We start from the raw sequence: 72,089 nt of genomic DNA, 5'->3' as shown, positions 1-72,089 counted from the left end.
TTAATTACATCCTTTAATTACCTCCCTTTATTCACGCATGTTTTTTTTATTTTTACAATTATATACTTCATTATTCATAATGTATTCATATGATTTTTAATTTGTTCATATAACATTAATTGATGTTGAGTAAAATACCATAACTTGAATAAATAATGGATACATAAATTTCATTTTATTTTATAAGCTTTATAAGATATACTGAATGATAGGGATGTTTTTAAATTATTTTCTCCCTTTTACAATTTCAACATGTGATTAAAGCAAGTTTGTTTCGAATTTCTAAACTTTCACATAAGTAACTGTTATTTTCATACTTGTTGTAATTATTTACTTGCCTAGTTTCTCTATGAAACTATATGTCTCTTTTGATCCAGTTATTTTATGTAATTCTTTTCGAAAATTATATATGATATGTAAAATAATTACGTTAACTTTATACATACATATGCACATGTTTTATTGTATAAAACAGTAATAAACGTTTTATCTTTTGTGATATTATAACGTTTCTTTTACGCGCCAAATTTGGCGTCTATTAACGTAGACGTCTGTTTTGTACGTTATCGTCATTTTCTTTATGTATCAAATGACGAAGGAATAAAGCGAAACATGTATTGATGTCTAAATTTGTGTTGGTTTTGAACTTGTTGTCCTATGATAGTGTGTACAATTTTCATATATTGATAATTTGTAAAAAGATTATTGTAAGTTCATTTACAAAACCAGATAGTCAAATATCTGCAAAATCTTAAAAACAAATACGTGGGATTTATTTCATATCTTTTCCTTTCAGTACTTACAAATTAATGTCCCAGATTTGGTTGAAATTAAATGAATGTTTTCTAGCATGAAACAATGAAATAAAGTCTATCTATAAAAACAAGATAAATGAACTGAACGACTGGTGTCTGTGTCATTTCAGGTACCACACCACCAACTTCATCTACAACACCGGCACCAACTTCATCTACAACATTCAAATCGCCTGTAGTTATTATAGTTTTAAATGTTGTCGGAGGGGCTTCTATTGTTAATCTAATAATATGTATCACAGTCTGTATACTATTAAGGAAAAAGTCTGAAAGAAAGAAGAAGTGCATAGCTGCCTCAGAAAATGAAGAGATGCCCGAAGTAAACATAAATGATACTAAGCAACAGTAAAACAAAGTATTATGACAATAATGATGTAATGATGTTTTGTTAATATTGAAAATGTAAAATACAAAATATCTAAATGAAACAACATATAGAGCAGATACCATTTCTAGACTTCTAAATTGTTTATTTTAGTTTTGAAAAAGTGATTAAAAAGATAAAAAAAACACAAATGTATTTCTCTTGACATTCCATTATATTACTATATAGAATTTGTTGTTGCATGTGCAAACCTATCATTTATCAAGATTTGGCACTGAAGTCAAGATCCATGTATCAAACTTCAGAAATATTGCATTTAATACTGAACCACTTCCAAATATGAAGAGAAGCATTGGTTAATCTTTAAAAACTTTTCCCTGTAGATATTCATGATAAATTTACTTCTCCTACACTTATGTTTTCCTTTGAGCATTTGAGACGGTGAGTCAATGATCTGATGTTCTCTTGAAATTATACTCTTTTTTTAAAGAAATCAAAAATGACCATCAAATTTCACCATACATAAAAAAAAATTTGTATTTTGGATTGTAGAAAGCTTGTGTTTCAGAATATTTTTTCTGTCTTTTGCCAATGGTTAAGATTAAGAAGCAAAGATACAATCTTTCAATTATTTCACCTATTAATTGCCATCTGTTGATGTAAACCTGAAAGACCAAATTTGTTTTAAAACAATGAAATATATATAAAAGGAATATTTTTGATATAAACATTTGTTTACGATGTTTCTGTATCAACTATTATAGACTTTTAATTATCATCCTACATGGTTTTCTCTTTATATGGTAATTGTATCTTAATCAAATTTAGATTATTAATTATTGTCTTAAATGGTTATCTTAATAATGTATTTGTCTATTACAAGAACACTTAATCAGTATAATAAATTCGTTGCAATATAGCAAATATATGTAATAATATTAGTTTGCTGTGTTTTTGTTAATATATTGGTTGTAATTTTGTATTTGGATTTTACAAGAATAAAATATAGTGTATTTTTTTATTTTGGATGAATAGATATTTTTTTAATTTAATTTATTTATTATATTATAATATTGACTATCACACATAAATGACATTGGCCTCGAATATCAAATGACTGAAATGTACTTTTTTGTTGTGTAACTGGCTATAACATTGTTCTTAATAAACTGATTGACTTCTATAATGAACATACTTTCATCCGCACTAATCAGCCACTGTATATCTGTCCTTGTTTAGTCGAAAGTTTTTTAATATATTGTTATATTATTAAACAAAAAGACTTTCTGAAAGGTTAAATTGACATTGACCGTATAAATGACATTGACCGTCAAGATCAAATTATTGAACCTTTATTAACATTATTTAGGGTCCGAATTGGCCCTTTCTTATGAGGTAATGAATTTTCTTCAAATCATTTCCCTTGCTGCAACATAGTCCAGCACGACAGGCACAACTCGTATTTGAAATACTTGTCATGCATGTGTTTATATTTTGAAATGTTTCTAAAAAAGGTTCACTGTGCTACCAGACTAAATCTTAGGACTGTTAAGTCCCATGATGTTTAATAGAATATTTGTAATTGTATGCGACGGATATGTTTGTTTGTTTTTTTCATTTTACGCCTTTTCCCAAAAGAGTTTCAGTCATATAGCGGGTAGTCTCCTAACCATCGCTTCCTAGAGAGTACACCATACTTGACAACCTCGCTATTACCCTTGCGCTAACTACCATGCATCTCCGGGGACCGAACCTACGCAGAGATAGTAACTGGATTTGAATCATTCGCTAACCCCGTCGCCACGGAGGCGGTGTAATATGGCGGAGAGCCATAATCCCCCTAGCCAATTGGTATATGTACAATGATGTTTTCAAAATAAAAAGATAAACAAAAGCAATTGTCTAATATCAAATTCTGGTAGTCAATCATGACTAAATCAGTAAATGCTAAAGCTTATATTTGGCATGTTTAAACTTGACTGTGACCGTTATCTGACCTTTACATTTAAAGATCAAATAAGTGAATTTTGCTAGAATTTGGGTAATGAAAAATAAAAAAAAATACTTTGATATGTAAATCGGTTAAACTGTCAAGTTAAACCTGAAATTTTGATTCCTTTTTTGTATATGAAAATTCTTAACTAAAATGTTCTTCCTCCTATGTTATGTTAAGAAATATAAGAATATTGTTGGGCATGGCCTCTGCTTGGTGGTGAATATTGATTACTTTTTCGGAGCAACAATTTTCAATGATATCCGTAATTATTTCAAATATTTAAATAACAAATCTCATTCAGATATCTATTATTGACTAAATTCTTTTTGAATGAATCAGGCATGATCAACTGCTCATTTATTCTAATTTGCTGTTTGTTTTTGTTTGTTTGATCGGGTTGTGCGTCACACCGTCACAGTATAGGTCATATGTATAGGTCATATAGCGACTGGTGGAGGAAGACATCAGGTGCCCTGCCTTGCCTTATTTTAGGCACGAACGGGCATCTGAGTATAACCGACGACGTTCTGTAGGCTAGCTGGATAGTTTCCCCACATGAAATAATCCAAAATTCCTGTCGGGTTTGGGCCAACAGCAGTAAAGGGCATTTATTTGTAGTCAACGACATCAACCATTTTGTTTCACGGACGCTCCCTTCTCATTTTCTAAACATTCCTTACATATTTTACAATTACACATTGTCCCTACTCTCAAGTGCTACTTTGGTTTCCAATGTTATCTGTGATATTGTTTAGAATGACCCAAAAGTTACAACAATATCTACGTTTGTGCATTTTTGAATAAACTTAGTAAACTAAAAATAAAAAAGAATAATATTACAAATAGTACTATAGTGTCTAAAATTTTCATATATTGATAATTTGTCAAAAAAAAATCAAAACAAATAGTTCATAGTCAAATATGTGCAAAATCATCAATTTGTTTTCTCTGGGATTGATTTCCTATATTTTCCTTTAAGTACTGAAAACTGATGCCTCAGTTTTGGATGAAATTAAATGGATGTTTTCGAGCATTAAAAAATATTGCTTTGTAAATAAACAAGATAAAATGATTTGCATGACTGATGTCTGGTGGTCATTCTCAGGTACTACCCCTTCAACTTCCAACCAACCATCACTTCAATTACATACTACCACCAGCTTCAAACCTACCACATCCTCATCTACAACAAACAATTCTCCAGAATATTGTTATTTCATAGTTCCATGAAGTCTTGTAGGAGGGGCTGCTGCTATTGTCATTCTAATAGTATTATACGTGTGTCTTCGATTAAGACGAAAAACTTAAAAGAAGAAGAACACCAGGGATGTCAGATACTGTTATACTTACATGTCTCATCTTTTGACAACTACAACTTGTAGGAAAAAAATTACAAAATATTATGACAAATGATGATTTGTTTTATATTAGAGAATGTAAATACCAAAGATATCTAATTAAAAAAAAACACATTTCCCAGTTTCTTGCACAGAACTTTCCTAGATTTTTATATCTGTCCTGCTAAATAGTTTTGTTTTTGGTTTTGAAAAAAGTGTTATAACTTCACAAATGTATTTATTCTTGACATTCATTTCATATTACTGATAGATTTATTGTAGCATCTCCAGAGCATGTATCAAGACCTTTCCATATGGGGGAAAATTTGTAACTCTTTTACAACTTTTCTGTAGCCAAGTCATGATAAATCTTACTTTTTCACTACACTCATCGTTTTCTTTAAAATGAACAAACTTTTACAATACAAATTAAAAATTGTTTTTGATGCTTGTAGCTTGTGTTGAAAATATTTACTTTCTGCTTTCAATGAAACTCGTCAACAGATTAAAAAACAAAGAATTAATTGTTTCTCCTTGTTATACATCCTGAAGATCATATTTATTTAAAAAAAAAGTCCATGATTAAAGTATAAAAGCAATTGTTGAGGATGTAATGTGTATCTTTTTCAAAATATAGACTATTAAATTATTGTGTCATGAATGATTAACCTCTGTATAAGGTATTTGTCTGATAAAAATTCGACGCATTGACCATTTAATTGGCGTCAGAGCACATTTTCCTGATGCTGCTAAGGCTTGTTCATCCACATCAGAATTTGTCTTTAAGTAATTCAAACATATCGATGAAAATTCCCTCATCATGCAAAAATACTATGTCAACAAGTGACGAATCTCTCATTTTTTAATCGGAAATGGTGTTTTGAAACCGAGACTTCCTTGACTGTTTGTTGAGTTTCGGGTAGCTTCCGTGGAAATTTCCGTTTTCCTTTTTTTTAGATAACTAGTTGTAAATGTTGTAACCCATGGAATTTTATTGTAAACTTGACGCCCCCCAAGGGGGTCCCATTGAATCTCCTTTAAATGTATAAGTACAAGAGCCACGAACCTAGGGCGGAAAGATTAAGCCCGAAAGTGCGTTTTCTTAATTTTTCTCATCCAGAAAGGGCGGAGGGATTGTGTGTGTTGTATATATGTTGGAAAGGAGGTTGGTAAAGTATTAAACCTCCTTCAAATAGTAATATCCCTAATATTAAGTTTGAATTTTGTTGGGGCCCAAATGGAACTTAAGTTATGCTCGGGAAACCCTGTTTTAAGTTTTTAGGGGTTAAAAGTGAACCTTTAAACTTTGGGACCATGTGAACCCCATAAACAAAAAGGGTCGTTTTTAACCCAATAATAGACAATCACCCTATTGAAGTAATGATAGTAGGTAACACTATGCGGGTGGAAATGGACGTTGCGTAAAGGGTAAGACCCTCCAACCGATGTGTTGTTGGAAAGTTTTTGTCAAAAGGTAATAAGATGACCTTGGACCGCTTGGTGGGCCCCTTGGGTCGAGACCCCCAAATTTTAGAGGGGTCTTCTTACCAAAGTATGGACAAAAATCCTAGTGAATATGAGTTTGAATAAAGTTTTATTGGCGGGGCCAAATGGAACTTAAGTTATTTTGGGGAATCTGTTTTCAGTTTTAAAAGATTTTGTGAACATTGACTTTGACGTTGCGACCAAAAATCAACAGGAATTCTTCTGCTACCAAAAATAGGGGACAATGATTACTTTGAAGTTTGAATTTATTGTGAACCAAATGGAACTTAAGTTATGCTCCGGACACTGTTTTAAGTTTTAGGGTAATAGTGACCTTGACCTTGTGACCCCAGAATCAATAGGGATCTTATACATAATATGACCAATCATCCCATGAAGTTTGAACACTGTGGACCAAATAGAACTTAAGTTACGCTCCGGATATTGTTTTCAGTTTTAAAGTAATAGCGACATTGACCTTTGACCTTGCGACCCTAAAATCAATAGGGGTCTTCTACCCCAATAGGGGACAATCACCCCTAGAAGTTTTGAATATTTGGGGGGTTCAACATGGAACTTAAAGTCATGCTCCGGAAAACAAAATTGCTAATCGGCGGACGGACGATTCAGACAGACGGACGGCGCCAGGGGTATAACATAATTTTATGTCCCGAAATTTTTCGGGCATTAATAAAAACCTTAAAAAAGATCTTCTTGTGATAAATCTAAAAAGCGCTAATGATTAATTATTTTTGGCATAAACATCTTCCCTAATAAGAATGTTATAATCAAGTTTTGTTAAAAAAATTCATAAGGTTCAAAACTTAGCCCCTGCCCATTAGAGGTTATTGCCTTTCCCTTTTATTTTTAACCCATAGTAAAAAAAATTAAATAGAGCCTGAGGTTTTTTTTGGATGAAACATGTTCGTTACAATTTTGTTCAAATTAAAAGCTCTAGCATAAAATTTTTGGTGCTGTCCAATGTGTCGTTGATTTTTCTTATATATAAATGTATATATAGCAAAAACTTAAAAAGAGAGCTAGAGGTAATATATTTGGCAAGAAACATCTAGTGTATGTCTACTAAGTTTGTTGAAATAAAAGCCCTAGGATCAAAATTGGTCCAGCCCCAGGGGTCATTAGTCTTCCTTGTATTAAGTAAAAACATTAAAACATCTTTTTTTTCAGAAATCTGAACTAATTTCATGGTATCTTTCTAATTTCTATGTCATACATACCTATGAGTTCAAGAAATTCTAAATTTTTAATTCCTAATGATTTTCTGGTAAAATTTGGTTAAATTACCAATTAAACTTGCAATCTGGAAATTAATCATTATACATGTACATCCTTTCTACCTGAGATTATAAACTAGAAATGTGTCCATAGGACACGGGTGCCCACACACTCCACCGATTTGTCAATCTTATGTCTTTAGGTCAAATATTTTTATGGCTACATGTGCCAAATTTGAAAACTAAAACTATTTTTTTAAGTAAAAGGCAAATACTACAAATACTGAAAAAATCCACAAGAAAACCCCAACCAAAAGCATAAATACACATGCTGAGCAACATTCTTGTAAACTTCAGGCCTACAGGTCAAATAATTTTTGAGTTACGTGCAACAATAGTTGAATATTGTAAATGTTTACTTAGTCAAGGGCAATAATTCTAAAAATACTAAAAAAATATCCACACGAAAATACCAGGTGTACAACTACACATGCTGATTAACATTCCTGTAAGGTTTTATGACTCTAGGTCAAATTTTTTTTTGAGTAACGTGCGACACATGTTGAAAATTGCAATTTTTTACTAAATGAAGGGCAATAACTCTAATAATACTAAATATATCCACATGAAAATACCCAGATACACAACTTCACATGCTTATCAACATTCCTGTGAAGTTTCAAGACTCTTGGTAAATTACTTTCTGAGCTAAGTACGACAAAAAATATAACGGACGGACGGACAAGAGTAAATCTAAATGCCCCCCCCCCCCTATAGTGGGGTAACAAAAACTGCAAAATGTCAGTATCTTCCATTTAGAAATAGCCATTAATCTTGACTGTGACCTATTATTATCAGTACCTTCCAAGACGTCAAACCGTTGATTTTTCATTTAGATGTGAAAATTACAAAACCGAGAAGCATAATTATTGTTAACAAAAAAGAGTTTACAGGTTACTGGTACAGTATTTAAAAGGGGAAATAGACAAAAGCGCTCCTGGACAAAAGTCCTCCCGTACAAATATGAGAAGGCGAAGAAAAGAGCGGATCAATAATAGAGTTGTAATTTATGGTTATTTAAGTTTTTGCCGAATTATTCGAATTGCAAAGACTGATCATTTACTTTGCAATATCGATGGGTTCAATTAATCGAAAACCTAATATTGTAAATTTGAATAATTCGCTTTGAACTGTATGGTTATGCTAGAAATTATGGAAAGGTTAATACATAATTATGCGAAGGAACTTTTTGGAATGCATATGTTGACTCAGATAATATATAATATCCGGCAAGTTGCCTTGGTAACAACAAAAGAATTAACGGCATGTTTTCAAAAAGCATTGATCAGCAAGCATACATAGTGGCTTAAATAAGGTAAGAAGATGAGAGGGAACAAAGAATTATGAATAAGATGAATGAGTAATAGATGTTTTTTTAAATAAGGTGTGTAAAAGGAATGAATAAAAGATAGAAGCAAATGTGAAAGATAGCAATCAATAAAGGATACAATTTGATAGGTCACAGAGATAAATGAATAGAGGCTTAAAAAGGTGTAAAGAATGAATGAAACTTTCCTGTAACAAAAGGTTGGTTCAACCGTTAATTTATTTCCAATAATTAAAGTAAAGTATATAAATGAAAGTGGGCCCATGGTTAACCCTTATATATGCCATGGTTGCTAAGTTTGTTTCCATGATGACTATTCCATCTTACTTGGATATCATTGAACCATCATGTTTCAGAATAAGCAATTGTCCGATTAACTTCAAAATGTTAGCAGCCATTTACAATTACCTATTTTCGTATTTGAAAGAAAATATAAAAATTATAGAAATACGGTCAAATCTGAATGAGCGGTCAGACCAGCACAACAGCCACTTTTTAAACAATGGTCAGATGAAGTATGTACATGTATTTGCCTTCGTTAAATATATTGTGTATATCAATAACCTTTGCTTTGCAGCCAACGGTCACCTAACTTAATTAAATCCAAACGTTTTTGACATGTATACAATGTCCATCATTTATCAAACAACAAACTTACAGAAACATTCGATAATTGGCCTTACGCGACCTCGATTTGCCACATAACTGGAACTGTGTTTGTCAATAAGCAAACTGTAAATAACTAGTAAAGGTAAGAGTAAACTTTTGAACAGTTAGCGGAGCTATTTGAGTTGACTATTTTTGTTGTTCATGGACCGATTTTAATCAATTAATCCCTTCGATTTACAGCAAAAAAATAAAATGGGAAAGAAGAACTCCTTTCGAGCTCTAATATGTGAATTCATATATTGGTTTCCCCTTCGGCGGGAATAATTTTCACGCCTCAACCGCTGGGAAAGCAGTATAGAAATCAAAACAAAAAATAAACTTAAATTTGGTGATTTTTTTCTTACATGTGTATCTTCTACAGGAAATTGCCTATTATTTTGTAGTACACAGTGTGTAATGTATGTATTTTAGTGCTGTACATGTATTCGAAAGATATAAATAACTTGATGATCTTAACATTGTGAAGTTTCCGAAAATCTATCTATAGAAGTAGTTTTAGTCTAAACAAAACGGCTATTCATCTCGCGCTATGATTAATAATATCTGTCATATGTTCCGGTTCGGACCGGAATATCCGTCCCGAGGTGACCTGCCCATTGGGCGGTAACGAGGCTTGCCGATTCTACAATATTCCATTATATTTTAAAGTCTTTATCTTTATTTTCAACGGAAATTTATATCATTACAGCCGTAACTATTTTCTTACAACAACGTATGAAACGGTAAAATGACGTCATCCTAAGCGTGCCATTCTACAGCACGCGACTCATCTGGCACTCCCATGCCAGATGAAATTTCCGGCATGGGTAAAACTAACGGAAACGCCAGTCTGCTATGCAAGAAAATAAATAACAAACTGGAGAATTCTGCAGGAAATGAAATGCAAACATATTTAACAATAAATTGCACTCTTTATATATTTATCAGGCAATTTTTCACGAATTGTGATATCTTAGTATTATCATTTTGAAATTCCCTTTTCGTAGACCTGTACTTTCCGGTATACATGGTATATAGCTCCTATCATGTTACGGCCATGATTGCACTTCTGACAGTTTTTATCGAGAATATTTAAATAGACCCTGATTTATCGAAATGTTTTATTCTATTTTGTGAGGCAATCGGTTTTATGGTGGTTTAAGTGGAATGTTGATTTGCCGAATACTGTTACATTTTAACTACAGAAAACAAAATAGTAGATTGATCTCCCAATAAATCAATTAACAATAGCTCTTTATTTATCACCAATGTCAAGAAGCTTTTATATCTTTGACTCCCACGAACATGATGTTAGTGAATTTCCTCATACCTGTCTAAAATTCAGGTAACAGTTTCCATTTTATTGATAAATAATGTTTCACCATATAACGTGTATAACACAAAAAATCCCGTATTTTGTCTCTTTGAAATTCATCCTATTTTTTATCCTTCCAGTGACAATGTTCTTTCGAACTACATGACAAAAGTATTTTAAACCATAATCAAAGATTTATATATAGATTTGCACTCTGATATGAAGTTCGGAGCTTATCTTAAAAGTATTGAGGTATCAACATATTGAGATAAAGTGCAATGCACAAGAATAATAAGTCTATCTTGCATAATTTTTCAGGTATTGCCTTTTGTTATTTTTCAAACTTAATTTTTGTCCAAAACATAACTCAAAAAGCCTTTGAGATATCAACAAGAAACTTCAAAGGTGGATAGATCTCACTCAAAAGTTGCGCAGTGCACAAGAGAGATAACTCTACCCTTCTTATGTTTTAGTCATTGCCCTTTGTTAATTTGCATGCTAATTTTTTCACCTGAGTGTAGTTAACTCAAAAAGTCTTTGAGATGTCAACATGAAACTTCATAGGTGGACAAATCTTATTGATGAGGATTGCTGTGCGCAATAATGATAACTCTTCAATAATGATAATTCAAACCCATATTTGTCCTTAAATATCTGAGCTTTTAATGAATACTATGATCGTTCCATCTTAATTATACACTGGACTGTTAAAAACATTTTTTTTCATAAAGTTATTCTTACAATAAAATATTTATAGCCACATATAAACTATCTTTCCGCATTCTGTTTCTTTATACAAACTCATTTAAAATGATAAATGTAATTTTCATATTAAAGCTGTCGTTGTTCGTTAATATAAGTGCCAGAATGTCGTTTCTTTTAATATAAGATGTGAAATTTTTAATCTTCGCAAAGTATCATCAATCTGAAACGATTACCGACATTTTAATGTTTCTATTGATGTAGATCAAAACGACATTCACACTCTCTTTGTTCCTAAACTTTTCTGATACAAAAAGAAAGAAAGAAAAAAGAAACTTGATAAACTGTTTATTGGGGAAAATGTTTGGAAAATTATATATTATCTTCTATATTTTAGTGTAACATTAAGTATGCATTCACTTTAAATTTATTGTATACATATAAATGAAATATTGAGAAATATTGATTAAATAAAATGCATATATTTATTGTCCGTAATTTAGTACATACTTATAAATGAAATATTGAGAACTATTGATGAAATAAAATGCGTATTTTTATTTTCCGTATTTTCACTACAGTAAAACATATTTTCCATTTTTTCAATGGTGTTTCTCGGGACTACTTTCTTCTTAATTAAGCCAATACACACAATTAAAAGAGAATTAGACCTAGTCATAAGGTCAAAATAGAGAAAAAGAGAAAAAAGAATATAATAAACAGAAAATTCAAGTTTTTCTCTATAAATTCAGGATTTTTTTCAGCTTGTGTTTTGAAAATTATCATTTTTCACACGTGGCTACTGCCACTCGTGAAATGTGAAATATTCATTTTCATACCACTCGATAAAAATAATTCCTGTATTTATAGAAAAAACTTGAATATCCTTCTATACATGTTTTATGTATAATTGTATACTTCCGATGTCTAACAGCTCAGTATGGGTTTATTATCAGACGTTTGATCGATATTTTTAGATAAAAGCAGATGAAAAATAATTTTGTTTTTGTTATTTAATTCGGTAGAGTAATGGCATTTATATGTGTGCGCGCACACACGCACGAACACAGGCAAGCAAACACTTAAAATTGAAAGATATGAATTTGATGATCGATACTTAGTGCAATTATTAGCCTGACGTGAGTGAAAAGTATTTTGCATAATAAAATCATTCTTCTGGAAAAACGAGGAAGGTCTGAAAATTTGCACATTAATTATTGGTCCAGACCTTCATCAAATGATCACACATTTCGGAAAAAACATTTCCAGTCCCATCATGTCAAAATGTCTTAGTTGAATTCAACATAGAGTGCATGGATATGTGATTTATTCATATCGTAACATTATGATGATGATAATAGTTTGTTTTGGTTTTGAAAAAGTGATTATAACTTCACAAATGTATTTATCTTGACATTCCATTAAATTACTATAATGCATTTATTGTAGCATGTCCAGATCCATGTATCAAACCTTCCAATATGGGGAAAATTTGTAACTCTTTTACAAACTTTTCTGTAGACAAGTCATGATAAATTTACTTTTTCTACACTCATGTTTTCTTTAAAAATGAACAAACTTTTACAATACAATAAAAATTGTATTTTGATTGTTGTAGCTTGTGTTGAAATATTACTTTCTGCTTTATGAAATAGTCAAAGATTAAAAACAAAGAATTAATTGTTTCTCCTTGTTATACATCCCTGAAAGATCATATTTATTTAAAAAAAAGTCCATGATTAAAGTATAAAAGCAATTGTTGAGGATGTAATTGTATCTTTTTCAAATATAGACTATTAATTATTGTCATGAATGATTAACCTCTGTATAAGGTATTTGTCTGGATAAAAATTCGACGCCATTGACCATTATAAATTGCGTCAAGCACATTTTCCTGATGCTCTAAGGCTTCATCCACACAGAATTTGTCTTTAAGTATTCAAACATATCGATGAAATTCCCTCATCATGCAAAAAACTATGTCAACAAGTGACGAATCTCTCATTTTTTAATCGGAAATGGTGTTTTGAAACCGAGACTCCTTGACTGTTTGTTGAGTTTCGGGTAGCTTCGTGGAAATTCCGTTTCTTTTTTTAGATACTAGTTGTAACATGTTGTAACATGATTTATGTAAACTTGACGCCGCCCCAGGGGGTCATTGAATCTCCTTATATGTATATAGTAACAAGAGCACGACTAGGCGGAGCATTATATGCCCGAAAGTGTTTTTTATTTTCAGAAAGGATGATTTGTAAGACATGGGAAGTAAATAAAGTATTACCTCCTTCAAATAGTAATCATCCTATGAAGTTTGAATATTGTTGGCCAAATGGAACTTAAGTTATGCTCGGGAAACTGTTTTAAGTTTTTAGGTTAAAGTGACCTTAAACTTTGACCTCGTGACCCCATAAACAAAAGGGTGTTTTACCCAATATAGACAATCACCCTATGAAGTAAGAACACTGCGGGCCAAATGGAACTTAAGTAAGGGTATGGAAAGTGTTTTCAGTTTTAAAGTAATAATGACCTTGACCTTTGACCTTGTGACCCCAAAATCTATAGGGGTCTTCTACCCAATATGGACAATCATCCTATGAAGTTTGAATAATTATTGTGGGCCAAATGGAACTTAAGTTATTTTGGAATCTGTTTTCAGTTTTAAGATTTTAGTGACATTGACCTTTGACGTTGCGACCTCAAAATCAACAGAATTCTTAAAAACATTTTTTTTCATAAAGTTATTCTTACAATAAAATATTTATAGCCACATATAAACTATCTTTCCGCATTCTGTTTCTTTATACAAACTCATTTAAAATGATAAATGTAATTTTCATATTAAAGCTGTCGTTGTTCGTTAATATAAGTGCCAGAATGTCGTTTCTTTTAATATAAGATGTGAAATTTTTAATCTTCGCAAAGTATCATCAATCTGAAACGATTACCGACATTTTAATGTTTCTATTGATGTAGATCAAAACGACATTCACACTCTCTTTGTTCCTAAACTTTTCTGATACAAAAAGAAAGAAAGAAAAAAGAAACTTGATAAACTGTTTATTGGGGAAAATGTTTGGAAAATTATATATTATCTTCTATATTTTAGTGTAACATTAAGTATGCATTCACTTTAAATTTATTGTATACATATAAATGAAATATTGAGAAATATTGATTAAATAAAATGCATATATTTATTGTCCGTAATTTAGTACATACTTATAAATGAAATATTGAGAACTATTGATGAAATAAAATGCGTATTTTTATTTTCCGTATTTTCACTACAGTAAAACATATTTTCCATTTTTTCAATGGTGTTTCTCGGGACTACTTTCTTCTTAATTAAGCCAATACACACAATTAAAAGAGAATTAGACCTAGTCATAAGGTCAAAATAGAGAAAAAGAGAAAAAAGAATATAATAAACAGAAAATTCAAGTTTTTCTCTATAAATTCAGGATTTTTTTCAGCTTGTGTTTTGAAAATTATCATTTTTCACACGTGGCTACTGCCACTCGTGAAATGTGAAATATTCATTTTCATACCACTCGATAAAAATAATTCCTGTATTTATAGAAAAAACTTGAATATCCTTCTATACATGTTTTATGTATAATTGTATACTTCCGATGTCTAACAGCTCAGTATGGGTTTATTATCAGACGTTTGATCGATATTTTTAGATAAAAGCAGATGAAAAATAATTTTGTTTTTGTTATTTAATTCGGTAGAGTAATGGCATTTATATGTGTGCGCGCACACACGCACGAACACAGGCAAGCAAACACTTAAAATTGAAAGATATGAATTTGATGATCGATACTTAGTGCAATTATTAGCCTGACGTGAGTGAAAAGTATTTTGCATAATAAAATCATTCTTCTGGAAAAACGAGGAAGGTCTGAAAATTTGCACATTAATTATTGGTCCAGACCTTCATCAAATGATCACACATTTCGGAAAAAACATTTCCAGTCCCATCATGTCAAAATATCTTAGTTGAATTCAACATAGAGTGCATGGATATGTGATTTATTCATATCGTAACATTATGATGATAAACATATTCAACTTAGTCCCTGTGGATGTACTCTTACTCGTATCTTTATATCATGTCTAGGCATCAAAATATATTCACTAAATAAAGCAGTATACTGTTGGAGCGCATGCGTGAGATCGTCTTCTTTGTAAGAGATGACTTGGGACAAATAAATGTCGTCTGATGCCATATAATTATAAAACCCATTTCAATAAAAATAAATTTTGATAAACTTCAAAAATAAATTTTAATGTTGTGAGGGTTTGAACAAAAGAAGGGTCTTTAAATAAAAAAGATTTTTTCACGGAAGTACGTCGGAAAAACCTTTGTTTAAGCAAAATATCCCATGAGATAAATTTTTGACGATCCCTGGAAAGTTTTGAGAATTCCTATCTTTGGGAAAAAAATTAAAGGCCCATTTTTCTTTGTGGTTTTGAAAAAGATTTTCCAGTCAAAGGACCCCTATGAAATGGATTTTTGGTTTGAAAAAGTTTTTACTTGTGGGTTGAGGACATTGAGCCCTTTTTTGGGCCATGTGGATCGGGCTTTTAGACACAATCTTTGGGGGACGTTTTAAAAAAAATTCATTTACTATAGTGTACAATGTAAAACCGGGAAAGACTATGTCGTTAAAAAGAGGTTTAATACCATAAATTTCTTTTGAAAATTTTCCCAAAATTAGCAAGAAACAAATGCAAGAGGGGGGAATACGAATCAAAAAATAATCCCTTTGAATCAAAAACCTGACTTTTCGGGGCTAGCCTTACAAGCCTTTCATTTAAAACACTTTATTAACCCTATCAATAATTGGTGGTGGGGTTTATAAAAAAGCAGAACTCCCAAATGGAAAGCGAAACCAACAAAATTGAAAATATTGCGGCTCGCTTTGAAAAAAGCCTTTTAAATGTAAATTTAAATTTTTAAAATTTTTAAAACCCTGTTAAATTAAAGAGAATTTACTTTGGCCCTAGAATTTTCAAAATTTTCGTTTTTTTTGGGAAAGTTTGAATTTTGGAAAAGACTTTAAATATGGTTAATTAAGATCCCTTTTAAAAAAAAATTTTAATTTCATTTGTTAAAGAGTTGCCCCCAAAAGCGTACATTTTTTTAAAATTCCCACACAAAAACGCATGTTTTAAAAATAAATTTTGCAGTTGAAAAACATAAAAGATCAGTAAACCCCAAATTTTTTTTAAAAAATTTTTTAAAAAACAATTTGACTTTTAAAAGAAAAAAAAGATAATGTTTTTCTGAGACATAAAAATTTTTTAAAAATTCAACAATTGAAATTTTCAGGGTGCAATTTGGGATAAAAATTCGTAATATAAAACCATCTGAAACTTTTTTAAAAGCAATAATTTGAAAATCACAACCTTTTTCAAATATGTTACCTTTCTAAACGTGCATTTTAAAATTTAAAAACTGTCTTTATTGTAAATTTTTAAGGGGTTTTAAATTTAAAAACATTCTAAATTATAATGCTCTTGATCAAAAAACCGCGTTTTGGGAAACAATCAATCCAGTTTTTTAAAACCCTTTTCATATATCCGCTTGAATCGAACAAAGGGCAATACATTGTTAAAAGAAAAATTTTAAAATTTCACCAAATTGAATTATATTTTGGGCAAAAAAAAGTTTAAAACTTTGATAAATCCATCAAGTACAATGGGGGGGTTTTTTTTTGAAAATTTTCCCCAAAAACATCTTTTGTAATCTCAATGAAAAATTTTGTTGGGTATGACAAACCAAAATAATCATGCTTTATATATTTTGGAAAGGGGCGAAACAACGATAAGGGGTTGTCCCCAAAGACATCTACCCTTTCTCCCGGCACTGAATTATATTAACCCCAATTTAAACACAAAAAGGAAGAATATAATAAAAAAAAAAACACTAGATTTGTTTTCAGGGATATTTAGAGTATTATCAAGGACATCTTTATTTTAAATAATCATACTACACAAATGACATAATGGTAATCGATTTTGTTGTTTGCCACACTGTTTATTATTAAATTCTTTGTAAGATGTCAGCTATAAACATTCGAAAAGGATGCCAAATATCCATTTTAGATAGTTTTATAGCAACGGTTTTGATGCAAAATATTTATTAACTATGCATGTAACACAAAAAGGTAACAATTGATCATGTCTCGCATGCTGTATTATTCCATTCTTTTTAAATTATCATTTGGAAAATGAGACGTTTAATAATGCTTGGTTCTACGTTTAAAATTTTCAATATCGATTCATATTTATATAGTGTTTCTTTCAATATTACAGCAAATTATTTTTATTTTATTTTTTCTTGAAGAAAGTGCATACCTTGGATAAATATTTGCTATTTGTAGATTTTAGTACCATTCAAAATTGGTTGATGTAGATATTCTTTGGGCTTAAAAAACATAAAGTTGTTGTGTAATTTATCCGGCTTAAAATGAAGCAAAAGGCCCAATTTCCAGTGGTCGTTAAAAACGATAATTTCCAAGAGACAAACAGTATACCATCCAACCCACTGTAAACACAAAGAGTAAAATTTGATCTTCCCTGCATAATCTCAATACGTTTTTTAACGTATGTAAAAAGGGAAAACACAAACAATAGAAAACTCAATGAAAACATTTTACAATGATTAAAAACTGGGATTGCAAAATATGCCAAAAAAAAAAAACCATCGCTTTATCAGTAAATTTCAAAATTGAGTAACATTTCATTTAAATTCGAGCCAGGGACATGCAGCAATCAACCATTGAAACCACAAAATAGCTAAAGAATATATTTCATTGTTATAATATAAAATACAAGCAGGCGATAACGTTTGTTCAAATTAAAAAAAAACAAAAACAAAAAAAAAAAAAAAACAAAAAAAAAAACAAAACGAAAAATACATAATGAAAACCTATGACAATTATCAAAACTGCGGTTTGCAAAACATGTTAAGTTATTATATAAAAGACGTGATATTACACGCAGATTGTTAAAGCTGATTACGATTCTTCACTTAATTAAAATGGCATCCCTGTATATGCGAAGTGCAAGGAAAGACAGAACACTTTATCTCTAACCTACATTGCTCATTAAAATAACGTTGCATCCTTATGTAACTTTAGGTTTATGATTTATTCATTGTTTTCGTTAATTTTTAAAGTCTTCTTATTAAAATTAATAAACGTTTAAATGCACAAATGGCACTATAATGAAAATGTGTATAAAATACATGAAAAATGTCTTTCTTATTTTGTATTCCAAGCAGATAAAAAAATCTCCATCGCCTTTTTCCTTTTTTAGCTTAAAACTATACCAATGATATTGTTTCAAACTCTCCTGGGGGTAAAGAATGATTTCTATGAAGAAAATATCACAATAACTCGTTACCATTAACAGCTTTTAATCCTATAGCGGATCTACTAAATATCACTGGAATACAAGAATAAGTTATAGCTACAAAATTGTTTAGTTATGCCCTTAAAAGGAACAATGGAACTGATATCTAAAATCATACAATAAAAAGAATTTAAAAACTGACAGAAAAGTAAATGAAAACTAACAAAAAAATATATATCTAAATGCAAAATGATCTGGTAATATTTGTCAATATGCATGTCTATATCCATTCCTAAATGAACTCAAATTCAAAACAGAGACTTACCATTTCCCAGGACATGATTTATGAAAATAAATCATTTAATTTTTCTGATTTTGGCTTTATTTTCCTAGCACGAGGGAATACTGTAAAAATTAGGGTAAAATTTCCAAAAAAATTTATTGTAATTTAAATTTTTTAAAATTGAATAACTTTGATTTTAAAAAAGGTGAAAGAAATATTTTTTGTCAAAACATTGGCCCTTTGTTTTTAATGTTTAATATTAAAAACGTATCTGCTTATGTTTTCTTTATGAATTTTCTTTATAATTTTTTTTATTTTGAAAAACCCCTATATCAAAAGGCTTTAAAATACAACTTTTGGGTTTAATTTGGGACAGTCTACCTTTTTAACTTTTTAAAGAAGAACATTTTAGCAAACTTTTCTTATAGTAAAATTTAAAGTTCCCAGTAAAAAACCTTTTTACGAAAGCAATTTTGGGACAAGTGATTCTTGCTAGGAAATTGACATAAATGTTTAAAAATGATACAAAAAATGCCGTAAAAATTTTAAATGATAGCGACAGAAAAATGGTCAAATAAGTTTTGGGGTTTATTTTTTTTCCTTCTTTTGCATAAAAAAACGGGTTAAATTCAACAAAAGGGGCCCAAAAATTAAAAATGAACAAATATTTTAAAATCAAGTTGTGATCAATCCCTTTAGGGTAAATTGAGCTTTTATTTTCCCAGACTTTTTTATCTGTATTAAGGGCTTTTTGGAAAAAAAATAAAATTTCATTTGGAAACTTTAACACTTTTTTTTTAAATTTATAAATTCATTTGGTTCATTTTAAATTTTAAACTTAAAAAACGGGCATTTATTTGTCAGGTTTTTTCCTTCCTTTATTTTTGTTTGGGAAAAGGTGGGGGCAATTATTTGCATACCCAAATTTAAAAATCGCCCCAATTTCCCGGGTTTAAAAATATAATATATGGTAAATTTTCTTTGAAAAATAAGTAACACTTACTGAGGAAAAGGGTTAACATAAATTTGGGAAATTTTGGGGACCATGAACCCTTTAAATTTTCACCGAAAATTTTGGAAATTTTGTAGGGGCCCTAAAAACAAAAAACGCTTTGAATTTCCTCCACTAGTAAAGCTGACAGGCCCTTTTTTTCCAATGTTATATATCCAGAAAAATAATTTCCTTTTGTTAGAAAAGGCCCAAAATCAAAAAAGGCGTGAAAAGTCCATGGTTATATGTGTGTTATCATTGTGTTCATGTATATAATTTTGGTCATTATTCCAAATCAAGACAATTTTTCATTCTAACGACATTCTGATAATTCAGAAAAGCGATCCTTATTGGATTTGCCATGCAAAAAAAGAATGCTAAAGGCATTCACATTTCTGGAAAAAAGCAACTACTATTTTATTTTTAGTTTCTTTGAAAGTAAACCTGATATAAGCCGCAAACTGGTCCAGTAGTGTAAAAATATTGAATTCACTTCGGCGTTATGGTCTACAATGAGAAACTCCATATTAATTCTGACAACATTGGACAGTTTTCTTCAAATCTTATATATACTACATATATGTCTTTAATCTGAAAAAAAGTAACGGGTCTGTCAAACATAATTTAATTGTAACGCGATAGCGGCACAGTCCATTAAAAAAACGGGACATGTGAATTGGGAAAATTAATGATACATCAAAATAAATGATACAAACATGGATCTTTTCTTAAATTCGCCGAAACTAGTTCTAAAACCTGAAAAACATCGAACTTAAATCCACGTCATTTGAACAATAGGAAATAAGATTGAACATAAAAACATTTCAGTTGTTTTATCAGACATTTGTAGCAAATATTGTAGTTATGAAACTATTTTGTAGCAAATATTGTAGTTATGAAACAACTTAAAGAATATATAAATTTTCAGACCATATCGATAATAAAAGACAAATTCAAATAAATGTTTTAGTTGTGGTTATCTCCCTTTGGTGATATAACTTAATTTCCCTGTATTAAGATGTAACAAAAAATAAACAAATAAAACAGTTTCAAACAATATTGTAAGCAAAGAAATATGCGTTACTATGAAGTGGTGAAATTTGAAACCAGAAATGCACATATTATCTTATTTCATATGATGTTGACAGAATCTGAATGGTTTTTTTTAAATTTTAAAGATAAAATCGTATTCATTTTGTTCATTATTATATACTTTCCCCAAGGGATTAACTGTGCTTTGGGTGACACTATCTTCCCGCATGACGTGTTTTACATAAACGAGGCATTTTATCCAATGGGAATCGCCTTACTGAATCATCTGCGCTAAATATCTCGCTTTTCCTTAGATAGTACGGATTTAGTTGAATTTTCCGCCTAACGAATTTATTATAGTTGAAAGCCAACACTCAATATGAATAACAATTTCTTGATCCTTTGTTATTGATAAATACACAAAAAAAATCTTCGTAACTAAAGTAACTAAATCACAGAGGATTTAGTCAATTTCATAAGATTTTTTCCTTTTTTAAATTTCTTTATGGAGTGTAAAAAAGAGCTCTCAGTAGGACAGCGTGTCCGACTTTTTATCAGTGTGTGTCAATGAAAAACAAGAAGCATGGATAATGTAAAATTTGTTAAATTTCAAAATGTTTGAAAACTTCATGAAAACATTTACAATCATCTAAACTGCGGATTGCAAAATATGTTAATAAACAAACCATATTTAATCATTAAATTTTAGATTGAGCCAACATTTCAGTTAAAGCTGAGTCCAGGGACATGTAACCATCACCACTGTATACACAAAATGGGCTAAAAAGATATTCATGTTTTATAATAGAAAATAAAGGCAGGTGAAAACGTTTATAAAAAAAAAAAAAAAAAAAAAAAAAAAAAAAAAAGAACACGAAAGAAAACATAATGAAAACTATAACAATTATCAAAACTGCGGTTTGCAAAACATTTTAAGAAAGAAACCTTATTTATTATGAAATGATCTAAGTGATAAATGTTTTATATGAGAAGACGCGTTTTGTGACATATCACGCAGATTTTTAAAGCTGATTACGGTACTTCACATGATTAAATGGCATCCCCTGTGTATGCCGAATGCCAATGAAAGACTCAAACCTACGTTGCTGATTTAAATAACGTTGCATCCTTATATAACGTTATGTTTATGATTATTCATTGTTTTCTTTAGTTTTTAAATTCTTCTTATCAAAATTAATAAATGATAAAATGCACAAATGGCACTATAATGAAATGTGTATAAAAATACGTTAAAATGTCTTTCTAAATTTTGTATTCTAAAGCAGAATAAACAAATCTTTCATCGCCTTTTTCCTTTTCCAGCTAAAAAACTACACAGTGAACATTGTTTCATACTCTCCTGGGGGTAGAGAATGTTTTCTGCGAGCAATCTATCACATAACTCGTTACCATTAATAGCTTTTAATCTTATAGGGGATCTTTTTAATATAGCTTGAATACAAGAACATCTAAGTATTGCCACAATATTATTTTTGTTATGCTTAAAAGGAACAATGGAATGGAATGAATAAAAAATAATTACAATAAAAAAATGTATAAATGTGTCAAAAAAGTAAATAAAAAACATAAATAATAATATTAAAAACGATAAGGTAAAATTTACCAATATTCATGTAAATATCCCATACCTAAATGAACTCAAACTCAAGCAGAGCCTTACCATTTTCCCAGAACATGATTAATGACAATAAACCATTTGATTTTGCTGATTAATGACTTTATTTTTCCTAGGAACGAGGGAATATAGGTCTGTTTACTACTACTACTAGTATATGTTTATTTAATTCAATAAATGATAGGATTAATACAATTTTGATGAGTTGATAAAATATGTTTTGCCAATTACACAATTATTGTCCATACTGTAGTAAATGTGTTGGCAAATGAGGTACAATCTCTTGAAAAGCACAATTTTTGCTTCATATACTATTCCCCTAAGGGGGGACGTTGGTAACTCTGTTTCTACCTGAGTAGAACCACCGGACGTTTCGTCCGTAAGGCAAGCTGGATAGTTTTCCTCATTATTGAAAAATACGTATACCAAACGTATATTCTAAAGTAACGTTAACTAATTTTATTTGCCGCAATATAAACAAATAACATAATAAGTTAATTAACACTTAAATCATTTCACCCAAACGCAATTTTTAATTAAAAAAATATTTAACAAAAAAAATCAAATGATAAAAAGTTGAAACAAAAACATGTTCGACTGAAAGTTATTTTTTAGAAGGGAAACAATGCTAAAGACTTTATTAAATTTTAATTTAAATTTTGGGAAAATGATTTTTGGGAAAAAAAGTCCAAAACCCCAAAAAATTAATTTCCCCCGATTAAAAAGCATTTGGGTTTCATGAGCGAATAAGGGGAAATTTTTTTTTATTTCCGACAAAATTTAAAACCCAAAAAAAAATGAATTTTACCCAACAGCAAAAAATATTTTTCAAAAAAAATTTAAAAAACCCCCGTTTTCAATAAACCAAAATCTGATTAAATCTAAAGACCCAAATTTAAAAGGGTTTTTCCCCCGGGATCGCTCCATAATTAGTGTATGTGTTTTTATGTGCAAAAGCATGTATTTATGTCCTTCGTTTTTGATCCCCATTTAATATTTGTTTTGATGTCCTCTTCAGCTTCAAATACGTCATAGATAATTAAAGCTTGCTTGATGTACTCCGTCTTAATGGTGTCCTTTTTTTTGCTCCCCTTGTCGGGTGGCCTGCCCTATGGGGGATGCGTTCATTTAAGTGCCGCCTTTCCTTTGTTGTTCATGTGTGCTTTTTTATATTTGTTTACTTAATATATGAAAATTTGACCCGAGTTTAAAAGTCACCAAGTGTTTTTGTTTATAGATTAATATCTGAAATAAAGCAAAACAAGGATCTGTAGTCACCATGGAATTCCTACCTGATTTTATACCAGTTAATAGATAAGTTAGGACAAAAGCTTTGGTAATTCATAAAACATTTTTTAAAACATAAACTCTCTACGGAACTTGCTACATAAAGTGCATACATCATACCTAAGATAAACATGCCAATGGAAGGTCGTGGTTGAAAAATATTCTGCATTGCAAACACACGAAATCTTTATTCCAGAGATACAGTTTTTTAATACGTCGGGATTTTGGCGTTCAAGAACATTGATAGATACAGTTACTTTGGGAACGAATTTCTGAAGGGGATTTTTAAAAAATTAATTAAAAGAAAATCATGTAAAGTAAAAAAAAATCTTTTGCATATCAGGAAGTTTTCTGAAACTTTCAATGTTAAAACTGTATCAACGACATGAATTGTTAGATGTATCAGAATACAATTTAAATAAAAAATCTGCTCCTACATAAAATACAAAATATACAATGAAGAAAGAAAAGTAAAAATGTTTAAAAGATACACGTGTCATAAAGTTGATTGATAATATTTTTATTTTGTAATGTTAGCAATTTACGTAAAATTTTTTTTTCCCACAAATTTATGCTCTCATTTTTACTTCCTAGTCTAAAAAATACAAATCCGTTATAGTTTGTACTAAAGGAAAAGGGAAATTTTGAAACGTATTTCCCTTTCTTTTTTATTTCCTTTTTAAAACAAGGTTTTTTCTTGGGGATGTTTATGGGTTTTTGAACGAAGTTAATGTTTTTGTTAATATAAAATATTATAAAAACGACTTTTTTTTTCTTTGTTTGGGGTCATCATTAAAAACGAATGTTATAAAAGAAAGGGTTTTTAAAAAATACTAAAATATAAAATGATTTGCGGGTTTAAATTTTCTTTTTTTAGTATGATTTTTTTAAAATAATTTTTTATTCGATTTTTTTATTTGGGATGAAGAGGAGAAATTATAACAGGTTTATAAAAAACATTTAAAAAGAAACATTTTTAACAAAATTTAACATCTCAAAAGTAGATTTTGAAAAGTAAATTATCAAAAATTTGGACTTTTTTAAGCTTTTGAATATGATTGATATTACTGAAAAAAATTGAATATAATCGCCTCGGCAATATTATTTTCAGTACATTCACATCAATATTCAACAGCCTAAAAAAGACCTATCTGTTTTATTAAATAATCTATTAATAGCTTTTTATACATCTCCCTTGCAACGGACGGAAAATCACATTATTTTCAGCTTGCTCTGTTTCCAAATTTGGCTTTTCCATTTTGGCATCATCCCTATTTTTCTTAAAAATGGAAAACGGTTAAACTTACTCTTATGTACACCCCAAACTCAACGTTTTTTCAGAATAAATAACAACAAACTTGGTGAGTCACGTCAAAGTATCTTTTGAGGGGTTTCGCAGAAAATCTATTTTTAGGAAAAAAAAGTTTAAAAAACTCTGATATTTACCCGTTATTTTTTAAAAAAAAAGTTGGTTGTTTTGCCAAACAGGAAAAGGGATTTCAAAAACTTTTTTAAATAAATTTAAAAAAATTTTATATGCTTTATAAAAAAAAAAATTTCCCAAAAGTTTCGGGTTTTATTTTTTACAATCAGCATACAAAACCAAAAAAAAAGGGTTTTCTTTCTGATGGGGCTGCCTGTGCTTTTTTTCCCAAAACCCCTTTTTTAAAAACAAGGAATTCTCGTGAAAAAAAACTTCGTAAAAAACGTGTTGTCATGCCTGGAAATCTTTAACCCGACTGAAAAGAATACAGATTTTTGAAAAAGGGAAAACACGGGTTTGTGCATCTGCACAGTGATATTTTAAGCATAAATTTTAATAAAGACATAAAAAATAAACAAATAAAAATTTATTTTTTTACCGATAACCTGAACTCAATATAATAATTAAAGAGTTGCGTAAAAAAAAATAATTTAAGTTTTATTGGTTTTTTAATTTTTCTTGAATATTTTAAAAAAAATTTTCAAGGGGTTTTCCCAAAATATTTTTAATTAAAAAATTTCTTTTTTAATTTTTTACAAACGGGGGAAAAATAAAAAATCCCTTGTCAACTGGTTTTTTTAGCCCCTTTTAAATTGTGAAATATGTGTTTTTAAAAGGGGGTTTTTCCGAGATTATTTAAAGAGGTTGTAAAAGAATTCCCAAAGCAATGAGATTCACATTAATTTATTTCAAAATATCAAAACTGTTTTTCTGTTCCCTCAACGTCGTTTTTGCGGGAAAGGAAAAAAAAACCCAACCCGTAAAAAAAATCCCCCAAATAAATTTTATGAGTGGGGATATAATTTATTTCCCCTTTTTTACAATATGGGTTTTGTCCAAACTTTTCCGGGGAATGATGACAAATTAATTCCCCTTTTTTGCAGTTTTATCAGGGGTATTAAAATACATAGGGATATGAAGGTGTAGTTTAATAAAAATTTTTTGAACGGAAAATTTAAAAAAATTTATAAATTTTGCGAGCCTCTGGCCCAGATAAAAATTGTTTTTTTCAAAGTTTAATACATTTAGTATTTAAAACACACAAAAAAATATTTTATTATCACATATATAAAAAAGGGAAAAATAAAATGTTAAAAAGAAAAATTTTTAATGACTGTCCCTTTTTGTAACGCTAAATTAGCGCCCTTTTAAAGCATGTTTCTATTTTAGCCAAATGGGCGTCACGCAAAGGGGTTTTTTACAATAGTGTAATTTTCGGGTTTTTTTAAAGGGTTTTTACCCTCCTGGCCTTGGTTTTTGTGAAAAAACTGTAATGACAAAAAAATTTTGATATATCAGTTCAAATCGGGTAGGGTAGCAATTGTACATTCCCAGACTATGTTCGTTAAAAGAAGAATTTTATACCAATATGACTTATATGAAGAGGCATATAAAAACTGAAACCAAATGTCAAGTATGGTGAAAGGCGAATTGCCATAGTTATATAGAGCTTTTTTTTTTAATTTGAACCAACATAAAGCTACATTATAACTTTCCTATAAAGTTCAATATTATTATTAGATGAGTACATGCAAATTCAACGAACATCAAATATCTTACAGGATTTAAAATTCATTTCTTGTATGAAACAAATATATTTCATCGTGGCCATTGGTGGACAATAATAGTATCTAACTGCCTTGTTTTGACATATTCCTCATAAATATTAAATTTACAATCAATGTATTACCGTCTTCTTTTAAATGTTATGCTGCAGTAGACAAGCTACATAACGAACTGTTAATAGAATAAACAAAAAATAAAATTCTCGTCTAAACCCGTATTCCCTTTCTTTTTGCAAAATATAATCTTTTATTGGGTATAATATAAGATAAAAAAATCAACAAAAGGGAAAGGGAGCCTTTAAAGGGAAGCAAACCCCCACATGCCCAGCCCCCAAAACCAGTGGGGCGGAACCCAGGGGGGACCCAAAAAAAAACAGGGACGGGAACCCAAGGGCGAGCACGGACAGGCAAATACTAAAATATAAAAAATTTGAACTAAAAAAAACAAAAAAAATCAAAAAAAGATTGAAAAATTTGGGGCCCCACAAAGTCAAAAACAGAAAAGGGGCGGAGACAGGGGGGAAGGGGGGGAAAAATTTAATGAAATAAACAGGGAAAGGGGGAAATACTTCGTAGACGAGAAAAAAAAGGGACACAAGCACAATTGTTCACCAAAAACTTTGAAACAAAAAACATACCATTTGAGGAACAAGAGAGGCCCCCCCGGGAAGGGTCATAGCAAAAGTACGCTGGGGGTTTTAAACCCGGTAAATGGTGCATCAAAACCTACTCTTGCCCCCCCCATTTCCTATAAAAAGACAGTTAAATAAAACAATCCCCCCGGGATCTAAAAGTGAAATTCTAAATTTTTATGGTTAAAAAGGGTTAAATAATAAACACCAAAATGATATGAGAAACATATAAAAGAAAACCCCAATAAACCCAAAAAATATTAATTCTAAAAGAAGACAGGGCAAAAGAAATCCCCTAAAAGGTCTAAAGTTGTCTTTTTCGTAATTTTTAAATCGGTCTAAAAATCAAAAATCGACACACAAAAAAAATTTAATAGCAATTTTTTTAGTATGTGTACATTGCTTGGGAAATATAAAAAAAAAATAATTAAAATGGCATTATAACACTTCCTGTGTTATTTTGGACAATTACATTATAAAAGGACAGTATTGTGTATAAAACCTTTTTTTTTGACCTTTTAGACCTTTTTTTGTGCAGGTCGTAAGTAGATGTCTCACGGGTGAATGTTGTTAAACATTTTTATTATAGATAAGGGTGGGTTTTAAACTTACACTTTTTTAAGAAACTGTAATAAAATAAGAAGGGGTTGTTAGTATGCCTTATTTTTTTAAAAAAGATAAGTCAGTAATTTAAAATGTGTACTGTTAAAAATATGGCAACACTTAAAATAATTTTGAATCATTGTTCGTAAATGATAAAAATATATAAGCTATAAAATTTTCAGCTCAAATCATGCTAATTAGACCAGAAAAAAACAAAAACCCAAAAAAATTTTACATCATATCGTCACCCTCAATACAAATTTGAAAGAAAAAGAACCTCTCGGTGCTGACATATTTTTTATTCCATTATTAGAGTTTATTGGAATAAAAAGGGGGATGATATTGGAATACAAAAAAACTTTCATTTTATATACACCATAAAAGAATTGCACAGGATCGGGGTATTTTTCTAGAAAATTGGAGCCTTTTTATTTTTTTTCATTTTTTTTTCATAAAAATATGCCAATGAATAGAGTATACATTAAAAAAGCAAAAATATAAAATACACGCGCTTTGATATATGTACCACATTTAAAACCCAATATAATAAGTATTTTATATTGCGAGAATACTAAAGGGGGTCTTTTGAAAATTTATTAGAATAATTTTATGTCATAAAGATGAACATTTTGACTCCAAATTTTTCAAATTATTTTGAAAAATAGTTTATTTGAAAAAAACATTTTAACATTCGTCAAGTAATTTTAAAATGGTGCTAAACTTAACTTTATTTCGTGTACAAAAAAAAATTTTTGTAAATTTTTTGCAAATACTGTATAAAGCTTTTTATATTTTTATGTTCTGGATACATGGGTTTAGTGATATGTCACTTAATTAAGAATACATAGCACACATGACATTTATAAAGGACTATTAAGAAATTTATTTTTACATAATTAATTTTTAAATAAATGATTTTTTTACATAATCAGTAACGAGTGCATAATTTAAAAAAAAAATCCCATGACTGTTACGTTATTTTTATTGTATTTTAATCAAAAAATGAATTTGAAACTTTACAATTTTATTGTTTTAAAACAATGTTCTGCACTTACATTAAAAAATAAAAATAAAAAACCCTAATCTGTTATCGCATAAGGTCCGACGTTGCCCCTTTTGTTCAATGAGACATTAAGAACTCTGCAAGGCAAAGGTTAAAATAACATCAATTTTCCCAAAAGTCATCCCATGATCCAAAGGGGCAATGATTTGTGTTCCAAAATTCCATAAAAAAATTGTTTTATTACCTTTTACTTTAAAAAAATCCTTTATATATTGCAGCAACATACTAAACGGTTTTTCATTTTTTATTTTAAAGGGGAATTTGCACAATACCAATATTTTTTCACTAAAAATTTTAAAAAGAAAACGTTTCAATGAATTTTCTACGTTTTATTTTCACAAAAGCACAGACCTTTCTTGGGTGAGGACGTTCATTACCAGTGTCTAAAGTAGGGTTTGAAAGACAGGGGGTATTTCTTTTTTGAAAAATGATATTTTTATTCATTTTTTTTTCTTTCCTATGTAAAAATTTTACCCCCACCCAAACCCCATGCTTGAAAATAGGGACATATTCTTTTAAAAAAAAGGGGTGAACCCCTCCCAAAAATAGACGCTGTTTCCCAAAGTGGCGATCGGTAACGAAAAAACCCGATGCAGGTTGAAAAAAGTGGTGAACAGTTTATTTCATCACCGCAGGGAAAGATTTAACGGGGTCGATTAAAAATTTTAAAAAAAGAAAAGTAAAATTTATAGAAGGGTCTGGGAAAAATAAAAACTATTACCTAGCGCTTCTGACGCTTAAATGTTTCACTATTTCATTTTGGCTCTAATATGTATGTATAAATTTTTTTACTACGTCGCATTATAATAATCACTTGTTCAATGAAGTAAAATTTATCCAGACAAAATTTTGGTGGAAAAATTCTTTTTCGCATTGAAAAAAAATTAAAATTCCTTTTGATTTGGGAATGATTTTTTTTTTTGGAAACGCTAAACTTATTTATAGATTCCCTAAACAGTTTACATCCGAATATTAAATTGACTTACAATATTTCTAAGTGTTCGGTATCTTTTCATCTAAAGACGTAACAGGAAAATTGTTACCGATATATTTTGCAAACATACAAATACGCATTTGTATTTTGCTTTTAACCTCTCACCCCTTATATGTAAACGGGATCCCTTTTGTCAAGTAAAAAGTTATAAAATGTCATTACATAACGGCATTTTAAGCGTCTTTTTAAAAACGTATGATAGATTTGTTTTCTGATAGAAATTATCCTGAAACTATTATTGAGAAAGCGTTTTCTAAATTTTAAGGCAAGTCACAAAAAAGATGGTTAAAGACTCTAGTTCAATAATACCCTTTATTGTATCTTTTAATACATCTCTGCTTAATATTGGTGAAATCTTAAATCAATATTGTAATCTATTACTTTTGTCTGATAAAGAAAGCGTTCAGTATATACATACCAAATTCAAACCTATTTTAGCTTATAGACGTCCTAAAATATATTCGAGCTTATCTTTTGAGAAGTGCTTTACTTGATCGTACATTTTTATCTATCCAATGTTAACGAAGTAGATGTTCACATTGTAACAATATTATTGTTGGTTCACAATTTAATTGCAGCATTACAGGCCGTTCTTTTGATTTACATAATGATGTTAACTGTAATAAGAGTAATGTAATTTACCTCATTGCATGTATAGGTTGTAATACGTAAAACGTAGGTCAAATATAATCAAAATGTATCGTGCAGAAATAATAAATCAATTTCGTATCACCTGAAAAAAATTGTTCATTGTCTGATTTTTTATTTTTGACTATCGAAATTATAGATAACAACATGGACCGTTTATGTAAAGAATCTTTAGTTTGAATAATTTGAATCATTGAATAGTTTGTTTTATTTATAATGTCTTACATGAAATTATTATGCTTTTCTCTATAATCTTATTTTTCTTAACATTGTCTTATAGAAATCTGTAGCACCATTGATCCATTTTAATTCATGTACCAGCTTTGTTTATAACATAAATGTTTTTTTCTATATGTGATCATATTTTGCCGCTAAACGCCATAACGTTTTCCGCGCGTTTTACGCGTGTTCCGTTATGACGTCGCTTTCAGTAATTTTATTATGTTTTGCACTGATGAAGGCATATAGCCAAAACGTATGCAATAGATAATTACTGAATATTCGAGTTTGTGTGGGCCCGTCAGTTTAATTTTCAGTATATATATAACTGTTGACTGAAATGGCATAATAGTTATCTTAATTGTTTTTCCACTATTATTGTTTATAAAAATGAAAGACTATTACCTTGAACTGTTACGGTAACATAATTACTGTATAAGTTTTCTTGAGCAGCAACTGCACATTGCCAACTGTTACCATTATTCATGTTGGAAATCTGTTTAACGGTAAATGTTGCCTGATTTGTAGATAGACAGTCATATTCACATAATGAGGAGTTTGGTGGATCACGAAATGGTGTACATGCTGGTGATATGATAAGGGCAAGTGTATTTCCATTCAAAAACCATGAAAATCCAGACACTGTCTCACTACCAGTGTATGTACATGTCCATTTAAGGATTCTCCTTCAGCTGCTAGAGCAGGCGATGGTGTCAGAATAACATCAGCTGTGACCGCAAACAAACCTATAATTTAAATATCAAACAAATAATAACTAAAAATAATTAAAAGTCTGCACAAAACAGTTATCATACAATTACAATTCTGAAATGATGATTGAATAGTTAGAACATGTCAATAGACTACAAAATGTATAAAAGTAAAAATGCGCGAATTTATATATATTTATGAAATAAATGATATAGAATAATCACCACTGAATAATACAAATGATTTTTGGGGAGTTTCAGTTTTAGAGACACGATGTAGCGTGCACACAAGTCGAGAATAATTTGAGATGTTATTAGATCACATCACGATTGTTAATATTATATCCAATTATCAGACAGGTAATGTTTTTCTGGAAACTATATTTTCAATTGACTGTATCTGCTTAGGCATTCTTCGAAATGTATTAACATTTGTTCTATTCATCACTAAGTTCCATGTGTATATGTTTATATACCTTGTTTATCTTACATCGCACACGGCAATAATCTCTACACCTCATTCATATTATCTATATATGTAAACGAATAGGTCACTCGTATTTATTTTAGATCTACTCCCATTCCGCGAGAATAAGAGGATACGTAACCAGGAGCTCGGGTTGAGTACAAGTTTAACGCCCATTCTCAATTATAGTGAACATTTGCTGTCACAGATGTCTGGCGATCATTCAATGTAGAGTTGAAACCGAAAATATTGGGCTATTTGAATTTATTTATATACGCTTACAAACTAAACATACAAAAGTTTATCTTGGCCGTACACGTGATTACGATTTCGTTCAAACATTAGAAATGATACTTACGTTACCTGTCACAAACCCAAATTGAACAACCTACTGTGTTATAAGTCAAATAATCTGCGCAACGCAATAATGATATCTAAAGTATAAAATAAGTTTAATAGTAGATCTTCATTTTTGTCCGAATATTAAAACAAACTACGTACATATGACGGTCTGTGCAAGTTGTTTTTTAGTGTCACAAATTTACGATTTCTTACGTGACCGTATAGAAAGAACGCATATCTAGCTGTTTTATCACTTGCCCGTATTTTCTAATGATTTTACAAATCGGGGATGACACTTTAGAGTGGACTGTAGTTTGTTTAATCAAAAAATGTTTAACTCGAGTAATAAAATACAGGGGTTTAAAGCTCCCCTAGTTTTAGAATTGTACGATACTAACGATACAAATAACTTGGTAGATATAATATACTATTTACATATTTACCACTTTTTCCTATAGTTTCGTTAACAACAATATCCAAAAAATATCTTGTTCCAAACCACTTTATATTGATTACACATACATTTATTTGTTGCGGAAAATACCGACGTTATGATACAAACGTGACCATTCATTTTATTTGACAATAATTTTCCACAAACCTGTAACAATTCTCATGATGTAAAAAAGTTAATATATGGCGTCTTTTTCATAAAGAAAAAAATGGGTTTTTTTTTGGGGGCTTGTATGATTGGGAAAAATTTGGGGGAGTAAAAAATCTTAAGGGATAAACAAGTAAATTATTGACATTTTTCATTTTTTTTTATAAAATTAAATTTTTTTTTTGGGAAAGATTATATAAAAAACATTAACCCCTATGCTTTTCAATTATTGTTTAAAATCAATAAATATTTAAAATGCAATTTTAATTTATGATACTAACGTTTGGGGGATCCGGGGAAAGGTATCATGTATTTTAAACGGGGGTTGTTTTAAGGGGATAAAATTGGGGGGTGGGGGAAAGGGGGGGGTTTTGTGGGGGGGTTTGGGTTTGTTTGGGGTATATATGGGGGTTATGTATTAATGGGGAATTAGTTTATTTTTAAGTTTTAAATTATAGTTTTTTGATTCTAATTCCACCCTTTTTTTAAAACCGCCGAAAAAATTTTAAATGTTAAAAAATTTATAGGCCGAAGATGTCTCCAAGCCGCATTACAGAAAATGAAGTGAATCAGCTAAGTTTTGACTCCAAGAAGAAAAAAACTGTCTATCGAAAACTGTTAATGACAAATGTTCTTGTATCAGAAAATCAGAAAATCTAAGACCAGTAGTTCGACAAAAAAGAGAACATCTTCACAGGATAGTTGCGGCAAAACCGCTCAAAAGTACAGATGCGTTAATTTTTCCCAAATAAGGGGGTTTAAAGGTTTTTTTTAAAAAAAAAAAAAAAACCCAAAAGGTGCTTGTCAAGACGTGCATTTGAAAACGAGGTCAAAATCACTTTGGTAATTAACTTACAAAAGTAGAGCAGAGACGGTGTTTGTCACGGTGCGATAAGAAAAACCACAGTGCTTGAGTTTTTAGGAAGAAGAAGATTAATTTGCCGTATAAACCCGGGGAAAAGCCGATGTCAAGAAAGGACAGCAAAACTACTGTACTTACAGATTACATGAGAAACCTGTATCAAAAAGTTTTATCGCTGAAATACGAACATGGAAGATTTCTTTTTCAACATTTTGTCGTCTTCGACCCAGCACACATTGCTTGCTAGCGTACATATCACGCAATGCCTGCCAATGCTTAGGGCCTTCACAAGGGCAGCCTTTAAAGTTCAGCCTTTGGAAAAATCGGGGAATCAAAAAAGGGGAAAACCCTGAAACTATTTGGCACAAAAGGGGTTTTTCAAAAAATTTGGGTTCCCAAGGGTTGTTTGAAGAAGTCCGGAAGTGAATTTTAAACGGGAAGGAAAGTAATGTTGAAAAAAATTTAAAAAAAAAGGGGATGGGGTAGAAACTGAAGTAAATTACAAAAATTTGGGAAAACCTTGTTAAATGAAGTGGCAAAATTTTCTGGGGGCACGTAAAGTTCCGAGATTCTTTTTAAAGAAAATTAAAGATAATAAAAAACACTGCCAAGACAAAAAACGATTTCCGATGGTTTTAAAGTAAAATTAAGTTTGTCGCCTCTTGTTGGGAAAGGGAAAAACGGGGGGTATTGGTCTTTTGACCGGGGCCGGGTCAGGTTTTTAACCCAGCCCTAAATTTTTTAAAAAGGGGGAGGGGGGCCCAATTTTCTTGGGAATAAAATTTGGGGGGGTAATTTTTCTCGGCACTCTTTTTTCCCGTCAGCTGGGAACCGTTCTTGCTTTTAAAAGGGGGAATTGTAAAAGAACTCAAGAAGTATTTCCCCAGAGGTCAGAGTTTTTGAGGGGGGGATGGGCCGGGCCGGGGGCCCGGGGTAAGAAATGGTTATATTTAATACTAGAAAATCCCCCAAAAATTTTAATAAAATCATGTGAAGCAAAAGGGAATTATTTCCCGGGCCCTTTAAACGCAAAACCCCCTTGACGGGCCCGGAAAGGTACCCGATTTTTAAAAGATTACCCGATAAGCATGGAGGTCACGTGATGTTTCAAAATTCTTTTTTTTTTAAAAAGGGTTGTAGCATATCTATAAAAGGGAAAGAATTTTGTTCTTTAAAAAACCAAATGTGAACAAAAAAAACCCGGAATTTTCCCAACCTGAAAAAAAAAACCATGAAAAAACAATGAAATTTTGCTCTATAACAAAGTAAACCCAACAAACTTACTTAATCCCTTGAAAAATTTGCCCCCTCTTGCAATTGGGGCCCCAAATGAAATGAAAAACCATTTACCCACAAAGGGCAGGTGGGAAAAAGTATAAAGAATCCCGGTGAAAAAAAATTTAAAATTTTGGCATGACGAAATTTTTGCTAAAAGACAAACAAAAAACCAATGAACAGCATGGGGAGTGGGGAAAATGAAAGGGGTTTTTTTTAAAAAAGGGTTTGGGCGAAAAACCCCCAAAAACAATCATAAAATTTTGATACAAAAAACAAAGCCTTTTTGAAGAAAACACTTTTATCCAAAACCGCAATTGACACAGTTGTTTTGATAGAATAACGAGGGTTTTAAATTTGGTAGGGGAAAATATATGAAAATTTTTTCTTTGGGGAAATGAAACCCTATTAAATCTAAATGAAGGTTTGTCAAAATTGTTTTTCATGGAAAAACCCAACTTAAAAGGGCCAATTTTAAAAAAGTTGTGGGGGGGAGTAGGGGACGTTTTTTTGGAAAGGTTTAAATGAGTTTTTGCCCCAAAAATCGCGCGGTTGAAAGATAAAATAAAAAAAAGGAAATTTTTTTTGGGTGTATATAAAAAAAAAAAAATATACCTTTAAAAATATTAAAACGTGCATAAATTCCCCTCTTTTGGTCACTTTTTGGGGTGTAAAATTGCAAATATAATAAAAATTTATGATTACAGGGATCCGGGATATTCGTTACACAAAATAAAAAGTTTGGGAATAATTTATTTATACTAAATTTGAAACTAACGCATCTTTTTACAATTTTTGCTTTAACTAAAAAGGGTTTAACGGGATCAATTAATTTATCCCTTTAAATTTAAAATAATAATCAAAAAAGAATTATGGATAAACTTTACCATGAGTGAAAAAAAGACAAAAATAAAAACTTATTTGCATATATAATTGTAAAAACATAAAAAGGTTTTTAGAAAATATTATATATAAAAATTTTTGAATATTTTTAAATGGCCAAAAATGTGCAAAAACGTCTACCCTTTAAATTTTTTCAATTCTTTTAAGGGGTTTTGGTCAATTTAAACCCCCTACTTTTTTTTTTGAATACTCATTTTTCCATGGGGAAAAAATTTGCGGCATTTCATGGTTTTGTTTCTTTAATTTTAATTTTAATATTGAAAAGTGTTGTTTTAAAATGCAGAAAAATTTTAAAAAAGATTTTTAGGGAGTTTAAGGGTACTTTTTGAAAAAATTTTAAAGAAAATGTACAAACTCACGTAACACTACATCCTATGTTGATAAATATGAGTGTATTTTCTGTAAAGAAACAAGGTAATATATTACAGAATTCGTAACAATAAAAAAATTACTATGTTATTATGTATTTGTTCTCTAAACGTTACAGGTTAATTCTTTTCACGAGTTGATACAAACGTTACATTTGTATGACATTTATTAATAATTAAACACACATAGACGGATGCCGTATATATAGCATGATTAGCCTTAAACTGCTAGTTCGATATTGTTGTATAGTTTCACAAGTTTGTTTGGGTTAACTATGATGTTAAAACATACTGTTTTGAATTATTTGTAACTGTTTTAATCAAATAATAAAAGTTTCTGTTTTCTTCCACATTTGCTTTGTTTGTATGTTTAATAATATAGGTACAAAGTTTCGATGGTTGTCCGTGATCGTTTTCTGTCATGTATATGACGCCTCTGCTATCTTATCCAATTGAAAAACATAGACGACGTCAATAAATATGTCTAAATAAGTGAGAAAATGTAAATGTTAGTCTGAAAGTAACGTAGGTACCAGAGGGAAAAACACGTACTAACTTTGAGAAACCGTATCTTCGCAATTGTTTGTTTCTTGTGAAAAATATCTTGCAATTGGACAATTGGGTTATTAACTATTGTTCAAAACCTATTTTGTCAATGTAAAATCAACGTTAGCGTTGTTGAAATTTCCACCCCTCAAATGTTCCCTATTATTGAGAATGGGCGTTAAATTCTATCTGGATATATGAAGTAAGTTTTCTTTTAAAAATCTGTAAATTCATTTCCAAGTATTCTTTAATTAACATGTGTTGTTTTTAAATATGATCATGTTGTATATATGTTCACCCTCATGTTCGTCTCTGAAAGTAAAAAGTGATTGCTTTTATTCCCCAAAGCTTAGATATATTCATGGCGGAAACCTGGAAAACCGGGTCTCCACTTAACCTGGCTTCTTAGCATGTCAGGCACAAGAGGTTGTTTGTTCTTTTCAAATGTGCAACATTTATTTAATTTTATTCAAACCATGATCGATTGTTCACTCCTGTTTTATCTTTTCAAAAGATTTTGCAAAAACATATTTCATCCTTAATGTTTCCAGGTACTCAAAATATATACAGTTTTCTGTAAAATCTTAACAAAGCATGGCACACATAAAAACGCATTCGTTATTAATATTATCTAATTTAGTTATAGAAGTTGTTGACGGGATATATACGGGATAATATTGCCGTCAGTCTAGCAAGCCCGCGTAGATCAATCGGTTCAAGCGCGAGACTTATGACCTCGACATTGATTTAAACAAAATGATAACTTGAAATGCTATGAAACAAAATTATTGAATATAATTTGTTCCGACTTTTTTGCACTGTTTATTTGAGCAGTCTGAATGTGTTATGCACTAGTACAAGTTGTCTGTATGAAATATTGTCAAAACTTTATTCAAAAGTTGCTTTGTGGTATTACCACCTTTGTCATTAATATGTCCTGACATGTAATATAACAGAATTACTCTTCAATGTGCAAATATTTCTCAACAGATTTCGAACAAATGTCAATAGCATTGTTTGTCACCAAAGGCTGTAGTACATATTATCAGATGTTTGTTTGAAAAAAATTAATAATAATAATATATAAACAAACTGAATGTGAGAGTCAATATTATTAAAATAATTTAAAATTGAATAGTAAAATTATAGTAACAAATAACTGAGGAGACGGATAACTATATTCAAATAGACTATTGCATTGTTTTCATTTAATTTAGTATAATCAAGGCATTTTCAGATTCAGTTTAACACTTCTTAATATATCAAGTACATATATACATAAAGGTTATACAAGATAACAGATATGCATTTATATATTGACAACCTCAAACTGTTTAATATATTAAACGTATTTTTTAACACAAATAGCAAGTATTCATTCATAAACTCTGTTTAACAATCAAAGAGTTACATATATGAAACAAGAGCCCGGTTTGAGCCGGGTGATGCTCCCCGAATAGGTTTTGGACACAGGAAAGTACACCTCTTGTAGTTTCAGAGTTATGTCCCTGGAAAAAGTTCAAAGTGCAATGATTCCAAAATAAGGCAAGGCAGAGTTACTGTTCTTTGCACTGCACTTTTAATCAATGTGATCTATCAACCTACAAAGTTTCTTGTTGTTATCTCTTATGGTTTCCGAGTTATATCCCGGACAACTTCAAAAAGTAAAAATAAACAAAGGGCAATAACTCCTGAATTAGGCACAGCAGAATTATGATTCTTGTGCACTGTACATCTACCTATTGAGGTATATCTACCTTCAAAGTTTCATATTGATATCTCTTATAGTGTTACAGCTATGTCCTGGACAAGATTTTTCTAAAAGGGGAGATAATTCAAAAATGAGGCTTAACAGAGTTATGGTTCTTTTGCACTACACTTCTACTTAATGAGATCTATCTACATACGATGTTCCATCTTGATATCTCTTAGTTTTAGAGTTATGTTCCGGACAAAGTTCAAAGTGTTAAAATTAACAAAGGGCAATAATTTCAAAATCAGGACAAAAAGAGTTATTGTTCTTATGCACAGCACATCTACCCATCGTGATCTATTCACCTATAAAGTTTCATGTTGATAGCTCTTATAGTTTTAGAGTTATGGCCCGGACAATATTTTTCTATAAGGGGAGATAATTAAAAAACCGGGCAAAATAGAGTTATGGTTCTTTGACACTGCACTCCCTCTCAATGCCCTCTACCACTGTTTGAAGTTTAAACAAATTATCTCCAAGGGTTTTCAAGTTATGCTCCGGACAAGACAACGGACGGACAGATGGACAAGGCGCCGACTATATGCTCCCCCGAAATTTTTCGGGGAGCATAAAAACATATTAATTATCTTCTTACGATTTGAATGTATTATTCAAAACATTCCAGAAAGTATAACTCACATGTTTGCAATATCAAAATTCCAAAGAGCATTTTTAACTATTTATATTCCCTCCTAAGCCAATAACTTGTTTATACAGGATAAATCAGGAAGTAAAATATGTTAAACGCATGATCTTATTTATAAAGTAGGTTGTAAACATTTAGTCGAATAAAAAGTCAGGTTAAAATTTCATGATATGTTAATCTAAATAAATAGATTATTTACTGAACAAAAAAAACTTTTTCTGTGTTTAAGTGCAGATATACGTATATATAAAGATTGATTAAACAACAGTATTCTCATGTATTTCAAGAGCGTTTCTATATGATTTCTTTCGTACAAATTTATTGCGTTTACGGAAACTGATAAAATGGTAATTAAATAGTGTATGTGGACCAAAAACCACACATTAATACCGCATCCCAGCAACTCCTTATCACAGCCTCCTGATATTTGGTATACAGTATAAATAGATAGTTCCGAACAGGTCTGTCGCCCATCCACTTCTTGTTTACCGACTGTCAATAGTAGAACATTTTCGTAACATCACAGCCTCATGATAATAGGTATACATAATGCTCTCTGAACCATGTTTTATTCTCAGATTGAAAACAATAGGACAGGATCATGATACTTAAAAACTGAAGTCTCGTTATTAACTGATGCCTTTGAAAATTTTAAATGATTTATACAGAATTGTTTCACAAATAACAATATTATGAAAATGTGTCTGAAATATGATAAAAACTGTCTTTCTAATTATGTATTCCAAGCAGAAAAAGAAAGCTTTATCGCTTTTTTGCTACCTACAAACTATACCAATGATATTGTTTTATAGTCTCCTGGGACATAGAATGTTTTCTACGGGCAGAATATCACAATATATCATTACTATTAAAAGCATTTAATCCTACAGGGGTTTTACTTAATATCAATGGAATACAAGAATATCTAAGTTTTGTTCAGTGATGCTAAAAAGGAAGAATTAAATTGAAAACTAATAAAAATCATACAATAAGAGAATTAAAAAATGTGACAAGGAAGTAAATGAACACAACATCTTATTATTTCCAAGAACAAGATTGATAACAATAAATCATTTATTTTGCTGATTATGGCTTTATTTCGCTGGTACGAAGGAAAATAAGTCTGATATACTTTATGCAATGGTGTTATACACTTATGATTTAACAAAAACCCTATCTTGAAAATGCTTTAAAAATAAATGTAATTTTATTTTGTTTATATTGAATATCTTTGATTTGTGATATTGAATAAAGTCTATTGTTTGTCAATTACACAATTGTTGTCCTTGCTTTTGAAATGTCTGGCAAATGTGATACAAACGTAACTGCTGATGATTTTAAAGAATCTTACTATATTGTATTGTTGAAAACAAAACACTATATCAAAAGAGCATAAATACATTTTTAGGTAATATATTGACTGATAAGGAATAACATGTCAGCAAACGTCTTAACGTAAGTATATTAAAGTACCAGTTAAGACCTTTTAAGCAACGTAATGCTTGGGCAAGTGAATCGTTCTAACAGAAATTGACATAAATGATGATAATGATACAAATATGCCGTAAGATTTTAAATGATAGACGACTAGATAATGGTTAAAATAAGATGTGCTTATCAATTGTCCTCCCTAGTGCATAACAAACTGTCAATTCAACACAAGACCAAAAATAAAATGAACAAATATTTATAAAATCAAGTTGTGTGTCAATATTTTAATGTATAACTTGAGCATTATATTCCCCAGACTTCTTTTTATCAGTATTAATGCTAGTGGAAAACATATTACACTATTCAGTTAAACATGACACATATCAGATTAACGTCATGGCAGTGATTTTTCTTCTTTTTAGTTCGGTTGAAGGGAAGGAAAGGCGAGACGTATTATATATCATGCATTTTAAAAATCTGTCGTCTCCTTATTAATATTGAAGGTTTTTAAGTTCATTGTAAAATAATGTTACATTTACTCAGGTAAAGATAACATAACATTCGGAAATGCTAAAATAGTTTAATCCACCGATATGTGAGGTGCTTGCAAGTGCCTGTATAAAAAAACTCGTGAAGGCGCACAATCATGAGGTCGCCACGTGTAAAGCTGGAAGATCAATGTACGGTGTGACTTAAAATCCAACAAAAAATAAACAGTTGGCATATCAAAATAATGAACACAACATGATGAGATTAAACTGTCAGATATTATCTATAAATTTGAAGTCGAAACAAATACAATTCAGATAAAAAGGCAAAAAGTAGTGTACAGCAAAACAATCTTTTACGCATTTTATAATATTCAGGTCAATAATGTAACGATTGAATGATATCTTTTTCATATAAAGGTTAGTTCTATTAAGGGGGAGTAAAAATAATTTTTTGTTCAGGGGAAACAACAAAATTGAATTCAACTGAAGCAGGGTTAATATACCTTAGAATATTTACTCATTTTGATGTATGTTGTTTTTTTTAAATTTCAAAGTGCTTAAATATGTTAAGAAATAACAAGGTAAGCGCTGACATTGTACTTATATGTTAGTAAAATTTACACATACATGTATATGTCCTTATCTGAGAAAAGAAACGCGACAGCCGCACAACTCATTTAACGGGACATTTTTTATAATCTTTATGGTACACCAATATACATGAGACAAACATGGATCTTGTCTAAAATTCTCGAAACTAGATGTAAAACCTGAAAAAATCACGTCATTTGAGCAATAGAAAATAAGATAAGCACAACAAATTTCAGTTGCTTTCTCAGACATTTGAAAAATGAACGGCTTTCTGATGCTGCATATTAGTGATTAGTCATTCATCAGAAGATTTGTTGCAACTCCTTTGTTAAAGAATGTATAAAATTTCAAACCATATCGATAATTGAGGCAAATTGAAATAAATGTCTTAGTTATGGTTATTTCCCTTTGTTGAGAAAACTTTATTTTCCCAACTTGGATAAACAGTAAACAAACCAATTGTAATAAAATGTTGAGTGTAATAAAATTTAAGAACTTATTGATAGAAACAAAGGAGTTTTGATTAATGACACAAGTACAAATTTAAAAAACTGTTTTGAAATAATTTCAAACAAGATGGTAAGCAAAGAAATACGCATTATTTATGAAGTGGTAAAATAAGAAAACAGAAGTGCACATATTATTTCATATGGTGTTGACAGAATCTGAAGATTTTTTTTTAATTTGAAAGATAAAATCACATTTATTTTGATGACTATTATATACTTTCTTGGCGAATATACTGTGCTTTGGGTGAACACTTTCTTCTCACGATGTCGTTTACATTAACAGCATTTTATCTAATCGGGAATAGTCTTACTGAAATCATATGTGCTAAAATCTCGTTTTTCTAAGATAGTAGGAACAAATTTATTATAGTTAAAAGCCAACACTCAATTTGAATAACAATTTTTGATCTTTGTTATTGTAGTATACATAACTTGTGAGAAACAAAAATGTATCTTTGTAACTAATGTACCTAATATAACTAAATAACACAGGAATGTGTCAATTCTATAAGATTTTCTTTTCTTTATATTTTGTATAGAGTATATAAACAGGCTGTCAGTGAAAAGCCAGCCCGTTTTTTATCAGAGTTTGGGAATGAAACAAGAGCCTGGGTGATGTAAAATGTGTTAAGGTTTACGGACCCTGAAACCCACATTTAGAAATGGTTACATACTTGATGAATTCTTGTTAAGCATCCATTAAGACACCTAAATATGAAATTTTATTAAAATTTACCGTTCAAAACATGAGATATGTACATTTGATGTCGGCTACCCCACTTTTCCGAGAAGAACCCCAAAGAGCAAATACCTAGATGCTATAAATCTTCTGTAATTTTTTCCAAATTGAGGAATATATTTGTGAAATGTACCTTGTTGTGTTCATATGACCTTAGTTTATATCATGCATTACTTACTGATAACAATTGTTCACAAAGAAAAAGAAATAAAATGTATTATGTGAAAATTTGACCCTGCGGACTCTGGCTTTTTTTCCATGTCATGTCCAAATACACAATGTTTTGGCCAAATTTTTAATGCTTTCAATATTGTTTCACAATATAAAACCCAAATACAAAGTTTCTATCAGATATAAAGGGGAAAATATTAAAAAAAGAAAAACTTTTACCGTCTAGTTAGTTCAAACCACTACATTTTATGAGTTTGGTATCAAATGTCAAGGGAGACAATTTGAGGTCAAATTTCATTATTTATTCTTTCTTTGTTTGAAACTATTAAATAATGCTTCAGCTTCTGCTTAGAAACAATACAAGACTTGCAATGCAATAAAAACACTTATATCAATAGAAAAGGTACCTTCTGTCAACAACAAAATCATGTGTTTTCTTCAAAATCTTGTATACATACATGTGGTCGAGAGCTAGAAAATCAAATAGTGACCAAGAACTATTTATCCACACCAAGCACTAAAATTTTCACAAAGATAATACTTACAAAGAAAAATATCCTACTATTTATCATATGTTATGTTTTTTGATGTGTGCTGCAGATACCAAAAAATAAAAATGTATTAACAATGTAACATTTTGGTTTTGATTCTGTGACTAAAGTTAAAAATGTAAGTAAGCCTAAATTTCAATGAAAACATGTCAATATGGCCTTGAGTGAAAATACTTGAAATATACTGCTTTCCTGCAATAGAAAATTGCTGAAACATATCTTCAGTACAATATAACTTATGGCATTTGGAGATCCAACAGTATATATGAGCCGTGTCATGACAAAACCAACATAATGCGTTTGCGACCAGCATGGATCCAGACCAGCCTGCGCATCCGCGCAGTCTGATCAGAGCCCATGCTGTTCGCTTACTAACTCTAATACAAGAAGAGAAACTGATAGCGAACATCATGGATCTTGATCAGACTGAGCGGATGCGCAGGCTGGTCTGGATCCATGCTGGTCGCAAACGCATTATGTTGGTTTTGTCATGACACGGCTCAATTATCAGTAAAACAAATTTTAACTGTTTTTTTTGTAAGAAATCAGCCAGTTTAGGAATGACAGTCTCAAGTGTCCTTTTTGTGTTTGTTACACGTGGTTGGCCTTCACTGTTTTTCATCGTGAATGTACTGTGTAGTCCATCTTCACCATCACGTATAAAGATTTTCCTTAGATGCTCCAGGTTTAACCCTGAAGACGCGATATTTTCAGCTGTAGGAAGTTTACAAACACTACTTGCAATAAGACATGACAATGACGGTAAATTCTTTGCCTTTTCCTTCGATGACAGACATTGGTGATACACTGCATTTAGAGAAAAAGTGAACTTTATCATATCATTTACTAAGGCACAACAATGTTGGAACAATTTCACTAAGGCGCGCACATCTTCAAGAGCGTCATGGGCATTATACTGTATACCGAGAATGTCCTGTACAAGATCTCCCTGCTTGTAACTACTTCTGTCAGAATAGGTCTTACGAAACAATGGTAATGTATCCAAACAACCTACAACACTTGCTAAAAATTCTTCCAACTTATTCACATTAGAAACTGCAGCAACAAGAACTGAAAAATCAAACCTCCGCCCGTTGTGTGCCACCAACACTACTCTGTTATACTTTTTTAGCCACTTTATGAAATTTTCAACAGCACATTGAATGTTTACAGTTTCTACTATAGTTCCGGAAACATACATAACATTATTATCTGCCATTCTAATACCAGTGGTCTGCTGTGCTCCTTCTGATATAGGTAGCTTCGGTGTAACATAAGTTGAAAACTCACTACCACTATTTACTTCTCTGGCAGCAATCTGGGTCAAATGAGGCATTTTCCCACTTCGTACTGAAATAAACAAAAAAGCAATTTATATAAAACACATCAGATATGAGCCGCATCATGAGAAAATGGATATAAAAGCGAGCCCGACCAGTATGGATCCCATCATTCTAAAGTTACTTTCATATGTAAAACATTCATGATGTTATTGAAAAGCAACACATTATTTTTTTTGCCTGCAGCTTCCATTGACTCAGACGCCTTTAGATTACTGATAGTGGGTATATTCAAAGCTGCCAGCATGTTGTTGACTTTATTCGGGCCTCCCAATGTGTCGATCATGGCTGAAAATACACAGAAACATCTAGTTTCTATTGAGACAATATTTTCATTTCAACCCAATTTAGTTTCTAGGCCAATGAATTTCATTCTTAGCAATTATATATGTATATGCTTTTGGATGAATTAAAAGGCATAAAATACATGAACACTTACATAAAGCATTACATTTTGTAGCAGTATGCCTATGAAATTTCACTGCGGGCTTCTGCGCAACATTTCACTAATACATGTAATTATGCATAAACAAATAAATTATAAATGCATAAACAAGGGGCAAACATTCAATAAAAATTTGATGTTTTACAAAAAAAATCAATGGAAACAAACTAGACATATGACTATCAATTGCACATAATGCTCTTGACGAGTGTGCTGCAGTATAAATAGATAAATTGGCATAGAAAATTTCCCAAAACTGTGATATAAAATGACCTTTTTTACTGGGTACGAAATTGCTTGGGTACGAAACATATGTTTACAAAAGATTGTGTGAAATCGTACACACTTTCTTAACAGACCACTGAATGAATGATGGAGATCAAGTGTTAATACAATAATATATCAACATAAGGAATCAAATTTTAAGACCGTTACCTGTTCCAAGCTTCGTATTCACGGCAAAAGTTGAGGCACCCTGTTTACTCCCTTTCACTTATTTTCCATACGCTATACAGTTCACGTGACCACAATCTGAGTTCAAACATCTCACTTTTAGATATCCTCCTAATCCCTTCTTTAATTCCCCAATGACGTTCTCTATAGTTAAAGGAATAGGGCCAAGTCGACACGATTTGCAAAACTGCAGTCCCTCCAACAACACGGCAAATTCAACAACTCGCCTGCCTTCCTTCCAACTCCCATCCACAGTCTTGCAACTCTTAACTTCAACATAATCAGTTGCTACATAGCTGTGTTCTTCTTTCAGCTCATATGCTTTCTGCTTAGCCGGTTTTTTTAAGGATGCAAATCTTCCTCTACGATTGCGCGTTTGTTCGGCCATCTTTGTATCAGCTCAGATTCCGATCACGTGGTCATTTATCATGGTTACATGGTCGGAAACGTGACATTCCGGAATCTACCGAAATAACACGGAAAATACCGATTTTTCTGGGTCCGTAATCCTTAAATTTAAAAGGGCCATGTTTTTCATCTCCGAAGTCCATGTTAGAATTATCAGCAGTGGCCAGTGCCCATTACTGCTCTCAAATTAGTGTATGAATTTCAATCATATCCCCATAATATTTAATGGATATACTTGCAAATTAACCGATTTCCAGGGGAGTACAATTGCTTTCCTTTTTCGTTTCGAGAAAAAAAAGAATGTGAAATAAGTCACAGCAGAAGGAAAAATAATATGTCAGTATTGATGATAAGAAATGAAAAATAAAAAAAAATGTATTTAAAAACTTGACATCTGAAAAAAGACAGTGTGTCCCATTTAGATTGACTGTCCGCTGCTTTTCTACATGACATACCTTTTACAAATAAACTTAGTTCTTCAAATATAGTGATGATTTTTATAGTGTTTTGTTTCGTTGAAAATCAAAACCTTTCAAATTTGTGACATATTAAACATCAATACATCATATTTAACAACGCAGATGTCTTTTGAATGAATGAAAAAAAATCTTAGAATGAGTAAAGCATATATATAACACATATAGAATAATCGATATATGACTGCGTACTGTATTTGATATATTGTATCTTGTGAATATTGAATTACCTTTTATTGAGTTTGTAATTCAAAAGAGCACTTTCTTCAAGTTGATATTTTAAAATAATCTTCTACTGTTTTATTGTATTATCAACTTGTTGTTTAACAGACATCACAGACCTTAAATGGTAAGAAAAGAATTCAGATAACAATAGTCAATAGATTCCCTTTCAGAAAGAAAAGGTGACCTAAATATTGTTAAACCTGTAAAAATATGAATCGTAAATTAACAAGTTAAAATCATTTATACTAACATGCTCGCATTAGCTGTATCACTAATAAGCTTATATAAAATCTATTTTCTGTCATTTTGTTGTCAAATTTCGCACAGATACTTAAGATATTTAAGAACAAGGAAGAATAGTTTTATTATTACCACCATCAAACGATGTTTAGTCACACAGGAAGTTTATCTGTTTAACATAAAACGAGAAAAAAGTATGAATAACCATATGAAAAATGGACAGATATAATGCTTTTTTAAATAAACAATATTACTATTGTTTATCAACATCATCATTTTCATCATCATGGTCTTCGTAGCCATCGTCGTTGTCATCGGCCTAGTCGTCGTCATTGTCAATTTCATCATCATCATCATCATTATCATCATCATCATCACCATCATCATCATCATCATCATCATCATCATCATCATCATCATCATCATCATCATTATCATCACCATTTTATTATTGGTATTCGTTTAAGACGGAATGATCATTAAGATGTCAAAGGGCAATCAAAATGAACGACAATTCGTTAAACAATTAGTATTTATTGCCGTGCGGTATCATTCCTGGCCGTTGTAATTTTTATATAATTTCTTTCCGAAAGTTATCAAGATGCATTGATCTTCAGGCAATTTATAACAAAGTGAGTTTGTTCATAACGGAGGGTCTGCTTTACTATAAGATATGTTGACAGTATTTAGCTTCTTTCATATTAGAGTTTATACCGGTACTAGAAAAACCTGTAAGAACATCCTCGCCTTTAATCTATTAATACGGATTGAAAATAGCTCTACCAAGTAGTTTTTGTTTGTTTGTTTGTTTGTTTATTTCATTTTACGCCTTGTTCCAACAGTATTTCAGTCAATCGTTCCTGGAGAGTTAATCCAGTACTAGACTACCTTCCTCCTTGCTAAACTACCAAAGCATGTCCCGGGGATCGAACCCACGCCAGAGAGGTAACTGGATTAGAAGTCATCGACTCTAACCCCTCCACCACGGAGGCGGTACTACCTGTCCTTATTCTGATTGTCACTGAGAATTCATCTTTTTTAATTATTTATTATTATTAATATTGTTGTTGTTGTTGTTGTTTTAACATTAACGGAAGGCGCTTTTCTCATTTGATTCCTCTTCAACAAATGGTAAGTCTCTTTTACAATTATATGTGCTATTGCCTGAGTTGAAGGTTAAATATTGTGTTTTGCTTTAAATAATGTTTGACATAAATTCCGACAATTTCAGGCTCAATCTCTGACGAAGGGACAGAAAGTAACCCGTTGAAACGCTTTTGGAATTATTCATGAAACTGTGACTTTTAAGATTACAACAACAAAATTTACAACAACATTTTTAAGTATACATGTACTAGCACTTGTCTTGGTAAAGGCCGCTTTTTGGAACTTATTTGACATAAGCGATCGAAGTATTAATTTTGTTTTATTCGCAAATATTAAAGCAATCATCTTGATCTCGATCGTAAATGAAAAGCAACCAGGCACTGCTAATATAAGGTACATGTAGATATAGATATATCTTACAGATAAACAGTGATCTGCCTTCAATTTTGTCTGACTTGCTTTACAATAGATCATGTCGGACGTTTTTACCTGCTTGAAAAAAGTGCCTTGTTTAAACTAAGCGGAATGCAAAAGGCTTCTATCTATATTCAACATATAAAATAAAAATCTAATCATTTTGGGTAATATTTGATTAATAAATAAAAGACATTACTTTAAATTAAGAACAACAAGATTCAATTAAATATATAACTCTTAGATGAGTATATGATATAAGATAAGACACAATTTTGGACAAAGTCCGGGTATTTTAAATTTAGCTCTACTTCAATAACATCTAATCATAAATATAATTACATATTTTTGATTATTAATATCCATGCCGGCGAAACAACACTGTTTGGACTTTTTAATCATAAATAACAGACTGAATGAGTAGTAATTCTTTAAATGATATATGTATTGTTTAGTTTTATGTCAACACTCAATAAATTAAATTTATTTTCAGACTCAGCATGATTTTTTATTCACTGATATCAACAGCTGTTTTTCACTTTGCGCATGGTAAGTTGTCAAGTCATGATCTTCCAATTAGTAAGTGGCTAGTACTTGGTTGCTGTCGCCATAAATGCCACCAATATCCTAGTAGAAACGTCTTTAGAAATACATTGGTTTGAGTTTCGTATGATTTATCGGGAATTGCGGCCCTAGATAAAGATTTATACGTGATAAATTCTTTGACTGCTATTGTTTTTTTTTTCCAAATACCTTTGCTGTCTTTTTGTCTTCAGATCTACCACCTTCCTGATATAATATAAGGTTGTTCTGTTCGTCACCTGCTTCTTACAAAGTATTTCTCTAGTTAAAAAGTATTCAATGTTTCCTGGTTAATTTCGCATGATTTTGCCTGCAAGTGCTAATGTATCAGAAAGTTTGCGTAACTTTGCACTTGCGCTCATTTACTCACTCATAATGGAAAAATAATGTCGAATAACAGGGTGGCTGAAATTGTAAAATGACGTAGATTTTGCAAAACTGGCCTTAACAACCCTGACGATTTCCTTAATGTCTCATTATACATTTCGAAGAAAATACTATGCTATATAGAGTCATTAACATCAGGTATATTGAAATACTATTGGCTCAAATATATGTATTTATTTCAGGTATAACCTTAAGTTGTGTTCCTGATGTACCTAGATATCTATCCAATATGACATGCACTTGTAGAAACCCAACTAAAAATGGTGTTGAATGGCGACTTAACTCGCAAATTGTTAATACTTGTTCAGGAACTAAAGACAAGTGTTTTCCGCCTTCCTTACAGTACACATCATCTGTGTCTAGTGATGAATTTTACATCGGGGTCAGCCCTTACTCATACAAAAATTGTGCAACATATAGTTGCAGAGACAAAAGCACAGGCGAAGAAGTTTCTGCCACAACCTCTATAGCTGGTATTATGAATTTTCTTACAGCCATACCAGAAGAGTAATGTTCCATATCATTTTCGAGAAATAAACAAAAGTATAATACATGCATATATTCGTTTTGCTTATGAAATTAGTTATATTATTTGATTTTTATTTTGCAAAATCCTTTCGACTTTTGTTTTTCAGATACAGTTTTCTTTTACTTTTAAGAAACTACTCCTGTATCAGTTACCTGTTTAAACATATAATTCTAAAATAAATCAGCTTCGTAAGACAGATTTATCTTTTTTGTCTAAAATAGATTGTTTCACTATTCTTGTTTCTTTTACCGAGTTTGTTTATGTCAAAGATGTTTTGTTCTTTACATTGCAGACTTTGGCCAAAGCAGTATTACAGCACAGGAACCTGGAGCTAATACAAATGGTCAAATTTTGGTCAATACAGGATGTGTTTTCCCAACATCTGACATAACTGTGACATGGTACAAAATTGAGGTAGGTTGTTTGTTGTGTTTCATCTATTTGCAAACACTTTACAAGCAATCACGACTGTTTTAGTCTCCTACCGGTTTAACCGGAGGGGACTTTAGATTTACCCTTCGTCCTGCTGTCCGTCTGTCTGTCTGTCTGTCTGTCAGTCTGTCAGTCCGTCCGTCCACAAAACTGGATCCCGCGATAACGCAAAAAGTACTGAAAATATTTTTTATGAAACTTGATATATGAATAAATGGCAGTATGGAGATTATGCACGTCTTTTTCTTTTCTTCCTATGTTGGAAATTCTGGTTGCTATGGCAACAAATAAACTGAAAATATGGCAACTTTTACATATAAAATAGATCCAGTGATAAGTCAAAATGTACTGAAAATGTTTTTATGAAACTTGAAATATGGGCAGAAGACAGTCTGGAAATTATGCACATTTTTCTTTTTTCTTCCTATGTTGAAAATTCTGGTTGCTATGGCAACAAATAGACTGAATTTCAAGATTTCTGATTTGAATTTTTACGCTTTTTCACTTCAAGTTCTTTATTTTTTAAGGTGTTTTCTTCAAACTTTAAATATAAGTCTCTGGTCATCAACCACATCATATGTGACAAGGTTTACAGGTCTAGCACAAAAATTACCTCCCTTGAATTTAGAATTTTTATGACAAAAATGTTTAAATAACTTCGTTATTTCTTAATGTATCTACTTCAAACTTCATATGTATGTTTCTTATTATCACTCAACAATTGTGAGAAGGTTAAATACTTTAGCAAGACTATTTCTAGAATAATGTGCCCTTGAACTTAGATTTTTTTCGAGAAATTGGTATTTTTACTCCAACTTCTTAATTGCTTATAGGAATTACTTTAAAATCCACATCATAATCATATGACAAGGTTTATAAATCTAGATCCATATTTCAAGAATCATCTCCTCCTTAAACTTTGAATTTTTCTTATTCATTCTTTAACTTTCTTATTTCGTCATGGATTTTCTTCAAATTCAAAATAAACATTCATTATCAACACCTACATTATATTTTTGTTTTTAATTTTCATCTTTGTTACTTACTATACATTATAGTTAATGCTATATTTGAAAATTGTTGTTTTTTTTACTTATCCTCTTTGTGACTAGAAATGGTATCTTTAAACATAAAGAAAAGTTATCTCCTCTAAGAATTTTGTATTAAAATATGTTATATTTTGGTAACAAGGATGTTTAGAAAAATAACAAGAGTCTCTTCAGTCTGTCTGTCTGTCTGTCTGCTCATAAAAGCTGTTTCCTGAGATCACTTTTAAAGATTTTTTCCAATAGATTTACTTTAAATAGAGAAAAAGTGAAACATAACTTATACTTATTCATCCTGAGAAAATTGGACCTTTTGATTATCTGTTATATAATTTCCTTACTAGGAAGGGAAACATAACACATTACTATGATATAGACAAACTTAGAACTCAAAAGATGTATTTATATATGTCATTTATTTAGCGGTAAAATTGAATGGCAATGACCCATCAGAATGTTGCTGGGGTTCTAACCGGTAGGGGACTTATGGATTGCTTGCAATACTATGATAATTGCCTGTTTTATTGGTAGTGTCTTTAAGATGTTAAAATCTGGAAACAAAGTGATCCCTCGGAAGCATAAATCACAACAAAATTACAAGAGAATTGCAGACTCGGTTTGAGTTAGTACTAGACTAATGTTTATCACTGCATTGAACCATTAATCATAGCAATATTGATTGGATTATGAAAGTAGAAACAAAATGAAGTCGCTAGCGATTACCAATCGTTGTCTTGTACGGATATTATCATTTTTCGAACGTTGAATGTTGACACTCGACGATATTTGCAATTCCAATTTTCGAAAACATGACCCACTCGGTTGAATTGAGGGCGGCGTTGGAGGCGGCGTCAACATTAATTATTCCGGACCAAACACGTCAATACTAACAACCTTATAAGTCTTAAACATTATATATTGACGCACCTTTTTGCATTTTACCGGTCTTGTTTATTGTTGATTTCTTACAAATTAAAAAAAAGCAATCAACTTCAAAATTGGTAATTTTTGGATAATCGAAATGTAAATAATAATCTGGATATAAATAATAATCTCGAAAATTGTGATCTCTCGGGATCAATAATTACGACAAAATAATACAGCCAGCTTGAGCGGTACTCAAATGTCAACACTTAAACGTGCTTGAATCAATGATCCCGAAAGACCAGAAAAAATAACAACACTGAACACATAGTGTGAAGAAACCACAAGAAAAAACATATAACTATTTCAAAGCAGGACGGATATTTAAGAAATTTAACAGTACATGCTACAAAAAATCGGAAGCCGGTATTGTAGTTTCGATTGATATAATATATTGGCATGTATTGGCATATACTTGAAAATGAACAGTTACCGTTTCTTGAATACGATTACACGTGAAATTTGCTTAATTTTGTTTTGATTTATGCTTTCGAGGGTTACTCTTTCTCGAGATTTTTATGATTGGATTCTTACTTTAAACTATCCTAATTACCTATTCTTCAAACTTACCTTTTTTCATCAGAAAAAGCAACATTTCGTACGCCCTAGATTCTGAGATCTCTGTGTACCGGTAAATATAATACTGCTCTGATCCTACTCACGGACGAAACCAAACTGCATGTTTTTGCGCGTATGTGTGTTGTAGTTTGTTTACCCTCGCCACTTCTATTGCACTACACGTGTTTCTTATATATATCGTGTCGAATCGTCTCCGCAGTCAATAAAACAATGATTTCAACTGAATAATAATAATAATAATAATGATAATGATGATGATGATGATGATGATGATGATGATGATTATAATAATAATAATGATGATTATAGTAAACGTTTCTTGATACTGACTCTAACTTAACTGAAGCGTCTGTTGCCTGAAGCAGTTTTATGAACAAATTATTGTTAATAATAAATGTACATTTAATATTATAAACTTATCGAATGATCCCCTAAACTTAGACCGAATTGATAGTAAAAATGATTGAAATACATACTCTTTATATCATGATAACTTTATTTATAGATTGCAATATTTTCCTAATGCAAACGGCGAATTTCGAAGGGGAAGGTGATCAAGTTCAGTGTTGTTATACTTTTCTCGGCCTGTTGAAATTGAGTACTTTTTCATTATCTTTTATGTACAGATTCAATCAAACCGTGTCAGCAAAGTTTATGTAATTTTGATATATTAATTGCATACAATACATTATGCAAGTTTTGACACTTATAGATATCTATCTGAACCTAAAATATACAATTGAAATGAAAAAAAACTCGAATACAGAAAATAGAGTTTAAGAAAACGTGTTTCCAATTGTATAACTACAAGAGTACGTTTACTAAGAAACATGTTTAAAATGAAAAAAGTTGATTAACAAAGTAAAACGATTTTAAGTAATGCACGACGCCCCGCCCCTCTTTGAGTATTTACGAACTTCTATTGCGGACAGGTATAAAACCCGGCGCCTCTCCCATATCTCTAAATAAAACTGAAGGAAAATACGCCGCATTCTTACATATTTTTGTTGTATTTGTTACAAAAGTTTTGTCACTAGCTAAATCACCTGGAAATTGCTACTTTTGCTTATTGCTTCCGATTGATCACCTTTTCCGCGAGATTTTTCTTCTGCGTTTCCTAGTACCATACTTAAATGATCCCTTTAGGAGGCTTGAGGGATATTTGCACCTTTTCGTTATCCCTCATGTACATACGCGGTCAAACCGAGTCTGCAATGTTCACGTTATTTTATTGTGATTATGTACAGCTTCAGAGGGATAAACCCTTTTTCAGATTTTTATAATTCACATCAGCAGGTGTCAATTGCCGTGTGGCAGCTGTTAAAAGTTGTCCCTTACTGTTCTATTTTATGGTCCTTCCCGATCAATGATCCCAATACTGTTAAAAATTGACTACCGCATAAGCCGGTGCAATGGGGCATGGGAAATGTTTTATTAGCCCTCATTATACAGACCGAGTCTTCAGTTTTCATGTTATTTTGTTGTGAATAATGATTCCGATGGATCACTCTTTTACCACATTTCTTTTCTTCAAAACGGAAATCCGGGAAAGAAGTGATTGTTTTCGAAAGAATTGGACATTATATATATTAAACGTAAATTGAAGACCTATTACATGAAAGATAATGTCAACAAGCTGTATTCAATCTTCACCACAAATGTTCTTTACAACTGTTGTTATAATTATATAACGATCTGGAAAAGGAAGATGCCTCAAGAGCAATGAAAGACTGTTTTTTTCCAATAAAAATTATGTTTATATTATCAAAATTAAACCAAAATATAAGTGGAAAGATTGCTATATTTTAGTAAAGAACTATTTTGTATGACAGAATGGAACAGAAGAAGATTTTACATCCAGTAGACCAAGTCCCATACAATTATCGGATAGGTCAGATTGTACACGTACATGTAATTCAGAGACAGATAGAAAAGTAGCAAGTGGATTTACTCATACTGAATATACTGGTTCCGACTATGTAGAGGTCGTATATAAGGTTACAGTCACACACAACTTATACATAGAGGAAGTATTTACATGGACGTCATCGAAATACCGGCTTAAAGCAGGTACTACTAAAACTGTGTGTGTTCTTTTTGTTTCATGTATTCCAAGACTGCGTTTGCATATACATGTATTGACCATAATGTCTAGCATAAATATATTATGTAACATATCACGTAACCGCTTTATTCAATCATTCAAGCGTCATTATTTGTATATTTTAGTAGTCTAATGACATTTCAGCATAAATATATTAAAGGGAAAGACAAGGTTAGAATAAAAACTTGATTTCAGAAAAAGAATACTTTAAATAATAAATCTGCAAATTTTCTGCCGCAAAATAATAATATTAAACGAATGATAACAAAATTTAAATCGCTACATCACCGATTTCTACAAATTAGTAAGCGCGGCCATGTTTGTGTATTGGCCGTATAAAAACAGGTGCGCGTGATGTCATTTCCCAACATATTTAGATTTATGATAAATCTAGTTGAATCGTAGGGAAATATTAATATAATTAAGTATTGACCAGACAATTTAATTTTCACAGGAGGTAGAGAGGAGATTTTTTATTGTTCAAAATACGTAACAATATCAAAAAAAAAATGAATAACTAAAGAAACAAAAAAAAAATCAACGTCTACCTGTCGCACCACTTCAGGCCAGTGATGCCCGTTACTCCAAACAATGCTATGTTCATTAAAGTCTCATCTTAATGTAATTAAACAATATTTCACAGATTTAATAAATACACATGTTATTATTTAACAAAGTTTCACAATCAAATAATGCAATTAAATAAACAAACGCACCAACGAATAATTGGCTGTTAATTATTATACGGCGATAATTATCATTATTATAAAAATCCTACAAAACGTGTTCGTAATAGTACATGTAATTAAATTTTTGCAGTTTGATTCTGACTTTAAAATTTAAAGGTGTGAACATATGTTATAATTGATGTACTCATTTCAAAAATATAAGCAACTCTTTTGAAACGTAAATTGTTAATATGTCTGTCAACGTATGGTGCTGCCGTCGTAATCGTAGCCTAATATGAACTGCAGGCAAAACATTTTTATTGGCTGCTCAAAAATCTAATTTGCATAATTTATTCACATAATTGCTGGTTCTTACTACTTATGTCTAATACTGTGCATTGTCCATTCTAATTGATCCTTATTTGCACCAAATGTTCCTGTCACACTGTGTACTGACGATTTTTATTGCTCCTTGTATGCCTCTGTGCCGACAGACCTGTTGATCATGCACAATGTTCCCCTGATTGGTTAATCATCCTTGTCAAATATTCTAATGACGAAATAGACATCTAGTTTTTTACGCTTCATCGGTGAACTGAATGACCTTAGGGGAAATTAAGTTCCACACCGTCGAATTATGCTGTAAATGACAGCATGTCATAAAATACAACACATTTTTTTCAGTTACCAATAATCATTTTAAATATTAAGTAGATTTATGATTTTTTGTTTTATTGGATTAAATTTACGGTAGTAGAAATGCGTATCTGTGTGGGAAAGGAATTGGGTAAGTAGATAACTAGGGAACTGGATAAACCCGGGAATATGCGTAATTACAGGGGAATGGGCAATCTTTTGCTGTTGGTACCAGTTTTGACTGGGTGCTTAAATAACCTAACGGGCAGTTTTGTTTTCATACGATATTAGTCTGGCTGCCGATTTTCCTGCGCCATTCTCACCATACTCATTTTTAGCGTCAATGGCGTAAAATCGCGTCCTCACATGACCGGCGATGTACCCTATTCGGACAGCTTGTCTAGCGAAAATTAAGTACAAAATAAAAGGATATATCGTGAATTTGAAGAAGTTTCTCATAGTACCCAAATAAAATTAATGGTTTATCTTTGAAAATTAAGCAGTCATTGCTTAAATCATGTGGTGGGATCATCATCAAGCTTGAACATCAGGCAAATGATAATTAATGTCGCGGCGTCTTCAATTGATTAATTAAAGCAATTCAGTTCCATATGATGTTTTCACAAATAATATATAATGTACGCAATAAGATTAATAAGTTCTTCATCAAGATATATTTCAGCTGTGCCAGCGTGTACACCTAACCGGAAGTGGGTGTAACACGTCACAATCTCGGTCTCGTCTGTCTCGCGAGAATGACAGAACGCCAAAATGGCGGCGCCCATGAACTTATTTCTCAAGTAAAAAATAGTGTCTTAAAACACGAATTTCTCACTTATAGGGTTGATGTCAACAGAAAAACTGTCATGGTACCTCTTTTTAAATGATGAATATTTATATTAGACAGACATCAATCCATCCATTCCTATTCCTTTAAATAAATTGATAATGTGTGTTCTTAATATCAGTACTAAACAATAAGCAATAATACTTGTAATTTTATAAACAAAGAGGCATACGATGGTTTAAATTTATTTGTCGGCCACATGTTAGTAGGATCTAGTGCATGCATCCAACAATTATGAATTGCAGGTGAATTTTTGACATAAATTCAGTTTATATATTATGTTAGAGAACGAATTAATATAACAAATTGATAACTAAATGCTTGTCATTGTAAGCTTGACTTCTAATAAGCAATTTTGATTATATTTTGTACAAAAAATGACGTTTTCTTTGAAATGTCTTTACTAACTCTTCCTCCTATGTACACAGACACTTGGGGTTTGGAGCTCAAAACGCCTTTAAAATCCAAATAAAATGCATATTTGTCAATCCCAGCCCATGTACAGATCATATATATCAAAAACCTTAATATAAGCCGTTTTGAAAAAAAAAATCATATTTCAACATCTATAATAATACACAAGATAAAAATGTTCGCCGGAAAAAAATCCGCACCCCTACCGTCATAATCACCATGTATCTTATTCCATTTCCAATATTTTTACATAATCCTTTGGTCCATCGACACAGACGATATAATTCTTCACGATGATGGTCAATTTTAAACTTCAACGGTAATATAAACAACGCAACAGCCGAAATAAACATCAAGATTATCGCCGTTTTCGTCCATTGACAAAATCTTTCGATAAATTCAAACGTGCCAGTCGGCTATGAACGAAGCCATCCGATTATGTGGTTCCGAAACTTAAAAGCGCTGCGCATTTTGCACACGACAAAGCTGGGGCCACATTACAGAAGTGCTGGACAGACATAGGATATCGTCGTTATTTTGAAAATTACATAGTTCTAAAACAATCCGAAGAATATTATGGATACTGAAGGATCAGATTTCACTGACCATAACCGTATAAATGGGTTTGTGTTTTGTTATCTAATAACACACGGCGTATTGTATGTTTATGACTGGTAGATATCATCACTTGCTTAAAGATGGAAAGAAAAAACTCAAGTAGGCCTACTGTACAGTACATGTAAATTTTAAAAGGTAAGGACAGTTTAGTTATTGTTACTCTTGGTTTATTTTTGTTACAGTTAGATGTAGTTGACAATTGAATATGACCACAGTATTTGTTCAGGGTAATAAAATAAATAACACATGGGTTTGTGATTGACAGTAAAAAAGACATCCAAAGGTGCCAAACTCGTTTTGTAAATATTTGCTTATACGGCCTTTTCTGTAAACTGTTTCATATTTGGAAGGAACAAACATTGGATGGTATGGTGTTGAGAGGAGTCACAAGTACATAGTCACACGGGCTGACATTATATCGTTCACACTTTTAATGCAGGCTTTGTATTATTTTAACAAGCTCTCATATTTACCAGGAACATCCCTAAAGGTGGTCCTCAAAGTTTTGATGGAGTTTCGGTTGACTAGTTTCAAGGTCAAGATCTTTGATTTACATATATTTGATATGGTTTTATTGCCAAATTGAATAGTTTTTAACTTCATCACAAGTCATATCAATGACTTTTCAACTTACATTTTTAACAATTGCAAAACGCAATGACTCTGGTAAGTTAAAACTGTGTTTACATTTTTTTTCTGTCCATAACTGAGTGAATGGGTAAACCTATTTCTCCCGTCGCTGCCTCCTTTTGTGAAGTTGTTGACTCTTTAACAATTTTTTTTGTAAATAAGTCATGAATATTATCCGAAGCATTTGAAAGGTGTTTAATGATCTGATGTCATTTGAATTACATATTTTCTTAAAAAGATCAAAATGGACCGACACTTTTGATTGTTGAAGCTTGCGTTAAAATATTGTTTTCTGCTCTATTAAATGATCCCATGACTCCTATTTATAACCGGGTCTCGTTATAACCTGCACAGAATAAATTGAGAAATCGACACCGTCGAGCATCATCTATTTCTGTTTTCGCTTTTGTACATCCTTTTTGAATGTTGTATAATGGGAGGTAACTATTTTTGTTTTATATCAATACACATGTACATAAATATATCTAGCTATCACAGAATTTAAACAAAACATATAAAAATACATAATACGTCCAATTGAGTGGGTTTTTTATTAATTTGTAGATCTACTTTTTAAATATCGTTTTCAAAAGTCAGCAGTGTATTTCTCACGCACACCGAATACCACTGCAAAAAATAGCCGCTTCCTTCGTACTTGCACTCAATAAAATTGTTTTAAAATGACATTTCGTCACCTAAAGGACAATTGAGCCTCGAGTGCTGACAAAACAAGGCTGACCCATTTGATCGCTAATTGCTCAATAATTTCTTTTTTATTGACCTTTGTTTTTGGTCACCTTTGTTTGTCTCAAGGTGACAAACTGATGCAGTGACCTCGTTACAATTTTGGAAAATACGCATTGGACGGCGAATATATGTACGTTGTAACCGATGTTTAGTTAAAACCGATCTCGTTTTAAGCGATATAAAATGAAAGGCAAATAGAAGGAAAAAGGCCAGGACAAAGTAGAATGTACGCTATAAGCGATACCTCGTTAAAACCGATCTCGTTATAAGTGGAGTAGACTGTACATATAACACTGAACTCTCATAATATTTTGTAATACCGAAATTGAAGTTTACATGTAACTGTATCTTTTAAATATTATCGGTGTTTTATTTTCCTGTTATTTTTTAAATTTAAGAATGTTTTAGATTAGAGTTTGATATACTGATAACTGATAGAGAAGTGTTTTTGTGTTGTATGTAAAATAATGTTTATTGTTAGATGTTTCAAGTAGCGAGTATTTAGAAAAAGTTTCATCACTCAATTATGTGAGATTAATTATTTGCTCATTATTTACTGCAAAGGTATGCATATCAAAAAATGAAGGTGTTATATTTTTATATTGTTAAATGTTTTTTAAATTAAAAAACAGATGGATATATAATCAATGTCATTATTAATAATATTGAAATTAAACTGTTGTTGTTTTAAAGATTTTAAAGGCTATAATCATTTCAAGTTACTGGTTAAAGTTATGCATGCAAGATCAATCTTTGTTTTAACTTGAAACTTGTTATTATTTGTCCCTTATCAAACCTGAAGATCACTAATCACTCATGCTTTTGTTGATCATAATTGAAAATCAGTGTTCTAAACCCTTGATTAAATAACTCGTTGTAAACGTAAAAAACAACAACCTGGTTCATGTTTATAGTGTCCAGTATCATTCTTGACAATTACTGAAGAAACTCACTTAGCGCTTCACATATGTCTTTAAAATTATTTAAAAAAAAACAAAAACAAACAAAAAAAATCTACAAACTTACAGCTGTTGTGTGTTGGTTTCATTCATTGAAAGTCACCATTCCTTGTTGATCTTGGTCATCATATTTTAAGATACAGTTGTAAGTTCACTAAGTCCCTGAACACCAATGATAGGACTTTGTAAATATTTGTACATTGCCTGTCCAGTCTACAAGCACTGAGAATAGTCAAATGCAGTGTATTGACAGGTCATGCTTTGTCTTTCCTTTGGGATTTCATCAAAGGATATCATTTTCAAAACAACCTGCTTGTTTGATTTTATAAGACCTGAATGCAAAAAGTTATTGATATTGCTGTAAGTTTGTAGTATGTTGTTTTGGATAATATCTTGAAAATCTTATAATGATTATTATCTTGATCTCATTTTCAGGTGTGAGCTTTATTGTCAATACATGTATTTTGATTATTACAACTGTTCTATTTAATTCAAGCAATAATGTCACACAGTTTATGATCTAATTTATAGGCCAATAATACAATTAAAGCATGTTTTTTTTTAATAATTCACATAAGCAAAGTCACAAAATCATGTGATAGATTTGTTCCGTTTTAAAGTGATAAAAAGTTACACAAATGTATTTGACACACACATGAGTTATTCCATTATATTACCAAAATATATTACTGTAATGAGTTAATCGTAACTTACTTACTTACTAATTGTTGCATCTGCAGATCTAGCAATATTATCAGGATTTTGGTATATCAAACTTTTGAAAAAAATAATACTTTCGTACATATAAAACTTCCATGATATGGGGAAAGTTTGTAACTCTAACATACTTTTGTGAAGATAAGTTATGATATACTTTCTTTTTTTGTTAGCATCTGAGAGATGATCAATGATCTGATGCTTTTTTAATTCTATCCTTTCTAGAACCAAACAAAATGGACCGAATCCCACCTCATGTAATTGTAGAAGCTTATGTTCTGCTCTATTAATTGTCTGTCAAAGATTGAGAGCAAAGATTAAATTTAATTTTCAATTGCTTTTCCTGGTTATACATCCCGTTGAAATATATCTAAAAGACAAAGTTTATTTTGAAAAGAGTCATATACCAAGGATTAGAAACATTTTTTAGAATGAAATTGTGTCTTTATCAAATACAGACCTATTTATAGGTTTCCTCTGTATAAGATGTTTGTCTTAATGTTGCTAACAGTTTTAACTTAATAGGAGCATTGTGGGTTTGAACTGGAAGGGCTTTGAAGTCTCTTTTTACAGATGGTAGAAAGGATTTATAGTAAAAATCTGTGCATGATCAAATGGTCTGTATATCTAGGGCATTCCTTTAGGGATATCGATGTTCGAAGCCAACAGAAGAAGGGACAAGATCAGAGAGATATTCTGGAGTGAGATTATCTTTCATTTTGTAAAATAAGATAAGTTTATGAATGTTCCTCCTTTTTTCCAAATTTTCTTATCCAATTACAGACATAAGATGGTCAATAGAGACGAGTTTAGTTGTTCCTGTCACTATTTTTGCAGCTTCATGTTGAATTTGTTCTAGTTCCGTTTTTTTTTCTAATTTGGTACAGTTATCAAATAAGACATTTCCATATTCAAGGATAGGTCGAATAAATGAAAGGTAGATGGTCTCAGGAGACTTCCGGTCAAGTGTAAATTTCAGTTTTTTCATTATATGTATTTTTGGCCAGGCTTTAGTTTTAGTGTAATCAAGATGTGCTGACCAGGGAAAATTATTTGAAAGAATTATACCTAGGTGTTTATGATAATTTATTTCATTTATTGCTTGACCCTGCATAAAAATGGACGGATGAATTTCTTGTCTTGTTTTACGGGATATTAACATTGATTCAGATTTTGTAGGATGAAATATGACTAACCATTTATTTGACCACCTGTTTATTGTTTGCAAGTCTGCATTTAGAATATTGGAAGCTGATAGCGGATCTTCAACAATAATGAAAGGACTAGTATCGTCAGCGAAAAGCCTGAATGCGCCTACGCTTGTCGCTTTTAAGCGCAGTCTTAACAGCGAAGTAACAAATATACCAAATATCTTTTACTATAGTGAGCAAAGAGACCAAATAATGTATACCAGACTTCGAACCAATTGTAGCTCTGTTGCATCTGATTTATTTGATAAGAATATTGCCGAGTCTCCATTGTGTGATTGTGGGGTGGTTGAAAATTCCTAAAAAAAATTTCTTTATTTGTCAAAAATATGTTCATCTACGTCCCAATCTACTAAACACTCTTTCCAAATTTTGCACTCCAACTCTGCATGTTATTCTTTATGGAGACCCTGTGTTACTTGCGGACTCTGCTACCGTCACCGCTGTTCATAAATTTATAAGAGATACCAAAAGATTCTAACATGTAATATAGTAATATACTAGTTGTCATACAACATAGTGTTCACGCAAGTTTGTTCCATACTTGTTTTCGTACCAAAACGACAAATGATATAGAAGCATCCACAAACTCCTGTTTTCTCCATCGTTCTCTTTATTATTTTCTATCAATTGCATACATGTATTTGTGTTTGTTATTTTTCTCTCTATTTTCCGTCTTTATAGGGTTTAGTTACAATTATGAAAAGCCATGTATTATATGAACATATTGCTTATGTTAAAGGAGAGGACTACCATGAGCTATTGCAGCTCTCGCATATTATTTTGCATAAGGCATTGTTTCGTAAATCCGTACCAAGATTTTTCAAATTATAGCCCTGTGGTGTAATTTGGCCCACCCTGGGGGTAATGTGTTTTCCTTATTATTATGTATATACCGGTAGTAAAAAAAATTTTTTTTTTCTGCAAAATTACAATAGCTATAGCCTAGGTATTAAGCATGAAACATGAAGTTTTTTTAAGTTTATTCAAATAGAAGATTTTGGCTCAAATTATTGAGACTGCCAAAGGCAATTCCATTTCTTCAAATCATAGTTGAATTATCAAAAGGAAACAACTCATGTTTTAATGTCTTTCGTACATGTGTACATGTATGCAATTTTTATGAAAAAAAAACAACAAAAACAATTCAATGGCTGAGAGTTAGTATAATGGTCATGGCCTTTTGATTTTTAGAGATCTTGGTGAAATGATTTAAGATAACAACCTCTGGCGAGAAAGCTGCTAGCTTTGCAAGAATTTTTATGAAATAATTTGAGCACATTATCATGATAAGGACATTATGATTCCCTCCATGTATATAATGATGATTTTAAATTGTAACTGTTTTCAGATTTAGGTAATGTTTAATTGTAAAGATAGTATTTAAAGCTGCACACCTCCAGACAAGCCAAGATGTTTCAATAATCTAAATATGTAGAAAAATGTTTTAAGATCTTAAGAAAAGTAAAAGATTCAATATTCAATTAATTATTCACGTGTTATGTGCGATTAATGACTGATTTTGCAATATCAATCACTATTTTAATTCTACTGCGTTACAAACGCAGTGAGAGGTATTTATGTATATTTTGACCTCTTTTTGATAACTTACGTGGATTGAAAGTGCCGTTTGTAATTTGTAAATTACTTTCTTTGTTCATGTCATAGTATTTTACTTTTAAATACTTCTTTTTTTAAATTTTCATGAAAATTAGCAAGAATCTGGAGGCATGCTCCTTTAAGAGCGATAACTGTTATTGCATTTCAAAGTTTAATACAGCTGTGTTATAAAGTAAATGCCTATTTTTTTTGTCAAGTAAGAATTATTTTATTTTGAATCAATTACACTATGGCCTTTGTATCTGAACAGTAAGAATATCTGCACAATGGCTTTATATATGTTGAAATATGACCTTGATTTCACTAGACCGTACTGCATTATGGCAAAGTTCAATTATATAGAAATAAAATAAAATTTCTGTTCCTACAATTAAGTGTTAATGGGGTTGCATAGTATTTTTTACATGAAATTTTAATTATGTTTTGTACAAGAATATGAAGTTTTCTTAGAGAATTCATTGTTAAAATATTCTTCCTCCAAAGTTTTTGGTTTAGAAATGTAAGAAACTTGTTTGGCATGTACCCTGTTTGGTAGTGGCTGTAGTGTACCCTTTGAGGTGTCCATTATTTTTAATGATATCTTTGATAATTAATTTATTTCGAACATTAAAATAATCTTATTATTTTTATTTTATGAAAAAAAAAAACTTTTGAATTTCCCAATATTTTTGACTACCTTATTTCTGAATGCACCAGTTTGTCTCAAATGCGCAAAGAGTTACACCATTCTCTACCTTTCATATCTATGAATTTCTGTATAGGCTTAATAGAAGGGGTATGATTAAAAATGGAGAAAAAATAATAAGAATGTTACAAATTTGTTTGATAGTGTGTACCTCCCTTAATTACCTCCTTTAATTACCTCCATTTATTCACACATATTTTTTTTTTAATTTTTACAATCATATACAACATTATTCATACTATATTCATATGATTTTGATTTGTTTCATATAACATTAATTAATTTTGAGTATTATACCATCCATTGAATGAATGATTGATAGATAATTTTCATTTTATATAAGATATACTGAATGATAGCGATGTTTCCAAATTATTTTCTCCCTTTTACAATTTCAACATACAATTAAAGCAAGTTTGTTTCGAATTTATAAACTGTTTCAACTGTTATTTTCATACTTGTTGTAAATATTTACTAGCCTAGTTTCTCTATGAAACTATATGTGTCTTTTGATCCAGTTATTTTATGTAATTCTTTTCGAAAATTAAATATGTAAAATAGTTACGATTATACATACATATGCACATGTTTTATGGTATAAACAGTAATAGACGTTTTATCTTTTTTGTAATAGTATAAAGTTTCTTGTACGCGCCAAATGTGGCGTCTATTAAAGAAGGCGTCTGTTTTGTACGTTCACGTCATTTTCTTTATGTAACAACTGACGAAGCTAATAAAGCGAAACATATATTGATATCTAAATTTATGTTGGATTTTAACTTTTTGTCCTACGATAGTTTGTAAAAATTTCATATTGATAATTTGTAAAAAGTTGTTTTAATCAATTAATTTACACAACCAGATAGTCAAATATCTGCAAAATCTTAAAACAAATATTTATTGCATATGTTTTTCTTTCAGTACTTAAGGTTTGGTTGAAATTAAATGGATGTTCTGTAGCATAATAAAATCAAGTCTGTCTATAAAAACAAGATAAAATGAACTGAATGACTGATGTCTGTGTAATTTCAGGTACCACAGTACCACCAACTGCTTCTACTACATCAAAACCAACTCACTCTACAACAATCATAGTTCTAAGTGTTGTTGGAGGGGCTATTGTAATTCTAATAATATGTATCATAGTCTGCATACTATTAAGAAAAAAGTCTAATAGAGAGAAGAAATACAGTGCTGACCCAGAAAATGAAAAGATGCCTCAAGTAGACATAAATGTGACTAAGCAACAGTAAAACAAAGTATTATGACAATAACGATGTAACGATGTTTTGCTTATATTAAAAATGCAATACAAGATATCTAAATGAAAACACATATAGAGCAGATACCATTTCTAGATTTCTAAATTGTTAATTCTAGTTTTGAAAAAAATGTTAAAAAATAAAAAATACCCAAAAGTATTTATCTTGCCTTCCATTATATTACTATATTGAAGATATTCAAGAATGTTTGGAAAATTTCCTTGTTGAATGATTATTTGGTACCTACTATGATAACACTGTAGATAAATACATTTGAAATGTTTCTGAGGTACTTAAAGTGTAAATCCTATGTAATGAGATATATTTTGTTATGAAATGTATTAACAGTAAAATTGCATTGTTCCATAAACTTTGGATTCTCGAAAGAGTTGTACTATAAGATTTCGTTTATATTTAATACACATGAATATTGTACATAAGTATAGGCCATTCTATTCTGAAGAAATATACTCCTTTAAAATAAGATAAAAAAAAACAATAAAAACTATAACATTTTCAGCAAATAAATTGATTGTGACATAATGTCCATCAAAGGTATATAGTAAGAAAACAGGTGAAGTTCAAAGTAAAGTAACATTTTGCCAAAATTACTTTCAATGTTATGTTTGATTCGCATGCACGAGAGGAAGGAAGTTTAGTTTATACAAATTTATTTTAGTTCGATTGTATTGGAAACTATAAGCGTTTTGAACACTCCCGAATCCGTTCCTTAATCCCGAATTCCTTCCTTAAACCAACCAGTACTGAACAATTAATCTAAAGTTACTTGCTCAAGGAAACAACGGTTTTCTTCTGACAGGGTTTTAACCCACGCGGTCAGCAATTCTCAGATTTGAAGGAAGTTTATGTAAATATCCATCGAAATTCACCAGTTGCGTTCAAAATGAATTGGGTATATTTGTTATATTTGAGGCAGATTTATATTTTATTCTTAACATTTGACAATGTCGACTGTTGGTCGATTACCATTTTATCAGTCAATCTTTTAAAATATATTGCCAATTTGGTCAACATGACAATACAAAATGAGCACAATGTCACTATAAACTATGTTGTCTATATCAAAAGACGTGTTTAAAGGTCAACAAAGGGGAACAACCTGCTCTTACTAATATTGTAGCTTATTTGTCTTTTATACTCGATATGAAATACATGTAAGCATACTTTATGAGACTGGACTATATTTAGAGGCCTTAGACTGCATTTTAGTTAAGAGTGTTAAGTGTTATTGACAGAGTGATTACACTTACTATCTCCTTTTAAGACAAAGATACATGGTTATATGGAAAATTTATGAAAAATCAAGATGGAAGCAATAGAATGTTCATTTTGTCACTGTCAAACTGAAATAACTCAGTTGTATATTTAAAAAAAATTGGACTGTCTAATGACGATTGTATAATAATTGATAATTACAAATGTTTAGGATAAAATATATAACTGCCTAAAATATGAAAAGACTGATCAACTATTTTCATAAATTTAACATAATAATTTCAAAAAGAAATATATAAATATTTATGTCGGTCACGGGGATTATTTATTACTCAAGTGACGTTAAGTATAAGGTTGAAAACAAATATGACAAAATTTTAATATTATTTACAGTAAAATGCAATGAACCTCTATCATATTAACTTGATTTCCAGCGTTATTCATCGTTCTACCCATTTAAAGGTATATAATGAGTGCATTGGTGGAAATCAAAATAAGTTTTTGTGATAATTCCTTTCAATTTTATAATTTCCTTCGCACGAATGATGAATAACTCACGTAAAACAAGGAAATGTCTGTAAATATCCGTCGGAGTTTATCTGCAATGTTAAAATTATAAAAAGAATTTGGACAGTCTTTTAACATATTTGGCAGATTTATCATTTAATCCCAAACATTTTCCAATATCAACTGTTTACCAATTTCCATTATAATTGTCACTCTTTTGAAATATGAGCGAAATGTCACTTTAGTGGTGTAAGTCTTGTTTAATTATCTTACGGGTCCTGTGCTTCTAAAGTAAGTATATTCCATAGATTAAAATTATTTTGCCGAAAAGTACTCGTACAATGAAAATAAATTTAACAGGAACATATTGTTCATTGAGTAGTTAATTGGCTCCTCAGTAAATTTCTTATTTTTCGCCTTCTTAATATTTGGTGTTCAGTGTTTCTTATTCGGCATGCCACACATACAAGGAAAGAGTATCTACGAGGCAAATGTCTCTCTCTTCCATTTTACTTGATAAAGTGTAAGGTACTTAAAATAGAAAGTTGAGTGTTCTTTCAAGGATTAAAGTTCTGTTATTGCATGTTTTCTGTATGTTCTTAATGCTTAATGATTACTATAGCTGCGTTTGGGTAATATGATAATTTTTGAAATATACAATGTCAAAATTTAAAGTTAATACGAAATACCAAACATGACTGAACCCTGTCCTTGATTACGAGTTTATTCCATATAATGTAAAAACACAAGATTGAAAATCATGAGACTGACATAAGTAAGGCTATTATCTAATACTGAGTTATTGAAGCAAATATTATAGTTCAATCTATAAAGTCAGAGTGGAACAATCTTTTTATAATTAACTTTAACGGCAGATAAATATATTATTCTAAACATTTTTTTAAAAACAGCTGTTAGTCAGTCACAGTTAAAACAGACTGTAAGTAAATCTTTTGAAATATATAGTCCATTAAGCAGAACTTGACAATTAAAAAGTGGGTATATCCCTTTAACTGACGCACCATCTGTATGATGTTGTTTTTTGTCTGTGTAACCTTCTTAAAGCAATAGATATGTATTTTGTAACTCGCATAACCAGAACTAAAAGAATGGTATATTAAAATATATAGCAAGAAAATGTTAAAATAAAAGCAAACTCTCTAGGGGTCTGACACATAATGCAGAAACACTTTATTCAAGACGAAATCAAAAACAACCGTGCGAAAGCATTCTAACTGCCTTATTATGGTGTATAGTGTATGGGTGAGAATGCCCGGAAGAAAATTTCATATCTCAATGGGATATAGCTCAGAATATGTATGATATAATACATTTTTTGTGGAGGCTTTTGATATTAGGACACTGTAGACGTTCTTGATTTATTTCGAAGAACATAAACACACCAGACACTGAACAATGTAACTTATTCATCATATTACATACTAGTAATGAAAATAATTAAATAGTAAATTTAAAAGAGTATGAATCACGATTAAAACGAACTAAACCCTATCCAATGAACCAAAACTGACAAGCTACAGCTTATGATATTATATGACTACAAATTTTCTCTTGTTGCTTTTGACAGTCCATATATAGAGAATATTATATGAGAGAAAGATGTATACTGAATTTGTTGAACGAGTTGTATAAAATTATATTGTTCGAGCCTCTGGCCAACATGTAATTATTTTATTCAACGAGTTGAATAAATTAAGTAATGAATCTACACGAAAATAATATTCTTTTAATCACATAACAAATTAACCACCTCAAAAGAATACAAAATTAAAATATTTGTTTTATTAACACCAAAGTTGTAAGTTTAAAGACTTCAGGTTATCTTTTATAATTAAATAGGCGTACCATACCTCAACACTAAAATAATGATATGATTTTACTTGCTGATGAGACTGCCAGTGCACTTATTGTACTAATCCTCTTATTTAAGGCATTTTCCCGGAATAAATATTCGTGAAATACGTGTTTGTCATGCTCTGAGACTCTGTTAATCCTGACTGAAGAGAATACAGATTATAAATATGAAAATCACGTTATTGTTTCTCTGCACGTGCCATTCTCTTAATTAATATTTTAAAAAGGTTATAAAGAATATACAAACTATTAAAACATGTTATTTATACCGATAACACCAAGACTCTACAATAATTTAAGGGTACGCTGTAAGAAAGTTTTCATTTCAAGTTTCATTTTTTCCAATTACTATTGAATATTGGAACAAAATTGGCAGGTTCTCCTAAAAGTATTTTGATAATATTGTCACCTGTTGGAATTTGCTTCTGCTTAGGGAACTATATATTTTGCTTGCGTGTATTTATCTAGCATTTGAATTGTGGAGTATGTGTTTTGAAATCCAGGTTGTTCCAATATGATACGTAAATGAGGTTATAACAAATTCATCGCAAATATAGGTTTCAGATATTATGGCTGCTGCTTTTTACCGTTAAATACCAAAATTGAATTGACTAGTTAAATGAAAAAGTTTAAATTAAAAAAGCAAGCAATTATTCCCAAAGTCATGTAGTTTAGGATTATCGGACCGACGTTGATGTGGAGGTTTAAAAACATCAATAAATCAATTCAATACGAATATTTTATGCACTTTATTGATAATAATAAAAATTGAACATATTAATAATCCTACGTATTAGGATAAAAATTCATTTGACAGAGAATCCATTATATCCAGAACATGATGTAATTTCAGTACCAACATATACTTCTTAATTTTGCTATTGTATAAAGTATTTGTTTCCGCGGGTTTACAGAATTATCTAAATGCATGCATGCATGTGCATATATATGTAATAACATGATATGCTAAACACATAAATACATTTGTGTTGTATCAGCGTATGCTATCATACTACATGTGTACAAGGTGTGTATCACGTCGCCTCTCGAGAATAAATGATAGTTAAAATGACTACGCCCTAGTACTTATTCTCGTGTAATAAACATTGGCTTAAAACTATAATTTCTCTGTTATACGGCTGATTTCCACTGTCATGACACATCTCATAGACGGATAAATATAATAACAAAACAGATATAAACAGACACATGCTTCCATTATAATAAAAAGCACATTATACCACAGAAACGAATCGTTTTTTTTCTTTCTTTAAAAAATGAAAAAAAAAACAAAAACTTTTATAACATTTAAAAGATAGGTTTAGAGGATGCCAAATGCTTATCACTCGCGCTAAGTATCAAAATGGATGGATATATAGTAGTATTTTGACTTCCGTACAAAATACTTTATCACGAAAACTATACATATTGACAAAGGCAGCAGAGACAATGCGCATGGTTCATGTAAATGGTCAATGAGTAACGTTTCGGAAACTATAAACAAAAACACTAGAAATAAAAGGTTACTGAGAAATTAACATAAAAAATTTCTTAGTCATAATGGGCCTTTCAGTTACAAAGTACTTTTGCACATATCATAGACTGTTTTGAAAAAAATGTTAAATGACGGGATGTGAGAATTTATACCGACAAATTATATCTTATTCACTTTAAATAAGAAGATCTTCAAGCCACACTTATCTTAAATTAACGTAAATTTCAAGCTGTCAAGGATATAGACTGTTTTGAATCCCTTGCAATATTGTGA

General features: G+C 30.8%; 1 protein-coding gene across 1 annotated transcript; it reads left to right on the top strand.

The window, feature by feature from the left end:
* Nucleotides 1–49,607: 49,607 nt before the first annotated feature.
* On the top strand, nucleotides 49,608–66,853 carry LOC132756725 (uncharacterized). Its single transcript, XM_060747859.1, has 5 exons — nucleotides 49,608–49,658; nucleotides 50,261–50,551; nucleotides 50,900–51,021; nucleotides 55,421–55,658; nucleotides 66,474–66,853. Exons 1-5 carry the CDS (start codon nucleotides 49,610–49,612, stop codon nucleotides 66,692–66,694), a joined length of 921 nt encoding a protein of 306 aa, XP_060603842.1. The 5' UTR covers nucleotides 49,608–49,609; the 3' UTR covers nucleotides 66,695–66,853.
* Nucleotides 66,854–72,089: the final 5,236 nt, after the last annotated feature.

Source organism: Ruditapes philippinarum, unplaced genomic scaffold (genome assembly GCF_026571515.1).
Source record: "Ruditapes philippinarum isolate M1 unplaced genomic scaffold, ASM2657151v2 ctg3079_1_1_1_1, whole genome shotgun sequence".
NCBI lineage: Eukaryota > Metazoa > Mollusca > Bivalvia > Venerida > Veneridae > Ruditapes > Ruditapes philippinarum.
The sequence above is the reverse complement of the archived record's forward strand: the minus strand, read 5'-3'. Positions and strand labels throughout refer to the sequence as shown.

Coding starts and splice junctions, on each gene's coding strand:
- LOC132756725 (XM_060747859.1), top strand. CDS start 49,610: ATGATTTTTTATTCACTGATATCAACAGCTGTTTTTCACTTTGCGCAT. Junction 49,659..50,260: donor TGTTTTTCACTTTGCGCATG/GTAAGTTGTCAA, acceptor TATTTATTTCAG/GTATAACCTTAAGTTGTGTT. Junction 51,022..55,420: donor TGACATGGTACAAAATTGAG/GTAGGTTGTTTG, acceptor TTTGTATGACAG/AATGGAACAGAAGAAGATTT.